Here is a 69,836-nt window from a genome sequence, read left to right as displayed (position 1 = left end):
GACAAATATTAAATAGGAGATGTTCTTGATAACGCTGATGATTCCGGTGTCTTGTTTTCGTCTGTCGTGCTATGGCAATGGCACGGCTCTGATAGCTAATTTTTCAACTGAGTTTGGGAGACCATCTCTAATGTTGTATTCTTACACTTTTTTCACAACTTCTTTTTCAAAGAACACAATAGTTTAATTGTTGTTTGACCAGTCATTTATCCCCAAATAATACGAGATTTATATACACATGATGAATTATTTATCTATTTCTGGTTTTTCTGATGTCACAGGGACCTTCTCTATAAGCCTGTTGTTCTGGGTAAGGTTTTTTTTCTTTTTTCTTTTTGGATATAAGGGATCAAGCCACGTAATTTGATAAAAGAAACTATTGCTTGCAGTATAACTAATAATATCACTTTCTTGAGACGTTTGTCTTCATTGAATATCTTTTCTTGCAGCTTGCGGCCATATTTCTTGCTTCTGGTGCATATACAAGGCCATGCATGGAGCGCGAGCATCCAACTGCGCTATATGCAGGCAGCAGTATAATTATTTTCCTAGTATCTGTCAGTTGCTTCACCATCTGCTCCGGAAAATGGAACCTGAGGCCTACAATTTAAGGGAAAAGGAAGTTCTTGGTGAGTTTTTATATTCAGTAGATGTCAAGCTGATGGAGTATATATTCTGTTTTAAGAAAACATAATGCTTTTTGTTTCTTAATATGCCAGTCATATGCATGTCAAGATTGCATCTGTATTTGACAAGTCGTAGATCGGTGTTTCTCAAAAAGTAGACTTGATTGATCCATGCTGTTTGCCGGTTACCACTTTCTTGCTCTTATTTCACTACTAGGGCTCGTTTGGTTCGCGGGAACAGAAGAGGGGAAAGTGTGGTCAACGGGAAAGTAATGAGATGCCTCTTGTTTAGTTGGAGTTTTCAAAGGAGAGAGACTAGAAAGTTGTATTTCCATGGGAATATGATTCACACATTTTATGGAAAAGTCTTTCCCATGAGAAACATAGGAAAGTTACTTTCCTATGAGTCAGTAATCACTCAATTTTTATTTTTTTTTCAAAAAAGTCCTTCACCATTTAAGATGCATTAAAGACCTAATTTTTATTAAGGGTATAATAGAAATTATACATAACTTTTCCAAAAAAGTGGATGGTCAACCAAACAAAAACGAGCCCAAGTGAGCCTAAAAGGCAGTAAACCACAAATTTGAATTATTAATTTCACGGAAAGCAACGTCTTAACTATAAAGAAATATACATATTAGAAATATAAGATAGTTGGCCTTCAGCACTCTGAAAATCTGTCATTTTTTCATGGTCAACCAAACATACCAAAAATACTTTCCCAGACATCCTCTTCCTAAGAATCTGCTTCCCAGAAATCATATTCCTAGGAGGAAAAATACTTTCTGCAAACCAAACGAGCCCTAAAAATACTAGAAGTTCTCCATTCTAACTTTTATTTTATGTATGTATATCATTTTGTGTAGATAGCGGATTGGGTAATAATTAAAGGACCTGATTTGGCTCTTTGTAGTTTATTTGAAGTGCATGCCAATACTGTTGCCATGTCGTGATCATCTACTTTTACTAACATTCTATTATGCTATTGTCCCAGAGGAAGAAAAGATTCTGGATCGCTTCTCGCCTCAGTGGGTAGATCACGCTGGTAACTAATCAGCCGCAGCTGCATTGCTTATTCTTCTCTTACTTGTTTCCTCTTTGTTAACTAGTGCTCTGCCACCTCTTTTACAGACAAAAACAACCCTCCTATCCTGGATGAGACTGAAAATTCTGTCAGTAATCTCAAAGCCGATCATAAAGTATTCATAGAAGGAGGTCACTTAATAGAAGATGATCAAATGAATGAAACTTGCAAGCAGGTTTCTGTAAGTGATGTGCAATGTGCTGGGTGCAAAGAATTGCTGTTTCAACCTTCAGTTCTCAATTGTGGTCATGGTGAGTTGTTGAGTCCTGAACCATTGATAGTATGTACGTATGTGGTCGGTCACAGAGGTTTTCTATGTGCACATAGTCACAGAGGCTTTCAAGACTTGATGGTTTTCAGTTCATATACAGTATTTTGTCACTCCTGTATGGCTGGGATAGCGAATGGACCCCCTAAATGTCAAGTTTGTCGGAGCGTGCACCCTGGGCAGTTTCCAAAAGTTTGCTTGCAGCTGGATCATTTCTTGAAAGAGCTATTCCCAAAAGAATATGCTATTAGGCAAGAGAAAGTGTGGTCTAACAACTTGGATGAAAAATCATTAAATAGTGAGTTTTATTTGCTAGTTTTATTTCCAAATTATTGTTCTAATTGTTTTTAAAGGCTTCTAGACTCAGTTAAACCATCTAGCATTTGATTGTATATCCTGCTATAAATGCAAAAAGAGAACTGTGACTGTCCTACAAATTGAATCATTGTGTTAAAATTCTCTTTATGTTGTTTCCCAGGACTTTAGCATATCATTCTTCATATCCAACTTTCTAAGGTGGAAAATATTCTTCCTTGTTTATGTGGAAATTCATTCAGCTTTGCTTCTTTGATCGGAGTCTGCTGTTGCCATCTGGTATCAGATTTTCATATTTGATTTGGCCTTTTCTTTTGCTTCAGTGATTGCTTTATATGAATAGTCGAAACAAATTAGAAGAAAAAAATTTAGTTTGAACTTATTTCAGAGATATGGAGGTTTAGTGCCTCCATGCAAGTAATTTGATCACCTCCCTTTCATCTCTAGTTGCCATTACTAGCTCAGGTACCGTCAGTTGTAATAGCAGGGGTTTAACTCTGAGTTAGCCTTCCAACAAAACTCTGCTGATGCCACTGCTGGCTTTAGTATATATTAATTATTTAGATTGGGTGTCTTAGGAAAGTTGGCCAACTTGCTTCTTTTCTCTTTTTTTAAAAACTTCTTGGTAATAACCTTGTCTACTTGAAGTTCTTTCTAAGCCTCATCTTTAATTGCATGGATGTACCAGCCAGTTTAGACCGTGTTTTCCTTATGGACTTATTCATATGTTTTGTTGCTTCCTTTCTGAAATTATTATAACTAAACATCTGTTTATTAGAAAAACTTGTGCTTGCATTTGAATTAAGCTGATATATCTTCTCAGGTGCTTTCGAAACTCAGAATCCAAATGCCAAACCTTGTCATTCCAAGGATGATAAATTACAGATAAACAATGCAGACTTTTCAAAAGCTCATGTTGGAGTTGGTTGTGATTCATGTGGGGTAAGTTCATATGCTGACAACATTTCTTCTTCACTAGCATGAAACTTGTGACTGAACCTGCAAGGCACCTCCTTTTTTACTCCGAAATTCTTGTCAAAAGAAATCAGAAAGAGAAAATCTATAGATAATACACAATGATGTAGATGTAGAGACAGAATTTTTAGACAAACGGTAAGTAATCTGGCTGTTAACATCTAAAAGTATTCAAATAATTGCCAAAAGCTTCAAATATTCAAAACTCTTGTTTTCTGCCTGTTAAAGACGAAAATTTTCAAATGCTCAATAGCATGTCTTTCAGCATTTACTTTTGAGGTGTCCCAGATCCGAAGCTTATCTTTTCTTTAGTATGACATTTACAATCTTTTGTTCTTCGAGATACAGGTTGAACTTAACTTACCAAGTATGATTTTGTCTGCGCAGATGTATCCCATAGTTGGAGAAAGGTACAAATGTAAAGACTGCAAAGAGAAGGTGGGCAAAACCTGTGTGGAGCATGCTACAGTAGCAACTCCACACTGCCTGGCAGATTCAATCAACAGCACAGACCTGAACATAGGCTTGAAAGTGATGATTCAAGGATGTTATGCAAGATATGGATGCTTGAGATCTTGCAACCAGAAGTACCGCCTGTGGATCTCGTTGGTGGTCCTCTGGAGGACCATTGAAACCTTGATTCTGTACCGTTAATTGGAAGTAGAAATGGAGACGCCGGGAAGGAAGAGAAAAGATCTATTTGAGTTATTGCAAGCTTTTATCAACTGTGTATGGGGTCCTAGTCGATCATTCGTCTGGCTTGAGAAATCAGTGCAAAAATGCAAATAGACCACATCAAAAAACTCTTGATGAATATTTTGATTCCCAGGAGACAGTAAATAGGCTACTAACAAAGGTTGGTGCATGTGAAAGGAATGATGATTTGTGAAAGGCAATGGACATGTTAAAAGGTGCCATGCGTGTATTTGTTACGATACCACAATTTCTTACGGATTTGTTTGTTGACTCTTTGAATCCTAAGTCGCCGTTGTATCATTTCCAAATCTCCCACTCATCTAAGCAAATGCTCCTGTTCTAGCTCTCGTTTCACTTAATATTATTCTATTGGATGGGATTGTTTTATAGATTTGTATCGAATCTGTTTAGTATCCCGAGACTCTACGTGCGTGCATGGGGATCCACTCAGAATTAATTCCATGCAACATATGAGCTAAGACCTTGGTCCACTCACAGGGAAGGCCATTTTGAAGTATAATTACATATTTACATTGTCCCAAGAACAACCACAAGTAAATGAAATTTGGCAGTATCTGCGATCTTGTTTTGATTTTTAACCTTGTCCTTGCGTGGTATTCCTTTGAGAAATCCCTGCTGCTTGTCAAGCGTCCACCGAACGATGGAGACCGAAATGCAGAAGGTACCGAGGAAACTTAGTTGGCCCAATGTATTTGGAGGCCCAAGACCGTTTTGTTTTTGAGGCATTCTCTACAATGAATCGGCTTAACACAAACTTATAGGAAAGCTTTTTTCCATTCCATTTTGTCCTTCAGGCCTTTCCTGCGGTGGGTCTTTTTTTGGATCGGAGTCTTAAGCGACCGCCTAAGTTGCCTAAGGATTGGGCCGGTCTTGTACAGTAACAATCCAGAACTTTATCCAAAATGGCTAGCCGGAATGTATTATTTAAATTTTTTGATCCTACATAAGTATCCAAGATCTATCCAGCAAATCACCGATGTGAGACTAAACACACTCCCGTACGGTTCCTTGCATACTCTTTCTATTTAAGCTCTAACAATCTTGTCGGGCTAAGGGTTCAAATCCATTCAAATCTAATCACAAACACCACGATCGGCCTGTGGTCAGCTCCAATGGATTCGTGCTGCAGTGTCCTCTTGTCCACATAGGTTATGAGCCGGATCCGCTCTGATACGATTAGTAACAACCTAGGACTTCATCCCAAAAATACTAACTAGAAGCTATTATTTGTGTTCTTTGATCCTTTATAAGTATCCAAGATCTACCTAGCAAATAACCGATGTAGAACTAAACAAACGTCTGCACGGATTGTTACAAGTATGGAGGAAACTTGTTGAAGGAGGGGCAAGATATATATTATAGGGTTCTTCTTTTCTTGAAAACAAAAAAAGAGTGCAATTTACAATAGAAAAACAAAAACGTTTTAAACCAACAATAATTGGTCGAATAGAAACTCCGGTTGAGCTTTAATTTTAATGTATACCAACTTGAATCCTATCTTAATAATCGTTTAGATCCCGGCAAAGGGCTCGAGAAATCTATTCCAGTTTGGTGCCTGCAATATTGTTTGCATATAATATATGATGTCCTACGTTCTCGTCCATCATACATGCATCAAGGTTCTAACCATGCCCCTAATATCCTCTAATATTTCTCTTTTTCATTCTTTTCTACACTTTCTCTAAGATCGTTTTCTATCATTGCAGTGGAAATGATGGTTGCCATTTACCCACTCTAGCTTTTTTTACTAGGTTATTAAGAAAAATATCACTATCGTTAGCAAGATTGTTGTTTTCTATTGTAATAGAAACTAATCAACAATGATAGAAAAATAACTTGGTTACTTCATTACCTCCCCGTGACTGATTACCTTAAGATAAATTAATAACAACCATAGTTCTTACTACGCATGCAATAGCTTTGTTTAGGTCTCCACCACATATATGTGCATAACACAATGTTGGACCAAGAAAATCGCTCCAACATAATGTTGAAATTCGAACCATGACTCGCACCTCACATGGAAGATGGGAATGATGGACACAGGAATGGTGGTTTTTCCAGGCTTGATGAAAATAGCATCAGAAACATGGGAATAATAATCATTTGATTCTTCATTTTGACACAATAATCATGGTCATTACTTATTTGCATGACAAATATAATTTTTAGAATTTTTTATATGAATACCCTCCTAAATATTAGATTTTGCATGAATATTCTTTAAAAATTGATATTTGTGTGTATATTCTCGTAAAATACTTGTTTTGCTATTATATTCTATTTTTATTTTTGTTTTTGCATATGTATCCATGCTATTTAACGACGCTAAAAAATTAACGATTTTAAATTAAAATGACTAAAATACCCTTAATGGGCAGACATACAAATAGATCACGATCCCGATAGTAGACAAAAAGATAGGAACAATAGCATAATTTTAAAATTTTATTTTTTAATTAATATAAATATAATTTTTTTTAACACCGTTGAATAACCGTTATATTAAGGGCATTTGTACAATAACAAAGTTTGATGAAGGTATACATGTAAATATCAATTTTGTAAGAATATTCATGCAAAAAAAAATCTAACTTTTATGGTGTTATAAGCGCTCCCTATGAGAGTAAATTGCTATAGTGGTCTTTAGCAATTATTTAGCACTACACCTACGTAATTGTCTCAAATAAATTGATACTGAAGCAGAGAGGTACAAATTACCATCGCTTGGATCAAGCGGGTGTGGACTATGCAAAGCATAGGGCATGACCCATCAGGTTACAAGCAATTCTTCTTTTTATTTATCTCTCTCTCTCTCTCTCTCTCTCTCTCTCTCTCTCTCTCTTTTTGAACTGCATTGAGCCACGCAACCATCGTGAACGGCTAAACGCTATGCGACATAAAATGCTTAAAATTATTTTTAGGCTACGTGATTTCTTGGTTTAAAGCAAGGCTTGAAATAATTTATCGTAATGCCTCTCACAAGGTCCTCCTCTTGTTGGTTAAGAGATAGAACAGAAGCAAATTAGGAACTTTGTGTCAAGGTAGGCTAGTAATGAGCTAAGCTAGGATGGGGCTACCAAAGCCTCACGAGCCATTGCATTGCATATTACAAAAATTTGTGACCCAAATTATTACTACAAAACTGTCTAAAATTATGATAGAGAACAAATGCACTTGGAAGGCTCCTTTGTGGCTTTCTTCGCGGCTTGCCACTCGAAAGGTTTTACTTAGGCAGACCATGAGTTCATGCCAGAGTCCTTACGTAGTATTTTGCTTTCTGATTTTGTTGGTCGCACTCATACAAGCCATCAAGGTACAAAAATAAATAAATAAATGTACCTTGATAGTTTTTCTTTTATTTGAATAATAATGAAAAAAAAAGAGTACCTTAATAGTTGCATATTTTGTTCATAAATTGGGTTCAATCATCATTTTTCTACTTGAACCAATTAATTTATGCCAGATTCAAATTAGTTCATGCAAATTGGCCCACCAAGCACTCGAATGTGTTGGACCCCGTGTTCTCACGGGATTAGATTGTTCTAAGCCTTGAGAGGAGATGCGACCCCAAGGTTGCCGTGATTTTGGCGGGAAACGGAAGAGCCGTTGTCGGACCGCGTCAAACTTGGCGGCGGGGTTCTGCCCGTTGGGAGGATACCTATCTGAGCGAATTTTGGCGGGAATGCCTTGCAAGTGGTATAAGAGGCTTTTTCAGGAGAAATAAGGGATTGGCCCCCGCTAATCTTGTTATTATAACCCATATTTCTCTTTGTAACAAATTATATATTCTTTTCCTCCCTCACTTATTTTACAAAAATTATATTCTACATGGCGTGCGACTATGCATGTTGACGTTCGTTCCTTCAGCAGTGCATCAAAATAAATATTTAATAAATTAAATTTATAGAAACGAGTCATTGTAATTAGCGGCACATACAACAATTTGCTGCATGTAGTATAAAATATAATTCTCTCTTATTTTGAATCAAAGTTTTGATTATTGCATCTAACCCTGATTCTTGAGTAGTTCGGCATTAGGGAGGATTGAAAGTAGACAATTTTTATTTTTCCATGCACACAATTAGACATAGGATCATATACACTGACCGCATTTAATTGTTGGGGATATTCCAAGACTTAAAGAAGAAATGGCCACCGCCCCAAACCTAGTAGGGCAACTATTGTCATAATTGCTGGAATTGGACTATAAACATTTTTAAAAATAGTTTCAACATTTTTCTCTTCTTTGGAACTAGGGTTTGCAATCATGCCAACAATTCAGCCAAGATAATCATAATATTTTTCCAATTGTTAGAAATAACTAATTATTTGCAAAATTTGAATGATACTCATAAATCCAACTGTTTCAGCTCATGCATTCTTGTAACATGCTGAAGCCTCCTTTTATATATATATATATATATATATATATATATATATATATATATATAGTTTGTAGGATAGCTGCGGAACTACTAAATATTAAAATTATTTTTCCTGCAATTGAGACCTTAAGTCTTTTTCGTGTGTCTGCTTGTTGTTTATGATTCACGCTTGGAATCTTCTAATATGCTATAATTTTCTTTTGAGCATCTGATTTCTAAGTAAGTTAATGCATTTCAGTGCAATGACTCTAACCTCTATAATTTGTCAAGGGAATGATGAAAAAAGAAGATTGAGCAATAATACAACAAAATAGAATCCGTTGGGTAGAAGTAATAATCACTATGTTGCTATCTAGGCCATTTATTACTGGAGATGGACACCCTAGCTACATTAATAGCTCATGGTAGCTCTCTTTATCTGTTGGAGCTCCAAACGCTAAGATGGAGACATGTTAGATTTATAATGACATAACCAATGTGAGTTTCCAAACGAGTGGGACAAGCAATGTAATAAACAGGATACATTGATGTAGACTTGATGCTTTTGATGGATCAAATTATAATCTAAGAGTAGGATCACTCTATGACCGATGTCGCATGAAATGTATAAGCACATGAACTCTTGTAGATCATAATATACTTGTAAATATTTGATGAGAGGCTCAAAAAGCATAGACATAACAACATCACTCCAAGTGAAAGCATGCGAGCCAAATATCAGAAAATTACATATTGAAAATCACAAGCAAGGCTTCTGTTGAATTGGAAATCATAGATAATTGAGCTTTATATAGTATTAATATCATATAGTATAAAGTAATTATCTTTTAAAATTAAGGTTGCATGATATATTAATATTTTTTTCAATTATTGTATTTATAAAGTAAAAAAAATTCAATAGCATGCACTCCATTGCCAAAGATTTGACAAACGAAAAATTATACACAATTAGCAATTTTAAAAACTCTCGCACCTTGTTGTTAGTATGATTCATTCCGCAAAATAGCTGGCTTTTGGAGATGAATTTCCGATTGATAGTATTGAAAAAATAAAAAAATAGTAAGAAAAATTTATATTGCATCTACATGCCACCACATTTCAATGTTTCCAAGAATAATATTTTAATTCCGAGCAAAAAAATAATATTTTAAAAAAAATAAATTTTTTTTCCTTATAAATGTGAATTTACCATCCAGTCCCTGGTTTCCAAAATATCGTTCGGATGCGGAAAGTACATCCATCCTTCCGCCCCAATGTCCTTACCCACCTGCACATAAAACCACCATCTTCCTCTCTCTTACATAAGATTTCTCTCTCCTCTCTCTGTCTCTCTCTCCTTTCTCTCTCCCCCCCCCCCTCCCGAGGGGCCTCTTTCTTCCCCCCCTCCACCCTCGTGTGGGTGTCGCTCTTGTTCTCTCTCTCTCTCTCCCTCCCCCCATCTCCTTATCTCTCCTCCCTTGGGACTTTATTTCTCCTGCTTGGTCCAAAATCTTTTTTTTTTCCTGCTTCATTTCTTGTCCAAGATTGCTTCCTTTGGTTCCTTTTCTGGTGCTGTTCCGTCTCCAACATCAAATCTTTCCTGTCTTTCTCCACCATTGTTCCCGCTGTATGAGATCATCTCAGGAGGAGAGGAGTAGATTGGGTGATGGGGAAGTACATGAAGAAGGACAAGATCACAGGGGAGGTGGCGGTGATGGAGGTCCCCCACCAATCCTCCCACGGAGTCCGCACCCGGGCCAAAACCCTAGCGCTCCAGCGCCTCCAGAAGCCCAACCCAGACCCTGCCTCCTATCTCGAGCTCCGAAGCCGCCGCCTCGAGAAGCCCTTCGTCGCCGCCACCGCTAGGGCTAAGGAGGCCTGCAAGGAGAAATCGAGACCTGGCCCGAAGACCAGTTCCAACGTTAGCTCTATGGGGAGCACCAGCCCTGGCGGCCGGCCGGCGGAGGGCCCAGTGAATTCGGGCTCGGTGGGTTCGGTGTCGGCGACGAACCGCTGGTCGAAGAGGGGAGATGCCTCGATGGAGATCGAGGTGTCCTCTGGGTTGAATGTTATCGAGCCCGAATCTGGCAGGTGCGCTTTGGTCTAATCCTTCCAAATTCATGGTTTCCTTCTTTGCCGTTCTCCCGCTAGGATATGCTCTTGGCTCTAATTTTATTTTTTTTCTTTTTATTTGGTCGCTTCTGTGAGATAACTCTGATTCAAAATCGTATTTTTAGGGCATCATGGGTTTCTCGTTTTCTTAGCGGGGAAGCCAGATGCTGGAAAACATGACTTTCTGTTTATTCTGTCCCTTTTTTTTAAGTCATTGTTTAGGGATTTTAAATTTCACTTGCATTGATTGAGGGTTATATTAGATGTGCAAATTTTATTTTTTCCTGTGTGTTTTCTCTGTTTGATTTTCAGGATATTATGAAAAAAAATCTTTATTAAATCACTATTTGGTTCTCCGAAAAAGACCCTTTTCTTTGTTACTTTACTTTTTTCTTTTTTTTAAAAAAAGAAAAAACCCCTTTTCCCCGCGCCCGTTTCTTTGTTCTACCGAAAACCGCTCGCATGAGAGTTCCTTCCGCGACTCTGTTAATGTCAAAAAGGAACTCCTTTCTAAAATCAAAGCTTACTAGTTACTATTATTTTTCTCTTGTGTTATTGGCTTCTGATTTCTAGGCTATCTTTTTTTATTTCTTTCTGGTAACATAAGACTGCTCTGTTACTGTTGGAAATCAGGCTCCTCGGAGACTACAGAGTTCTTTGTAAACGTTTCAACTATTACTTTTTGCTTCATTCGTTGTTATTTGACTCATCTGGATTGCTTCTCCACCATGGATACTACACATATTGTTTCTTTATTGCCACTATTATCTTCAGAATTTTTTTTGAGCATTCATTAATAGATAAATTTATAATAAAATGTGAGAGATTTTCTGCTAGTTTTGTGAAATGGGTATTGAAGGGACCTCTTTCTTTGAGTTGCCATGTGGGCTTACCATATTCGACAATACCTGAATTGAATGCCCTTTTTCTTTCCCAACTTGATGCTAGCCATTTATATCAATTCATTGTTCTTGCGCTTTTGAGATGTATGCCAGTTACTCTGGATATATATGTATAAGTATATGTATATATGTATGTGTATATATGTTTATGTATACTTTTATACATATATATTATGTCCTGGATTTGTATAGACATGTACTCATCTTGGTTAAGTGGTACGGTTGTTTTCTGCTTCGTGGACAAGCTTTAGTGATTTTATTTGGTTTCCACTGACTTGAGATTCCTTATAAATATTAATTAATGTCTGAATTTGGTTAAAGCATGACGTGGGTCATGGGTAACCGCTTTTGGTGGTGGGTGTCACTCTGCCATATTTTGTTTCATATTTTTTCTCTTATTTCTCGACATAAGTAGGTTGCTTGAAGTTTGTTAGTATTTCAAAGTATGCAAAGCTGAAGGTAATGTGCATTTTGTTTATTTTTTTGTGCACCTTTTGGGTTCCTATATTTTTCCTTTATAAAAAAGGTGATCTAGGGACCATTTTCAGGCCACAAACCTGTGTGGATTCTGCGTATATATTATGGTAAAGGATCTAGAGAAGTGTGACGAGAATTGGATGATCATCATGGAAACCTCGCTGAGTGCTGGAGCTACTTTTAAATTACTGATACTCTTTTGAATGTTGCTGATAATGATAGTTATTAGTGTCTGTTGCTCAACCATTTTTTTCTTGGCGTTTGTGGTTCATTTTCTTTCTTTTTTCTTTGGTGGGGCTATATGATGTTGTTGCTGAGCTATCAGGTGCCAGCAACATCCATTATTATTATTATTATTATTTGGATTCTTCTAGGACTCGTCTGATTATGATCACAGGGCTGTCAAGTGGGACATTCAGATCTGGTAGACAGCCATTTGTCGGGATGACCTGCCAGTAGATGTTGGGTCCATATGTTGTTGTCTGTTGTGGTTAGATATACAAATAATCAGTGTATGCTTTTATGCTGTGCAATTGATGTGACCATGTCCCTTATTAGGATTGAATGAGAAAGGAGATTGCATGACATCAACCTCATACGGTTGCACTATAGGGATTAGCTCCTCTCCTCCTCACATCTTAACAAAAAATTATTGATTGTGCATTTTTTTATCTACGAGATCGATCTAGCTAAGAACATGTGATTATTACCTGGCGGTTTTTCAGCTTTCCGAGTGAACAAGGGAAAATTTTCAGAAAAGAATGTTTCTCTACTGTAGCAAAAATTTGAATTTTTTTCTTTTTTCCTTTTTGGAATAATAAATTGTTGAAGTTTATTTCTTTCTGGTATATTTTATCAAATCCAATTCTTCATGCCTCTTATAAGTCTCTCTGTTTGTGCTGTTTTCCAAATTTTAGGTGACTTTTAGGACATGCTTATGTAAATATTATTTCAAAATTCTTACAAGTTATTCTGAAAGAAATTTTTTAAAAAGAAAAAATGCAGAGGATTTTATCTGCTAATGCTTGGCTGCTGGAATGCCAGAGAGACAACACCTTGCAGTTTGATAAGGAATCCTGAATCTATGGAGACCCCCAGCTCCACAAACAAACCAACTGAATCAACCGCCATCAGCAGGAGGCTGCGGAAATCAGTACATGGAAACATCCCGACCGCCCTTGAAATGGAAGAATTTTTTGCTGGAGCTGAGCAACCCCAACAGAGATTATTTAAAGAGAAGTATATAATTCCTCAATCTTTTCTCCTTTTAAAATGTTAAATTACAAATCATATAACTCCAGTTCTCATGTTTGTCATCTTTAAGGAGACAACAGAACTGTGAAAAAGAGCAGATTGATGAGTTGAGCTCATTTGGTTGGATATATTTGACCAAATCTAGTAAGATTTAGTTTTCTAATACAGTAAAATGACTCTCACTTAAATATTGAACAAAGCATGTCAACATGGAAGACAATATTGTTGGATAATAAGAAGAGGATGGTGATCTCAGGCTTGCAAGCTAATATGATTCATTAAGTTGGTTTCCAGTTGGTTAATTTCACTTAACTGTTGTTTTTGTTTCTAATGTTGTCAGTTACAATTTTGATCCTGTAACCGATCAACCACTTCCTGGCCGATATGAATGGATGAAACTGGACTGATAGACATGGAAGCTGATCCTGTGTCTGCCTGCATCTTCTCCATTCATCTCTGACCAGGACTGTCAAATGCAGATGCAAAGAAGAAACCAAGTGCAACAAGACCCGGTGCTTAGTTTATTTTCTGTAACATATAGAACCTATCAGTTCGAAGTGAAAGGGGACCAAAATGGAAAAAGTAGTCATAAATCCAAAACCTTTCTAACATAACATTTAGGGGCTGACAGGGGTCCATCAACTTTTCAGTTTTCTGATAACACCAGATATGTATCAGACTTTTGTGGCTTTGTGGGGTATATAGGGAGTTGTACTTCAATTTGTATCTTGTGCATACAGGAACTGATGAAACTGGATGTCTCTTTGGGAATAAATTTGGCCCCATTTGCACCTTGTCTTCTATCTCAGAAACATCTCCACTGTCTAATGTGTTGTTTGCCATTTTTCAAAAAGTTCTCTTTATCTTTCCAATAGGTTCAAGTGGATGTGATGAGCCCATGTGTTGCTTGTTGGGTTTCTGCAGTGATATCTGACTCTCCTGTGGTCAGATTTGCTATATTACTATGTTGGCATAGTATTTGAGTATCTGATCTAAGAGTTCTTTTTCTGTTTTTTTTTACTTACGGTAACTCTTATTGTTTATGTAGTTGAAGAGCTTGTAGTTGAAGAGCTTGGATGGCAGCTATGAGGTGGTAAAAGCTTTTCTATCTGTGCCAACTCTTTGTGGTTTCTTAGAGGGCTTGAATTGAAGGTAGTCTGAGCTTCTTTATATATATATATATATATATATATATATATATATATATATATATATTGGGAAATATGGACTTCTTTGTATTAGAGGGACTTGACACATCCAATGAGATAAATTCTCTCAGTAGAAATATTTGATGATGGCTGTGAACTCATCTATAATTTAAAAATCTAACTTAGTACTTTGAAATTTTCAATCATATAAATAGTTAAGCTTTGGTTTCTTCCTTAATAAAAAAACTATATATTGGCTTCTCTATTCCTATCTAGAGAAGCAAGAGGAGCTTTGCAAGGTGGAACTCAAACTAGACCCCACATTTGATCTTGAAGGCGCATTGAGCTTTTTGCATCATCTATTTCATGCTGCAAATTAGTGATTTTAAATTTCATATACTCTTCATTAGATTCTCTCAATTAATCGTTTAGCAAAAAAGCTCTTAATGTTTTTTTTTAATAAAATCACTACTTTTTTCTGCAAAGCCTAGCAAAAATATTTTTTTCCAACTAATAGGTGAATATTTCTCATTTATAGACAAATAAGATAAATAATAATTATCTCTATTTATGTTTGCTGCATGTTCTTTTAGCTACTCTTTTTCAGCGTGCCTTAACCTTTTTTTTTTTTTGGTACGAGTGAATGACTTGTTGGCTGGTACATACGGGTGCAACTAGATTTGTAGAAGCTGTTTGCGTCCTTCCAAGTTCTCCGGTCATCTCTATCCAGCATTAAAGGAGGAGTGTTTGCAAAAACTAGTTCTGAGGATGCTATTTGTAACATAACAAGCTTGTCAGTTAATCCTAAAAAGAATAACAAAGAAAGAATGAAAAAAAGAAGAAAAGGAAAACAGCAATATCAAATAAAGAGAAATCTTATTTAAATCTTGCATAGTTAAGATTGGATACAAGCTAGAGTGATAGACTTCTGAGATTTTCAACATAAATAAATGTATCAAGCGTTTAGATCACGCCATACATGATAGGAAGTATGTATGTCCGTTATAATTTGTAAACCAAGAGGCCGGTACAAATGAAAGGCGGCAGGTCCATGGCAGTGGAGATATAACCCATGAGTACTACACTATCAGGTGATGGTTTTTAGAAACTCAGGTGTAATATAATGCTGAATCTTAGTGCAATAGTTTTTAGCGCCTTTATGCGAGTTTAGTTATAGGACAAATGAAAAAAAAAAGGAGTCATTTACGAGTTTTTGTTCTCTCGAGCATTTCGTCGAATAGATGATGTGCTTCGCTATCCTACTACTCTTCGCAACGTCTTCCTCCCTCTCAAGTCAGCGATAGGCAAGGAGAACAGCGACGAGGACGGAGTGGGGGGGGGGGTTCGCCGGAGCTCCGGCAGCCAGAGGAGCAGAAACGCGGACGCAGACCAGTTCTCTAACCGTCCGGCATAGGGGACCCTGTTTCTCATATAAAATTACGGTACGGACATCTGCGTATATAATTCTATGCGGATTTGCTTCCGCATAACATTTATATGGGACCTTTGTACATTCGTACGCTACATAAAACCTTGTGTGCGAATCGCCGCATATATAGGTTTATGCCGCTTTACCCCACATAAAACGTTTATGCGCTTGCTCGTGGATGAAATTTGTATTGTCGGTTTCATCATTCATGGTAGGCAAACAGTAAACTCCCGTACCTGTTGTGGATACAGGGGCAAATGTCCGCGTACATTTTTCTATGCCGATTTATTTCCATATAAGAATTCCGTGTGCTCGTCCGTACGAGATCATTGTATAAATGTTATTTTTTGACGTGCATCCGCGTAAGATGCAATTTTTTTTTTTTTTATATAAAACACTACAAAGAGTCAAATATTAAATTAAATTTTAATAATTTAATAATTTTGTAATAATAAATACCCTCCGTAAAGCTTGTGAAGACATCACAATTACTTGTAAATTTGAGAATCCCAAAGGAAGAGCAGATGGAGGATTTCACTCCCACATTACATTTGGTTTGGGCTATTCATACCACAAATATGTCTCTACAAAAGCTTTTTTTTTTTTTTTTTTTGGTAAATCGGCTGCTCATATTAATCTCATATGAGCACAGCCAGCTAAATCACTAGAAAGTAGACAGCACAATAGCGGGAGAACATAAGTATGCCCAGTGGAGAAGATCTTTTTTGAATGGTAGGCAGCAAAAGAGGTGATATAATTAGTAGTCCTATTCGCCCGTATATGGCCTGGAAGGCACAACACTCTCTGCAAAGACTTCTTCAAAATCGAGATAGGTGGGCCACTTAATTCAATAAGTCGTTGGGGTCGGTGGTGGGCTTCTCCCCTTGGATTCCTTCCAGGATGCCCCCGCAAGGCAAGAAAGAGGCCTGTTGGCCTCCATGTGATTCTGACACAACTTGGAAGTTTGTATCGACAGGTAAACCTCCAGTCACCGTCCGCTGCTTTAAGAGACGTGTATGCGAGAGAGAAGCATTACCAAATACTCAGCAAATTATAGTTTAGTTTCAAATTTTATGGATCGAACTAGTTGGTCAATGAAATCTAGCTACGTGTATCCTCCTCTCTTTTTAATTTGTGCTCTCTTTGGTGGCATGTCATTGTACATGGCTACATGCCATTCATCAGTCGCTTGTTCTTTACATTTTAAATTTTATGGGCAAGATACATGTTTGAACTGACAATATTGTTAATCTATTGAGTTGGTGGAAGAGCCAAAATGAAAACAAAATTTAAAAGCACATCACTCTGCTCTGCAATATATGCAATTCTAAAATCGGTTTCTGATATGTTCTTATAGCTGTTGCTGCCATCCATGCATGCATGTCTATGGGACTTACTTTTATGCTTTGGTGTAAATGGTATCGGTATTCTATCATGAATGCTTTTCTTCTAAGTTTGATGACATTAAGTTTTGGTATCATTAGAACTTCACTCATCATACCAATTCCAAGTTATAATAATGAATGAAGGAAATGAACGTCACTCCTTGCACATCATTACTACCCAACTGTCTTCTACACTCCAGCAATAAATTTATCGCACTCATACCACCTACATCAGGGAAAAATTTGGAAGCAAAGAGATGGGTTGCCATTACAAAAATTCCATATCTTATTCATCACAGCTTATAACCTATTTAAATAATATATTTTTTTGTACATTGGCTGCTTATGCTAATTCGTATAAGCACTGCCATCAGAGTCAAAGAAAAGAAAACGACACAACGGTGGAGGAACCTATGCAAACCGAATTCAAAAAGTGTCTCTCGGACATGATAACTTTGGCAACTATAACCATAGCATGCACAGAGGAAAGACAATTATACAATGATCTAAGTGTCTAGACTAGTAACCTTAAATAATAAAATATTCTGGTGCCATATTCTTCTACCCTAATCAAGGTATATGCGTTCCCTGTACGGCTACTCTGGCCATTTTAAGCTGAGTCACGCTTTTTAAAAGAAAAAAAGGGGGGAAAAAAGTCGCTACCATCCTCATAAAATTCCCTGGGGGATTCTTGCAACAAGACCTAGACCTAGGCCATTTTGGTGCTAGAGTCGGTTTGACCAAATCCAGGGAGCGTCAAAATAATCTCCGACCTCAGCCGACAAGTTAACTCCGTAAGTCAACGGACCAACCATAGCCATGAGTGATTTGGTCTTTGTACACAATTCGCATGGGAGCACCGACAATATAAATTATTGTTCGAATGTTAAGACATACATACCTGATGATGATACATCCCCATTCGAACACATATAAACACCTCCGAACGCCTCTTTCTTTCTCCTCTCTCCGCGGGCCTCGATTTTGGTGTCCTAAACCCTCGTGGTTTCGATCGGAGAGAAGGGTTTTGGCGACGATGGAGGGAGAGAGGAGAGCGGAAGCGGGGAGTTCCTCCGCCTCGAGAACTCTCAGGGACGTCCTTGCGACTGCGACGGGGAGCGGTGATGATGCCTTGGTTGATGAGAAGAACGCCGAGCTCGATGAGGAGGAAGTCGAAGGAGAGGAGGACGAGGAGGGCGCCGCCGATGGATTCGTTCCCGGGCCTTTGATCCCTCTCAAGGAACAGCTGGAGAAAGATAAGGTCTTGATTTCAGTCTCTTCTTTTACCTCTTGTTCTTGACATTTTTTCCTTCTTTTTCAAGATTCGGGATGTGGTTTACTGCCAAAGATGCGATCTTTTTTCCAGATCAATTTGATATATGCTGTACTTTGGATCTTTGTTTTTGATCTTTTTAGTTTTCTTGGATTCTTGGTCGGTTTTGACGTTGTGTGTTGTGAGGTGGTGGGTTATTTTGGTTTGGTTTCGTTCTAGGAGATGTCTGTTATCTGATTGATCCTGTGGGTTTCAATCTCTTTGTCTATTTCTAAGAATTTTTCTTTTAGGTCCTTTTTCCATGTTTGTCTTAAAATTTGCGGCTTCTCCACAATCTGTGGTTCATATTGTGGTTATTATAAAATGTGTTATCGAGTATAAATTGATTTGAGCTGGGGGCTCTATTGCAATTTGCTGCACTGCTCTTTGATCTGTTGCAATGTATAATTTCTACATTCCAGATAGAAAATGCTAGATGTTGAAAGGCCCCTTCTCTCTTGAATGGGTTCCTTGTGGTCGTTAATAACCTAGTCTTTATTTATCAATATCTTAGTCTCTTCTCTAGCTAATGACTTAGCATATATTCAGCAGTACTGGTTTTATATTACTTAGCTTTGATGCTTGTGTCATTGCTTTTTTAATGCACTGCAGATTTTAATGCCTTGAGTTGTCGAAGGTAGATTTTTTGTCTGAGTTTTGCTTGATAGAGTCTAAATCTATTTAAAGAGGGTACAATAATACAAGTTGACTGATTCCAATCACTAGATCACATTTGCCGGTGAACAAACTATAGTAGGAAGGAAAGGCCAGATTCCTACTTGGCCAGCCCACAAAAGGACATAATCATTGATAAAAGTAAAAAAATAGCGATGGAAATTTCTGATATCTCCTGTCGCTGTAACATTGTGCTGACCAGATGGTGCTTCTCTTCCTAGGAGTTTATGTCTGGTTGGTGTAGAAGGGTCTTAATGATCGGTCACATTGTTTGTCAAGATCCCATATGTCACTTCTTTATTGTTCTTCCTTTACTCAGTCATTGTAAATCCATAATGAACTAATGTGTTGTGGTATGATCATAATATTTGAGATGCTCTTCCCTCAACCTTCCTGCCTCGCTTAATGATTCTAAATGAATTTTTAAATAATAAAGAGAAATGCCTACAGGAATTTATCTTACTTTTGTGCAATAACATTTAGTGCTTTATGCTATTTTATTGCCTACCAAAAAAACTGATTTAATTTAAAAACATACCTTTTTTTTCTTATCAGCTAATTTCTTTTTTCTCCGCAAACATCATCAAGCTTCAAGAAGGAAGCAGCTCGAAAAAGAGCCAGCATCGAGGAATAGAAGGGAGAACCCCCAGCTTACGTACAACCTCCTTGATAAATAAGTAGTAGCTTTTGACCATCATTCTCTCTCATACCACCTCTCCTTCTAGGGTTCTTGATAGCATAATTCTTCAGATGATGCCATTTTGTGCATTGTTGAAATTGTTCTATTCTTTCCTTAAAAACACATAATGAACCAATCAGTATAATTATCTTTCCTAACATTGCGAAGATGACCTTGGAAGATTCTTCTTTAACTACTTGTTGATCTTGAATGTGACCATAACTATGAAGGTGCTTCCAATCAGCTGATATGTTTTACCACATTTGATGATCCATATCACTCTAATAACTCCACTTGTTGTTAAAGTAACATCTCTTGATATCTGATGCATTGGTTGATATTTGTTTTTCTAGGACATATTCACCCTAGTTGGGGTGAAGTTGAATTGTTGTGTATGTAATGCAACTGTTTTGGCCAATACATACCGCACTGGCCTTGTGCTGATATCATTGGGGCCGGTATGCACCAATATTGGGTGAACGAGGCCCGTAATACCCATATTGAGCCATCTAGGCTCTGTCCTGCTTTGTACACTTTTTTCTTTCTGCTCATTCGTATTGACACATAATCGAGGTGTATCGAGGCTCACCATCCCATATCAAGGATCATAGAGTAGCAGCTATTCATCAATATGTGTCTGATCCTTTAGATTTGAATTCTCGGTCAGAGTACACAGAGTTCTGACGGATCTGCTCATTTATTTGTCCGCACATGATGATAAGTTGAATTAATATGTACTGGCATGATAATGATTACCAAATCTGGAAGCTGTATATGATCATAAATATTAAATGTTGCTTTCGTCTTTACATTTGGAAGCCATGGCCCGAAAATGTCGCTTATAGTAAGAAAAAAAGCAGGGCAACAACTATCAATTTAAAAAATGAGATCAAATGGCAGACAATTAGGGGGGACAGGATCTTTCTTAGAGAAATCCTCTGTGATGTTTATTGAACAGTTCAATAACTGCTGGCTGGGTTTTATCCGGATCACTTTACTGGGCAAAATGCGACTTTTGGTAGGTCAGCTTTGTTTTTAAACACATCTTAATAAACTGTTTATAGATTTTTGTTCTTATAGAAGGTGCTATAGTTAAGTGTCCCGCTCCAAATATGGTAGATTTAGTTGCTCAGTAGGCTTTAACATCCGGGTAGGGGCTGGCGTTCGGGCGGGGCCCTAGTCAAGGGCTGTGACAGTTTCATGTTTCGATATGGCTGAAAATTAATGTGCGTAATAATATTCTTGTTTACCAGGTGTATCCCGTAAACTCTAATAATCCAATTCTACATTAGGTTTGAGGTTCGCCTTTAATTAATAACTAGAGCATCTTTCCCATTGCCCTGATTCATCCAAATGTCAAATCAACAACCCGATTTATCTCTTTCTAGATCCGAGTCAAAATTGCATTGACATTACAAACTATGTGAGTAGAGAATCATCAACCTTTGCCAGCAATTATGCTACCAAGATACACATCAAAATAGCAAGATGGACATGCAATATCTGGAATATCCTCATAGTGGAACAACTAAATCTGATCCAAGATTTTCTGGATTGGATTGAAGTATGAGTAATCTAGAGGGCAAAATTGTTACACACATATTCCTCTTGAATATCTAGAGATCTGTGCCCTATAATTCCAAACTGTCGAAACTTGCAGGAGGAGCATCCTGAAGATGTAGAAGTAACAACCAAGGTTCTTAAAGATCCTCAGTGATTGCTAGAGGAATTTATGAAAAGCAAAGCAACCATCAAAATACCCGAATCTTGAAGAAGTGGCATGGTCAGCTATCAGATTTTCATCAATTTCCCCCTAATTTGATAAATACACTGGATTAGTTTGCTTGTTTCTCTAGTGATCAATAGAGGAAGATACTTTGATGACACAAACTAACTGATTTGGCAATCCAGCAATCAATCATGAGGCACTGTATGATAAGTCATAGTCACTTGCAAAAATCATGATGATGGTGATAGAATTTAGGCTGATACAGATGGATCTTGAGTGTGAGAATGGTGCGGCATAGGCAAGAGTTTCTGCAAGAATTAGATTTGTAGCATGATGTTTTTCTTTTTCCTAAATAGGGAGGATTCAATAGCTATAAACAATAATTGTATGATTTACATAACTACCTGAATCCCCACATCTCAATTTAGTAAGGTTGGAGACTTGGAGGCAGTGAGATGTAGGCCACTTGGGTTAGGGTTGTGTACAAGCAGTGGCAGGCAAAAAAGATTAAGATTTCTTATTCTTCGAAAGTTCTGGATGCTTGCTGTCCGGGACTGAGAAAAAGGCAGATCTGAAATACATTCCAGTTTTAGTGGGGAAAGAGAGTTCGTGTATTAATCCCTAAGGTTTTGGGAGGTCTCAAAACATAGGCAAGAGTTTCTTGGGTTAGAAAAAATATCAAACTCGGTAAACTCAATATCAAGACTGGTTCAAGGAGATTAGAAGAAGTGAAAACTATGTTTTTTGTATCAGATCAAGATCGAGCGCAGCAGAAATCTGATCATGCTATGCGATAATTCAGTAGTCAAGTAACTTGACAACGGAATTGAGAATGATGAAATTCTAATAGATCAGATTTTAATAACATGAAAGGATCAATCTAAATAGTTCAGCAAAGAAGAAGAATAGGAGCAGAAATATATAAGACAGAGAGAATAGCAGAAAATGGAAGAAACAAGACAAGAGCAGAAAAAGCAACCGTTCCAGGCCTCCCCTTAAATTTTTCAATCAAAATTCCATGTACAATCTGTTGGACACCTAATGCAGTCCATATTATAAAGCCAACTATTGTTCCTTCCTATTTTGGAGTTTTAGACTCCTAAAATATTAGGACTCTAATGAACTATGCTGATAAGGGAAATAAAAGAACTTCTGTTGGCATCACTCTTCGTGGTAATGTACCATAAATAGTTCCAAAGAGTAACCTTTTTATTTAACATAAAACTAACTAAAAATAAAAGATGAAATCCATAAACAAACTAAGAAGCAATCAAATAATACCGTTGGATGAAGTTGCGGTGACCTCTTGTCTCATGGTTGTTCACGGTAGCAGGATGGGGCACTGAAATGACTTGATAGCCATCTGATCATGCAACTCAGCCCTTTGTTGCTCATAACAGTGATAAGGGTGCTTATATACTGAGATTTGTACCCATTGCATCCACCTTTAGGCCATAAAAGCCTCTCTTCAATAGCAATTGCATCATAATAACTATAAAGGGAAGAAAGAGATATCACGAGCACAAACAGAAGGTGAAGGAAAAAAAAAAAACAGGCAACCACCTCAGTTTTTATATTCCTTTTCTTTTAGGGAGTCATGAACAGCATGCGGTTTTGTAAAGGTTGAATATGGTCTGATTTTGTTCCATATTGGAAAGCAAGGTATCTTTGGCTTGTTAATAGGTTTTAAAAGGTGATTGCTAAAATTCAGTTTGCTACAATGATGTTGCTGGAATGTTCTTTCTTACATTTTAGCTTAAAATTTTTATTAGTTTCATATAACTCTAGTATCAATTCTTCATCATTGATGGCGTATATCATGTAACCCACCAAAAAAGCCTACCATATTAACACTGCCTATTCAGACCCTCCCACTCATTATCATCAATTTTTGTTATTTTTCTTGGATACTTTCTTGATTACCTTGCATGGTCTGTGGAATACCAAAGGTCAAGGTTGTGTTGTCTGTCAAGCCCTCCATCTTTGGACCATCTGGCAGTTTTTGGCACTTTGCCTAATATCTCAATCCATAGTTGCCTAAAATTCAAAGAACAGTATTTGTTTGTGTTCCATGGTCTTAGAACCCTACTCTTGATCCCTTGGGTTGCAAATGAAGGGATGTATATCTACTCAAACAAATAACTAAAAAAGAAAAAAAAATCTGGAAAATCTTAAATATACATAGTACAATAGCATGCTTATATTTGATGGAGAAACAAAATTTTTTTAGTGTTAGATCCCCTAGTTGCCCAAAACCCTGATAGTAGTAATTGTTTGTGTTCTACAGTCTAGAATGTCGATTCTGTCCATGGATCCATCAGGTTGCAACTCAAGGGATATCTACATGTTCAAATAATCATTCTACACAAAGACTTTTTGAAAGAAACAATAAACAATTCCATAAAAGGTATCTAATAGATCTATCCAAATATCCAATGGGAACCAAATATTTTTACTATTCAAATCACAAAAGAATTCATATGCCAGATTATATATTGAAGACAATAAATTAATAAATAAAATAAGCTGGCTGCCTATTATACAACTCAGGCTCCGCAAACCCTTTCAAGCTTCTAACAAGCTTCTTTTGCAACATATCCATCATCACCTAGGAAAACTGCACCAACAGTGCATTTTAAGAGAGTTTGCAAGTGGAAGATGTTTTGAGAGAGGGCCATGTGAGGGTTCTCTCCTTCCTTTGGTCTCCAATATCTCCCCTTCTTCTTCTTCTTCTTCTTCTTCTTCTCTCTCTCTCTCTGTCCTACTTTCTCTTCCTCTCTTTCTTTTCCCTCTCATCTATCTCAGCACATGATGGTTGTTTTGATGAGACCCTTGACATACGGTTCATGTTTAGAGCCATGTGGAGCTAAATCTTCCTAAAATAGACTTTATAATTGATGCCTGCATTTTGATATTAACACTATTATCTAGATAGTTTGATGTACTCGCTAACATATATGCATTGAAAATTGGATTCATGAAGCAACTTCCTCCTCTTTCTAGACTATAGGAAAATCTTACTACATATGGGTAGTGTGTCACTAGGGAGCAAGGTCTGCAGAGCCGGTATTGAAAATTGTACTAATATCTATTGGTTTAGTATGGCACGGTCGGCTCAGTATGGTATGGTATGGCATGCACGTTGTACTGAGATAGGTTTCTAACACTTTTTTCTCACTCCTAGTCATGATACAACCTGAAACTAGGTGGTATAGGTTGGTACTGAGTCGTTCTACTCTATTTGGACCATTGTGAACCGATTTGACTCATATACCGAATCAAACTTCAGTACCGTATCGTTACCTAGCGAGTATGATACAGCATGGTTGGTGCAGGGCGGGACGGGTCGGTATGGTAGACCTTGCTGGGGAGGAATAAAATTACTTACTAATAGTTAATGCATCTCTTACATTTGTTTTCCTCCTTTATGAAGTGGACTTTCGCATTTACAGGACAAATTTAAGTGTCATCTTATCTTCAATTAAAATCCTGTGTCCTGCAGGATGACGAAAGTTTGAGGAGGTGGAAAGAGAAGCTGCTTGGTTGTCTTGAGGGAGAATTTAATGGTCAGTCTTACCGTTTTTCTTACTCGCTAATTTAAATTTTTGCCATGGTCTTGCTTTTAAAACCTGTCACCTTTTTGCAGGCCAAATGGAACCTGAAGTTGCATTCCACTCCATAGGAATTGTTTCTGAGAGCTGTGCTGAAACTATTACACCCTTACCGGTGGCAGAGAATCAAAGCCGTGTCCTATTTATTCTCAAGGAGGGATCACAATATCGTCTCAAGCTGACTTTCAGTGTTAAACATAACATTGTATCTGGCTTAACTTACTCGAACACAGTCTGGAAGAAAGGCCTCCAAGGTATGTTTTGTTACATTGACTTTTGGATGAGAAAAACCAAACCGATGACAGAACCCTAGAATTTCCTGCTCCATAGTTATAACAAGCTTGACATTCATATCCATTTAGTTGAAAATGCATGCCATCATAAAGTGAATACTTGATGAAATCTAGCTTTTGGAGAATTAAGGAAATGCAACAAACATCAGAAATAAAGAATAAGTCCGACATTTGATGTGATCTGCTAACTTAGAGGACTTTCTTGTGCTTGTTTCTTAAATAATTTAATGAGAATTATGAATTGTGATGAATCAGTCAAATATTAGTTGTATGTCACTGGCTTCACATTGTTTCTTCTCATTGGGGTAAATTTGTCGAGCCCTCCTCTTTAACATTGCTTTTATTTTATCTGTTTTCTGTGCCCACTTTTATATCTCGGATCAGTTTTGACCATCCAATTATAGGGCCATACATCGTATCAGTTTTCCTATAGTAGCTCTATGCTTGGAGCGTGGAACTATGACCCAAATTTAAGGTCCCAAAGGAAGATTTCCAGGATTCCCTTGTTATCATGTTTTCAGAAACGAGCGGTGAATGGAAGAGTTTTCCACTCTTTAGATAGCATCACGACTACTTCCTCCAATGAGTTACAGGTAGGACGTGAGTGGTTCATGGCAAGAATGTATTTGAAGATACCAAAACCTTCACTCTCCAAGTAATAGGTGCGGAAAAACAACTCGCTTCTATGGTTGAGCACCCTAATTTCATTTAGCAACTTACTGTTTCCCGACTAGTTTTTGACTTATCAGAAGAAATATAAACTCAGCTGATTTTCTCTATGCATATACCAGGTATTCTCTAATCAGAACCTGATGAAGGTGGTAATTGCAAAGTTTAAGCTTGACTAACAACCAACAGGCTGCAGATTAGTTTATTACCTAGTTCATTCTGTTCTATGCTTAAGTCATGGAGAATTAATAATTCATGACGATCCATTTGACATTTTAGTTTGCCTTTTCATTTTCCTTTTAGGGAGATCTAACAAATCATCCATAAAAAAAAAAATAAATCAATTCAATTAGGTGAATGATGTTTTCGTGTCTTTCAGTAAAGAATGAAAGAATAAGGACTGCATGATAATCCTTCTACATTTTGTGGGTAGTTTAACTGGTGATTTCCTGCAGCAATAGTTGTATACTGTTCGTTTCCAATTATGCACCCTTATGCATGGCGATATGATCGTAGTCTGGTTAAGAATATCGCTATATCTGCTTTCTGTCATAACTGGTTGAGCATTACAATTGAAACCTGAAAATCTTGAGAATTAATAGCAAACGAAGAAGCAAACACAAATATTCGGTCCATGGTCTCTCTGTTGGTGATATTGTGTTTGCAACTGATAGTTATGATTTCCATATATCTTTGACATTAATTTATCTTAGCCAGAGAATGGTTGCATGTGCTTCATGAATTTATCTCTGCGCATGGTTAGTCTAGGCTAACTGGAGTCTCTTTTCTCATCTTTAATAACTTTTAATTGGGCTTTGCCCAATTATTTTTTCACAAAAATTAATGAATTATACTTCTACCTTCCTTTTTTTACCCTCTCAAAATTTCAGTCGATCAAAGGAAGGGAATGCTCGGTACTTTTGCTCCTCAGCGCGGTCCCTATGAACATTTGCTCGAAGAAGAGACTACTCCATCCGGTTCGCTCGCTCGTGGAATCTACTCAGCAAAACTTAAGGTACATACGATCAAATGGGTATCCGGATGCAAGCTCCCAAATTATCAACTTGGTTTCTGGCTACCATTTTTCAGTCCTTGTTTTTTTTGTCAGTTATCTGGAATCTTATATCTGGTAACTGAAAACAAAATATATCCTGCATGGTACTACTGATTTTGGTTTCTCCGGCTGATTGCAGTTTGAAGATGATGACAAGAGATGCCACCTGGAACTCGACTACTGCTTTGAAATCAAGAAGCGCTGATCATATATTTCTCAAAATCAAACAAAACTAAAACTGAATGAAAGCAGCTGTGCAATGCAAATATACTCTTCTTCGAGCTCCAGAATGTTTTTTAACAGTGGCAAAAAAAAAAAAGAAAACTGGTTTTTAAAGAGACTATACCTTAGTGCATCAGTTCCAACATCTCCGCTCCAATCCAATCCCAGAAAAGCCGATGAGGAATTAGACCAGGGCCTGTCTATGTTGTTTCCGTTATGCTTATCTTATGCTGTTATATTCTTTCCGTTTTACTAAATTCTCAATTGCAATCAGAATATCATTGTGAGAAATAATAAATTCGGTGCCTTGGCAAAACCAAACAGAAAACCAACAGCCTGTAGATTTTGGAACATGGTTTACGTGGGGTCAAAAAGCTTAATAAGATAGGACAAGATTAAAATTGAGATGAAATCCATGCTGAGACAAGACCGGGGCTGAAAGAAGTGATCGCTGGGAGAAAAAAAAAAATCATATGGCACCGGTTGCTTTGGTGGGAGTATTCACCTTCAGCAGCATATATATTACAACATTTGTGGCTTGGAAAAGAATATAGATCATGTTCTTATAGCAACATCAACTTGGAAATATGAGGACCTTTCAGTTGATATCAACTTTGATTCCATAGACTCTCTACCGGGATATGCGGCGGATGCTTGTCTTACTAAATTTAAATCTATTATATCTTACTATGGATGGATGCTGTGGAACTCGAGAAATGCTAGGCTTTTTCAAAACTCAAATTTCTAAACTTAGGTAGCTAGCTTTATTGGCAGTCAATCGGGCATTAAAATTGTACCAGTCATCGAAAGTGAGACAAACTAGCCTGCAAATTGGCTTGCTATTTGGAACATTTTCAAATATGATTTTCATTAGCAATTCTTTTTTCCCATCTTGATTTCTCCCCATTGTTACAGTATGACATCATGCGTATAAGCTATTTTTGTTCCTTGTAAAAACTCTCAAAGCTTTTGACCTCCTGATTATTTTTTTTTCAAGGAGAAAATCTCACTGTTTTTTTTTTTTTTAAAATTTTCCAGACCCAAGTAGAATCAATTGCTGCCATATCAGCTCGATGGCATTATTATCCACCAACAAAATTAGTTTTACAGTGATGTTTGTAAAAATAAAATAGATTTCCTAAAATAAGAGCTCTTCATCGAGAATAAAGAATTTTTGTAAATAAAAAATAATTAAGAATAAATAGGAAGGAAGGAAAGAAAGGAAAGAAAGGAAAAAAAAGAGGAGGGCCTCTTCCATCATTATGGTCACCGTGCCACCACGGAATGGGATTAGCCATCAGTCCAGCTCAAGATCAGGCGGGTTCATCATGAGCCATGCCATCATCGCTTCGGCTTCCGCCGACCGATTGATGGACCTTGTCACCGCCCAGAAGATCCCCACGCAGGCGGCGGCGATCCCCACGGCGTTGCCGGCGAAGAGCAAGTCCAAGAGCGCTACCCCCCTCAACCGGTCCTCCTCCAGCTCGCACTCCAGGCCGGCGGCGGCGCGGAGGCACCCGCGGGGCGGCAGGGCGAAGAGCGCCAGCCCGGCCTGCAGCGCCCAGGACCCCTTGAACGCGATTCCGAGCGAAAGGGCGACGTCGGCTGCGATCGCAGCCGGGCGGGCGGCGAGGGCGAGGCAGGCGGCGGCACAGACGAGGGTTGGCAGGGAGGAGAGGTCGCGGGCGCGGGCGTCTAGGGCGGGAGCGGAGGGTGAGATGGGGGAGAGGGCGAGGTCGGCGAGGAAGGCGAGGGCTGCGAGGAGGAAGGCGAGCTCGTCGGGGAGGGGGAGGCGGGGGGCGAGGGGGAGAAGGATGAGGAGGAGCCAGAAGAGGGCGGCGGCGGCGGCGCGGAGAGGGGCGGCGACGAGGAGGTTGGCGATGGCGGCGACGGGGAGGGCGAGGAGGAGAGCGTAGAGGTCGGCGTTGCGGAGGTTGTGGTCCGGCGAGAGGTACCACGGCCGTGACCGGAACGATGGTGGCGGGGATCGCGCGTGGAGGCTGAGGGACGACCACAGCCGTCGGATCCCGATCGGGAACAGGAAGACGAACGCCCAGTTGTGGCCCGCCAGCGACCCCATGACTCGGTCCCTTCTCTGTTTTTTTTCACCCCCGGTCTAGAGAGAGAAAGAACGCGTCTAGAACGAGAGAGAATGAGAAGAAGGGAGGAGTGAGAAGTAAATCGGATCGATTAATTGATCGTTCGATTTTGGTTAATTTTGTTTTTTTTTTTTTGAATTGACCACTTCAAAAAGAAATATGATGTAAATATTATGTATTAAATTGATTTTAATTGGAAATAGATGGTGTATGTACTTGTATTTTATTGTACATGAAGCTCTGCGCCTCCCTGTGTTTTCATGTTTGATGATGTTGCATATCAAAGCAACTATGTTTGCGAAATATATGTTTGTTGATATGCAATTGTGGAATGACCGTTTCATCGAGGTTACGGCTAAAATAGTTTAGAGTTTTTGGACTATGTATTTTGATTGCTCATTTTGCTTATTTTATGAGTGCGTGGAAACAAAGTTGAGGGGTGAATATAATCGAAATTTATTTCAATTCACACCAAGCATATTTATTGAGATATGCTGTCATAGATGCAATAGTTAAGTGAAATTACGAATACAAAATGATAGGTGTTTACATTACAATATAAAAATTTATAAATTTTAATATATTTTGACAAAGTTAATATATTTTTAAGAAAAAAATAGAAATATATTTAAAACAATATAAGAGCTTAAATAGAATAGTATACATTACAATGCTGTTTCATCTTCGAAATTAACCAAAATTTTGGCAATGTGGCACATTAAAAAAAAAAAAGGCAATTGTTGACTTTTGGGTCTATATTGATGGATATTGACAAAATTATAATTTTGTGACCAATAAAAAAATTTGTCAACTGCCAGTATGTAGCCATGGTTAAATTCTCGAAACTAGACTTTGAAAATAGAAAAAAGCGAAAAAGCCTTGCTTATTTTAATACTATGAGTGAAATAGCTTAAGTAAATTTAAATTAACTAAATTAACCAAAATCTCACGTAAGCTGCAAGTGAATTGTACCAAATGAAAAACGAGCAATCAAAATAAAGCAAGGTAAGTGCGAGTGCTCATTCCTAAGCATGATTTTATTAATTCCAATCCTCTTTCACATAAATTATTTGTCAAAATTATTTAACCATACTAAAGAAAAAAAAAACATATAAAAAAGAGCAGGGCATGTATCACTGAATAAAATAGACTACTCTGAACCGAAAAGGACTTTTTTGTATCCATTATTGGTTTCGCAGAATAGCCAACGATAGCCACGGATTCACTTGGTCCAAGTTCTTTAAGTTATATGAACACTAACCTGCTCGAAACAAAACAAAGGAACCTATTGGGAGGTTTTGACAATGGAAGCCATTATTTTTTATACGCAGTCTTTCAGAAAAGAAGCAAAAACTGGCTCGTCAAATCTCCAACCACCAATAATTTGTTATCGTGAAGGTATGACTTGTCATGTCCGTATTTGTCCACGATAATACGCGGATTCTCCTGTCACAATCCCCCCTTAGCTCTATGAACGGAGCCGCCCTCTCTCCGACCGGGTCGTATCTTTCGCGCAAAAGAATGATTAACCTTCCTTCGCGCGAAATCACCGTTGGAACACCTACCGAACAGATCTCAAAGCACTCGGAACCCGTCAATCATCCGTCGGCACATCTCTCAAAGCAGGAAGCTGATGATCCTACGGTGATTTCGCGCGAAGGAAGGCTTATCATTCTGCTCCCCCTTCTCTCTCTCAAACCCAGGATACCACCTTCCCTGGACGGCAATTGCGGTAAAACCGTGAGTGAGATCCAGAGCGGATCCAAATAGCCGTTGTCGCACGAAATAATTGCCTGCTTGGGCAAATTGTAGGGTCAGCCATTTGGGCAAAATCAATTGAAGGCATGAAAAGAGGTCAACATCTGCCTGTGAATTCTTTCTCAATCCGATCACAGTTTTGCAATCCGGATTACCAAGAATTTACTAATAATGAAAAAAATTAAATTCTATTTAAAAATTTGCTAATTCGAATATAACCCCTAAAAAAAAAAGGAGCACAATCATGTAAAACAACCATATGATAATTTATATATGCAATATGTCCAAAATGCTTTTAACAAGAGCAGTTCATTGGACAATTCAATAAATAATTTGGAAATAATCACAACCAATTCATCCAATTTTTGCAAGGCACAAAGATTCATGAATAATAAAATTTAATAATTTTATTAAATACTGCTACAATTGCTTGCTATTGATCATCACTCAATTCATCCGAGATATGGTAATCAGGTTTTGGTGCCGAACACCGTGAGGTCGGTAATCTTAGCGGTCACTCATTTGTGCGTAATCGGTCACCAACTTGCACATCCTTTGTAATCTTAGCGGTGATCACTAGCAGGTGATCTATAACTTTTTTTCAATTTTATTTGGATGTTGGATGAAAGCACAATAAATGGATCTTGACAATGTTTGGATCAAGCCTGTTCCTTTGTTCTTAAGGTTATTGGGCTTGTTTAATTTCCTTGCACCCTTGCTCCGGCGGATACTAGTGCATCTATCTCGACGGAATCTGATGGTTCGGAATGCGAAGTGCAGCGTAAGCCAGGGTGTACAAGGGCGCACGTTAGCGACGCCCACCGGATTTCAACTGCTGCTTCCAACGAGCGTGCGCGTCCGTCTTATTTGCAGCCGCTTCTCGCCTTCTTCCTTCCTCCTCCCGCCTCTCTCTGTAACCTACTCGGTCTCTTCTTCTATTTTTAACGAATGGAAACCCTTTGATTGCTTTTTAGACTGTCTTCTTGTCTTCGATCTATTCCTTCTCCAAGGCCCTCTTTTTCGTTTCTTCATTTTTCTGGTTTTCTAGCGATTTTTTTGAGCAGTTTCTATTCTAAAAATTCGGCTTTGTTTATTTTTTTTTGGGTTTATTCAATCCTCAATTCGTCTCCGTTATTGATGTTTTGACTCCGGATTGATGGAGTAGAATTAGTCTGCAGTCTTTCAACCAAGAGATTAGAATCAAAGTTCGGGAAGGATTTCAAAGTGAGAGACTCGTGAGATTGTTCTTGAATTAGGGTTTTTTGAATACTTTAAAGAAAATGATTTATTTGCGGGGTTTTCCTGGTCTTGGTGGTTAGATTAGGGCATTCGGGAGTTTATAGGCTGTCCTGTTAGAGTTAGATGGATTCGGGTGGAGTTGAAGTTAATAACTGCCATGGGACCAAGCCTTCTGTTTTCGTGGATTCTAAAAAGGAGGGGGTTGATAAGGGGGAGGAGGAGGACGGGGATACCAATTTCCTTCTGCGACCCTCCTCGAATGGAGGGTTGGCGGGGAAGAGGCAGAAGAGTTCGAGGAGGAAAGTCCAGTGGAACGATCGCAACGGCAACAACCTAGTGGAGGTGTTGGAATTCCAGCCAAGGTCAAATCTTGCTACACTTTTCCGTTCAAATTTTTTTTTTCATCTTTGTCTTTATAGATAGTCTTTGTAATGAAAAGTTCGAGTTGTGCTGTGGATGCAATCCACTAAAAATTATCAAAATTTGAAATGAATCTGATATAGGTTTTCACGCAGTTTAAATATGTTAGCTGTAAGATGTGGAGCTGTGTTTTCTTGCTATACCTTCTTGCCAATTGCTGCGGAGAAAGAAAGCAATTTTCTCTCTTTTCTTCTACATTTTTGTTCAATGCCACCTCCTGTCCATATTGATGTTTAATTTACTCTTGCCACTACCCTGGCTTATACAGATATAGCTTTTATGTATTAGGCAAGTATTGGCAGGCGGTAGCCAGAAAAATGTTCTTGACTTTCGTCGCTATATCTGGATATGCATGTCTTATAAATTAGTTGCCCTGTAAACAATGCATCTTTTCCTATGAGACAGGGCGTGGTTTGTCCTTCATGCGTACAATTTCACTTCTTTCTTGAATGCTTCACAAACTTGTGTGTTTCTTTTGTACGAGGACCTGATAGTAACTGTATCTATTGTGTGCTGATCTGTGCCATTTGGACTATTCCATTTGGAAAAAGGTGCAGGGTACTACTTTATCCCGACACAAATAGGGGTCTTGCAGGATTCTCCAAAACAATTCTAATTCCACAGAACAAATATTAGAATCATAGTCTATTGTATTGCCATATGCCGTCCGGTACGAAATTAAACTTCAAGTCGGTACAAGTCCCATACTGCCTGTGCCAAGGTGTACCGCCTGTACCAAGATGTGTACCGGTCCATATCAAGGCGTATCGAGATAAAAATTGAGAAAATTGATTAGAGAGCTATTTTGATATAGAGTTGTATCGTATTGTACTGCTCCAAATTGATAAGGTATTGATACGGTATCCGATTTCGAGATTGCGGACCTTGGTTAGAATTCTACTTATGTACCAAATGTTAGAGTATTTGGTATTCTTGCCTATTTTCTTTGATGTCTAAAGTTTAAACCACTATACTACTAAAGCGTATTCCTTATCCTCGTCCAAGCCCTTACCCCATCTAAAATGTGGTCAGCTAGGAAGCACAATTTTCGGGCTTTGAAGGTTGTCTGGAAAGCTTGAGTAGTGATGGTTGTCGATATAACAATCAAATTCTCTAAAGAAAATTGGAACTAAGTCCCCTAGAAAGGAAACTTTAGGCCACAGAGGGAAGGAAAATACATATGGTAAGACATATGAACTAAGTCGTAGACCGAAGAGTGCCAAAGCAGTCAAATTGAAATATAGTTTCATACACTAAGGCATTTAAGAAATGCCAAATTTGAAGGAAAACTAGGTCATTGACAAGAAATTTATGCGACTTTGTCAGTGTTACCTAGACATTCGCATCTGGATCCAAATACCTGTATTGGCTATGCATTTGAATCGGATATGCCTCATATACTTGGACCCTTAAGAAATTCTTTGTTTGAAGTTTTTCAAGATTGGCGGACAGCTGAACTCTACCGGCAATGAGTTCAATCTCCATTTTGATGTTAGTAGCGAGCATTTATTTTTTTGTAAAGATTGGTTAATGGTGTAGATATTAAAATAAACTCGTGAAATGTTATTTTTCTCATCTTTTTGGTTAATCGGGCAGCTAGGATGAGAAACATGTGTATTGAAAGGCCTTACAAGAATTAATCTTTGTATATCTTCCATTATACAAGGTTTGAAGGTATAAACATATGTATATTTAGTTAGAATTATATTCTATCCTACATATGTAACATATCCTCGTCTATCTATATTATCCTCTTGCCAAGTCAGACACTTGTACATGTCAGAATCCGATTCTCGTGTTCATGCCAATAAATACTGGTTTTTGTTAACCATATCATTCTCTGTCATAGGCAGCAATCTTGCTTGAATTGTTTAAGTGGTCATGCATGATTTGTTTCTTGATATTCATCATTCTGCGATGGAAGCTATCAATGCTTAACTAACTTGAGATTTTGTTAGGAACTAAAATCGCACACTTACATTCACTTATAACATCCCAATAAATACAATCATGTCATTGGATCCTATTTTTGGAGAATAAAAACACAATGCTTAAAGAACGGAGCAGGAATATTAGCAAAAAAGAGAACAGAATTTGATGAAGAGTAAGATGAATTACTGTTGCTTGTGATTCCAACTGGTTCGAGGAAAAGGAGTGGGAGGGTAGTAGGAGTGCTGATTGGGAATGAGTTTGTTATCATATTAAGCTTTCCTCGCTATCAAATTCTGACATTTATACCAATTTTCAACTTGAATCAACACTTTATTTTTTTGCATGGCTAACTAATAAAATAAGGGTTTCTTTAGGTACAATTGATTGTCCTCTCTCATGTATCAAAGATTAATATGCCAGAAAATTTGTTACCTTATCCCTGAAACCCACTAGACTACTATTTGGATGAGAATAAGTTCGTTTTTCTTCTCTTATTATTTTCCTTGTTTCTTGAATTTCTCCTGTTTTTTTCTTCTTTAAATATGCTTGGCCTAAATTGGAGTGAGCTGGTTGGCTCTTTTGATTCCAATGCCTGTTTGGCGATATCATGCCAACTTAGCTAGTTTTTCCTCATTTATACAAATTGGCCTATTTTTGTATGTATGCCTAGATAGTACTAGTTAGGGTATGCTCAGCATGTAACGGCTAGTTTCAGACTGCTTCGAATAGCTTATAAATAATATGGTACATGTCAACTTCACCAATTTTCTTGCCCAAGTGTCGTTAATTTTTTTTTATGAACTAATTTGTAATTGTGACCCATCATCCTTCCTTACAATATACTCTCAGACAGACATTCTTGTTACCACCGAGTTGGTCATGTTGCTATAACTAGATGGTCAATTTCATGTTGCAATGCTTATTTCTTAATATGGCAGCATTTAAATCCTTATTATGACTTGTTATTCATGGGTGTCTAATTATTGAATATCTATCCATATTAGAATAAAAGAGGACAGGCTGCGGGCCTTGGTGTAATGGTAAAGTTGCTCTACGGGTTCGAAAAATGGAAAAGCCTCTCCGTACATGGGGTTAAGGCTGTGTATATATGACCCTTCCCAGACCTTGCAGCGGCAAGAACCTTTGTGCATTAGGACACCCTTTTGATCCATAGTAGAATAAAAGATTGAAGGCAGGGATCTACATTAGTTCACAAAGATATAAATCATGGTCTGCCATACGGGTCCGTATGGGCTGGTACGAGCCGGTACGTACCGGTCCGGCCTGGGACCGGTACCGGATCAGCGTGGAATCCGGTACCGGTAATTTATTGTTGAAAAATCGGTACGGGACCGGTGCGGACCGGTACGCCACCGGTACGGACCGGTACGGGACCGGTTTCGTACCGGTCCGGGCCGCCACCGGTACGCCGACCGGTATCGGTACGGCGGACCTTGATATAAATAGTTTGTAGACATGGTTGCATGGAGCAACTATTTCATTAAAGGAGATGGTGAGGCTACCAATTATTTATTAAGTTGTACATATTTTAAATCAAAGAAGTTATTCCCATTTCATCTAACTTGCCAACCACGTGATATGCTTCTAACATGCCTTTTCATCATGTGAACTCTTCAATTTATTCTTTTACTTCATAAATGCATAGGCTGCCTCCTGAAATTTTAATTTTGCTTGAATGTTTAGAGCTCAAACAGATGAATGATGTCAGTTGACTGTAGTCACAATTCCATATGGAAGAATTTAGAATAATGCCTTCTAACCTATTTATATTTAATCAGTCCATGAATACTACCACTTTTCTGCAGGCATAGATTCTTCTCATCCGCTCTCGACATGAAATTAATTCATAAGAAAGTTTGCTTTACCATATAACTGCATTAAAAGACTCTCTTGCCTTTATGTTTACTTAAAAGTTATTCCGGAGTCTTGAATGTTGAACGGCCTTTCTTATGCATTATGCGCAAACTTTTGACTTGTTTTAGCAGCCAAAAGTTAGACCTGCAACCTTTTAAATGTTTTAGAGGATTCAAAGAAACTAGATTCAAAATATGATTGTCCTAATTGGAAATTGAAATAAAATGAGAAAAAAATTTATATATCCTATTATCGAGCTGATGAGGTGTGTTTTGCTAATTAAGATGATGGTTGATATAACAGTTTGCGATATAACTATTGTTGAAAGATCTTTTATTTGATTCCAGACTAATTTAGCATGCTTCAATTCAGATCATGTGATAAGCATACATAGTCAAAAAGTTGTTTTATGTTTTTTTCTTGTTTTTTTGGTTTTGCTGTCAGATATAAGTATTATGTCTTTTCTAAAAGTGCATATAGTTATGTTTATGCCTTTTTTTTGTTTTTTATTGTCATGTGTTTACTGACATTATAGTGTGACTTTATTAACATTATGAAACCTTTATTCAGTGATGCATATACATTAGAGAAAACAAATAGTAAAATCATAAGTATTAATATTTCATAAGAGGATAATAATTGAGAGATGCTATAACCTGTTCTATAGATGTATTCACTGGATATGCAGGTACATCTCCTTTTTGAAACTGTGAAGGAAAGAATACATCATTATGCAGTTTGTGAAGAATGCGAGTATCATTATTTGTTCTCTGTATGGAGTTTAGAGACAGAAACTTTATTATTATCACTAGTATCTTATGTACCTCTGTATCTTACTTGAAGAGACAAATGCAGTAAAAAGGAAACAGTAGAAGTTCTAGAGTAACATTACATCATGGTAAAAGTTGTCAACAAATGGAATTGACCTTAGGAGGTTGGATTTATGTTTATGAATTATACCCTTTTAGGATGCCTTTCCAGTTGATGTCATCAGTTAGGGTGCCTTGGTTTGTGAGCTAGGTTCCCTTCTTTGCTTTGCACTACACCTGCTGTTTTGCCTTTTGTGGGGTTGGGCCATCTTAGGTTCCTTGATCCTTGTAGTGGAGGAAAGTTTCTTATGTACTCTTTTATTTATATGCTGAATTTTATAGATCAGTAAAGTCATAGTTGCTATGTTCTGCCTTCCTTAAGAGCAGCTTTTTTATCGAGGCAATGAAGTGGGTCACAAGCTTCAGATGATGCAGCTGGGATGACAGATGGCAAAGTTTACTTCTAGAATTCCAAAGGCCTTTTGTGTCATAGTGAGGGAAAATGGTCTTAGCAGGTCTACGTGTATACATAATAAGCTGATGGCAACATCAGTGAGTGGGTGGTGTTTTTAAGTCCATGGTTCGGAAAGGAGGAATTGGATTTAATGAGAAGGAATATGATGGTAAAATATTTAAGGCGAATGTGTTTTGGATTATCTTTGCATGAATAGTAATCAATAGCCCAGTAGGAGCTGTAAAGCAGACATAAAATAAATGGAACAAGGCTTTACATAGTACATACCACTCTTACATAATTTTGTTTTAAATCATGAAGGTAATATTGTTAAGGCTCATGATGATAATACATTAAAAAAAACATGGCATTAATCTAGATCACTGAATACTTAGTAGTTAACTAGAACATGACAATAAGTTTGCTTAATGTACTGACATCTAAAATTGCTAGTCTGTTGATCAACACGGTTTCGAAGTACTTTGGAAAGGAAAATTTATTCTTTGCTCTAATCACCTATTTTCCTTCTCTTTGTTTTGGACCATGTGAATGCTTGATAAAGTAAAGCTTATCCAATTCTGAAAGCTGTGATGTGAATGATCTCTCTCATTCACTAGGAAAATCTGCCAGAAAATATTAACTTAAGAATATTTTGATCTTGGAAAAAACAAGAAATTCGTAGTTCAGTGTCTTACCTGATAATAATTTCACTGGTTTATTCACTAAATAATGATGATAGGTGGATGTCAAGTATAATTGTTAAATGCATTTTGTTCAAGGAACAAATTCTCTCTCTCTCTCTCTCTCTCTCTCTCAGACACCCATGGGCCACATGTCTCATGGGTCACCAATTTGTTGTGCTAGCACATGATGCAAAGCCTGCTGACTTTTGGAGGTGCCTACCAGTACAGAGACAGAAAAAAGGTGTTATATGGTGGATGGGCATATGAACATATGAGAGGCATGTCATAATCTTTTGATTGGGTTCATCTAATATTAATATGGAAATGCTCTTCTTTTAGTTATATCTCCAGTGATGTACTTTTCTATTGCCCTGCACCACATGTACGTGGAAATGGAAAGCAGGAAGAGGGGGAGAATGGGTGGGGGTGATGAAAAATGCATGCCCGAATCACATTAGAATTATTTAATTTTATTGTTTCACTGTATTATTTTTCTTGTCATTGGAGGGATGTGATAGAAGTATTCTTAAGTCTTGATCACTGTTCTTTTTTCTTTTTTTGATTTGTCATGATTTACTTTTTCATTTTTATTGCTGAACTAATGCATGAAATATTCTTCTGCCATCATAACATGATAACTTGTGTAAGAGGGCATTGTAATCCTCAAGCATGCTTTCATGCTTTTCACTTAAAACATATTTTGATTTAATCATGGATAGCATTTTTTCAAGCTGGATGCCATCTATGCAAGTCGAGGCTCTCCCTTCTTTCATAACACTGTCGACACCTGGAAAAAGAAATCATACTTATCTAGCCTTATCAATGCTTTGCGAGAAAGCATGCAGGAAAAAACCCTTTGAGTAGTCTGCTAAAACTTTTAACAACTTAACAAAATATGCTGTTTCTGTATATGTTCTGCAAATGGCAAAGAAAAGCCGCAGCTATTCCAATGGACCAAAAAAAAAAACTATGATATTTTCGAAATTCATATTTTGCGGGATAGCTTCCTTTAGCTGGGTTATGAAATTTGCCATCCATCCAAGATTTATCAATTTAATTTCAGAAATAATGTTCATCTCCTTATTATTTTCTCAACTATTTTGCTTTCTTGCTTGTCTACAGTGATTCAAGTGACTCCGAGGACGAGTATGGAGATTCTTGTATCTGTGCTGTAATGTAGATCTCTTGCATATATACATCATAATAACTGGTCGCCTACTGTTGTCACAGCTCCAGCCATGGGACCTCGATTTGGGAGCATGCAATTGTTGGTTGCGCTCAAGTTTTCTGTTGCCTGGGTTTCCCATGGTCTCGCTCATAAAAAGCGACACAATGTTGCTTATCATGGTGATTCATTTTTCATTTACAGACTGAGAGCATTAGAGCTTTTAAATCACAGCATCAGATTAGCAAATGATCTGAGTTTGATATTTGGTTCAAAGAAAATGCTTGCATTGCTGGCTTGACTTGGATGAAAGATTTAATGTGCTCCCCTCTGTATATGATTCAAATACCGAGTATTGATGATTTTTTTAACAAGCTTTTCTCCTTTCAAAAATACATCGGAACTATATTGATGGTCCAGGGGGGCTTCACTGGTTTCATTTTAAGAGTCTGTAATTAAGCTTACTGATCAAAAAAGGAACAAAAATATCATCAGTGGCAATTCTTCTGCACATAAATTTCAAGCAAATTTGTGAAAATCATGATAATTCCTTACATGTTTCTCTGAAAAATAATGGTTTATAATTTACAAAGTTAGATCTAATTATGGTATAACTACATACTTTGTGTTGAAAAGTATTTTGTCTATAAAAACTGTGGTATCTTTATTTTATAAAAGTATTAGAAATAAATAATACAGTAGAAAAATTAGAAGATTGAAAAGAGTTTGCCTGAATCGAGGCGTGTGATATACATTATCTTAAGAACGTGTTTTATTTTTTACTTGCAGGTTTGAGGTGATTTCGTCTGTAAAGTACAACAATTCGGTTCAGCCCGATTTTTCTCTAATGAGCATGATTGTTGGAGAAGCTTGATCCGACCGACTTCTTCTGATGTTTAGATTAAAAGGAAAACTTGAAAGATGTTTGGAAGAAGAGAAAAAAATAAGATAAGAATTCTTTGTTTCGTCTCAGAAAGCAGAGAAGTAGTAATTTGGATTGAGCTATCCAAAACATTGAACCTAGAGCCTATTTATAGACTCTATCTGGTGATCGATATGGTGCACCATTTTCAAAGATGTGATGTTTTAAAAACATCGCATCTTTATGGAAATTGGAACCAACGTTTTTTTTAGAAGAGTCACAATTTTTCTGGAAGAAGCATCTGAAGAAAAGAATAAGAGTTTTAAAGTTTTTTTTAACATCTAAAATTTAGAAAAAATTATTTTTTAAAATTAATTTTGTTAAGTTAAAACTCCAACAATTTTTTATAAAAAATTTAAATTTAGAAAAATTATATAAAAGAAAATTTGGATAACTTATACTATGCAATGGGTGAGGTGTTCCTTAGACTTGAACCTCACTTAGCGTTAATAGTATTTGTCTGAAGGAACTACAGTGGATTAGATTTTGATCTAAGTCCTTTGATTCAGACTTCTACTTATTATACACACAGTACAGATTAATTGGGTCTTTATGTGGTTGTGCCATTTAAAGATTTTGCATTTGGTACCTTGATTTTTGTATGAGAATTTTATTAGGATTAGCCCAAGCCTCTAGTCGTGGCCTATATGACAATTTTTACATAGGTAAGTCATCTAAAAATATTTGTGACCTAATATCTTGCAGATTTTCTATATTGGACTCATTAAGAGCATAGCTCAACTTTTTCGGTATATATTTTTGACACTGATAAGAGCACTCATTATAAGGATGGAAGGAGATATATCATAAAAATTAAAAGATTGAAAAGAGTTTGCCTAGATCAACATGTGTGATATACACTGCCGTAAGAACTTGTTTCGCTCCTTACGTGTAGGTTTGCAATGATCTTATCTTTAAGGTACAATAATTTATCTCAGTCTGATCCTTCTCTAACGAGCATGATCGTTAGGAAGGTTTGATCCGACCGACTCCTTAGTTTAAAAGAAAAAAAAAAGAATTCTTTATTTTGTCTCAGAAAGTAGAAAAGTAGTAATTTAGATTGAGTTATCCAAAGTATTGGATCTAGGGCCTATATGTAAATTTTATTCATTGACTAATACATTGCAGCGTTTTCGAAGATGCGATATTTTAGAAATGTCGTATTTTTATGAAAATCGAAACCAACAATTTTTTTTTAAGAACCGCAACTTTTTAAAAAAAAAAGCATTTGAAAAAAAAAAATAAAAGTTTTAAATTTTTTAAAAATTTAAAATTTAAAAAATAAAACTGATATATTTATTTTTTAAAATTATTATTTTTTAAAGTTAAAACCCCAACTTTTTATGTCTTCTGACGCTGCGGAGCCCGGGAGAGGTTGAAGTTGCATACAGCTGTCAGAGTCTTTAGAGCCTTTAACGCGACCATGGCGGCCCACCCCCCGGCCTGCCTCTTACGTACAGCCGATTATTTTTTTTTTTATTTTTACCTCGCCCTAATGACCTGCGAAGAATTAGCCAAAAAGAGAAATTTAACTATTTTACGGAAATGTTCTCGCATTGGTGTGGCTGCCTAGATTTCATGCATTCTATAATGAGCTGCCAGTTTTAACCGGGCAAGGATATGGGCCGTCCAGCGGAGCCAGAATCCCTTGACCTGAAAGCTGAAAGCTGCGGAAGGCCAGAATTAAATGCTCTGCATAAAGTAGTCAACTTTCTTTGGCCGGGGGGTAAAAAAAGTAGCCAACCATTGCTGTGAGCCACAGGATTTCAAGGTCATTCTCATGTACCCACAGAGAGAGTGAGAGAAAAAAAAAAAAAAAGGCCCCTGCTCAGTGCTCACCTTTCCCCGTTCGCTCTCTGGCCCCAAGGTTACATGGTGGCAAGTAGTTGTCGTAAGCACGAATTCACGGCTCTCTTTTCGTTGAGAAATCGAGCTTTCATGACTTTATTTACAGAACCGAAGATAAGAATGGGGGGCAGCATTAATGCTCACCAACTCCCTTTAAATATTACCAACTCCTTTTTTAATTCTTGATCTAAGATACCAGTTTGGAGAGCTCGGCATTGCTGCAGCCAGGCCAATGAATGATAGGTTGTCTCGGTCCTCCGCTGCCAAACTATGTCATCATGTTCAAACCACGCGGTCTCAACATTAATTGCTATGGCAGATGGGATGGCCCATGGCATGCCATGTATCCCAAAAGTAAATCCGTCGAACCAATGTCAATTCAGAAAATTTATTTGCAGCTGTCATGTCATATTACTTTTTTTTTCTTTTTTGGAGGGGGGATAACATGTCATGTCGCATTACTCAGAATGGATAGGAAAGTGCGACATTTACTTATTTTTTTGGTTGGATTGCGACATTTGTTTTCCACAATAGCGCTCTTTAGATCCTGCTCGTGCAAAGCTTTTTGGGTAAATTTTGTGCAAAGTTTTGAAATAAAAATTGATCATACTCGACCTAGGTCGGCGCGCCATAACATATAAAAAGAGCTCGTGTTGGTTAGACATAACAATTGGCGACTGAGCTTGCCAACCCTTGCCGTTTGCTGTTATGGGAAGCCACTAGTGTTATTAACAAGGCGCTGGATTCTCGAAGAGCTAGCTGGGTTTGTCGAGATAGTAGCACGGTGAAAATGAAGCTATAATTTCACTAGGATGGTCTAAATTCAAAATATACGGACATCGGTTAAATACGGTGATCGGATATCTTCCGCCTAATTTATTTTATGGAATCGCTATCTAGCCTGCCGGTTACTTAAGGGATGCTAGTGTGATGTACTCACACATGAAAAGATTGCCACATTGGTGGGGATCCTCACAGATGGAGAGAGTATGAGTAAAAAAAGATTCTACCCGCATTGAACATTCTCCGGCGGGAAGGGGCCCAATGGGGGTTGCTACATGGGTGAGGTTCTCCTCACCCCCTCTTTCCATTTTTTTAGCAAAAAAAAAAAAAAAACTAGTTGGGTTTGCAGGAATATATATATATATATATATATATATATATATATATATATATAGCCATCAGAAAATGAGGCAATGTTTTATATTTTGTTAAAATTTAAAAAAAAGAAAAGCAGGCTTTTTTCATAAAAATAATTTTTTATATTTTATAAAAAAATCTATATAGAATATGAAAATATTTAATTTTCGCCGGCTGAAAATTAGAATTTTTTAAAAAAATTATTTTTAAGTTTTTAAATAGAATGAGATAAAAATATTTTTTTGGTTAAAACATAACATATATTTTACATATTTTTTTCAAAAAAAATAGATGCTCAATTAAATTTAAATTATTTTGAAATATGCCACATTTATATAGTCAACCAAATATATAAAAAATATTTTTTCAGATTTCGTATATCTAAATATTAATTTTCTAAAAAAATATTTTAAATAGAAGAATTTTCTCTTATGAGCCAATGATTTTTTTTTTTAAAAAAAGAATGACTTGAATTATGCAGCAGGCTCCTTTAACATGCTTGGTAAACTGCCTGTGCATGTGCTTTGTGTCCATGCGCTGCCTGGTAGTTCTAATCCGCAGATTTTTGACTCTGTTCCTTGGCTCAAATTAAGCCAGTTACTCTGTGGTCGATCAGGAAAAATTTATGGAATAATTCACTAGCTCAAACCCACGCTGTAGATTTTCTTTGTTTGTTTTGTGCTTTTAACTGATAAGTTGGAATTTCGGTAGTTAATTGAAGCGATGTCGCCCATCACCTACAACTTACATATTGGATTAATTAGTCCAACGTCAACCGGGCCAAAAATGTGTCACAGGCCTCGCACGTGGAACATATGAATGTGCCACGAGACCATTGGCGAGGGAGGGGGCACCGTAGGCGTGGAGTATATCATCCGTGACCATACTACCAGATCGATAGCAGCTGAGGGTCGGCAGATTTTTGACACGTCCATGGTATATGCTAAGCTACAAGCCACATGAGAAGGGGTCACCTATGCGAAGCATATGGTGGGGGCAAATCGCATTATCTTGGAGGAAGACTTGGCTACGATCATCGATTGGATCTAAAGCCAGAGTCGAAGAGATGGCTCTAGTTCGTCTCTCTACGATATTCGTAAGCTTTCTGACAAGGATGCTCTTCTGAGGACATCACACGTCTATAAGGAGACAAACAATACTGTTAATAGGGTGGTGGCCTTCTTCGTGATCCATCACTCTGTGGACTTCATTTGCGTACACTATGGATCGATTTTTATTATTATTTTTTAATTTTATAGGATGCATTCACGAGGGCACTCTTTCTTTAGCTATCTTGAAAAAACGTGTACTTATAATCATACACGTACCACCAGCAATATATCATCCCACTTTATCTCGCGAGTGACTGCGATACTGCTTTTGCGAAGCAGAGCATGACTGTAGGATTTGGAAAGAGCGACGGATACCGGAGGAGCAGGGTTCTGCTGCATTACGTGGGTTGCATCGCAAAGTTGCACATAGTGCTCGAAGGCCATAGCTTTATTAATTCTCTATGATACATATAATTTATACCATAGAGTTCAGTACAGTGCCTGATGGCTATTTTGCTTTGGACTATGCTGTATAAAAAGCACTGCAGGAGGTCATGGGTCCTACCAGAGGGCCAGAGGGCTTTAGTTATGTGCAGACAAACCCCCGAACAGTTCTTTTACCATGTAGTATCATGGACTTTGTTGCCATACACCAAGCATGTATCCACCAACTTTCGAGTGCCCGCGATGGACGTCCCAAACCATCTTCCTTTTAGAAATACTATTTTACATAAAATAGCTCGCGAGAAGATCAAAAGAAATTCGGCCGGAGCGTCTCGCCTGCTCCATTGCTCCATTACGCCTATAAATACTACTCAGAAAGCTCGAAGTACCGATCCGAGAGCAAAGCCATTGGAGAGAGAAAGAAGCAGAATGGCCTCCCAACCAGGTCCCCTCACTCAATGGCCATGGCAGAGGCTAGGAAACTTCAAGGTATTCTGCAATCTATCTTTGACTAATTATATGACTTGACTTCTCCACCTTCTCCCTCTCCCGCCACCCTACTTCTTTTCTGCACTGCGTTGGATACTCACCATAACTTCTCCTTCCTACTGTTTCTCTGCTTTGTGTGATGGAAGTACGTACTACTAGCTCCATGGGTGGCACATAGCATGCACAAGTTCATGGCAGACAGCGGGGAGCAGAGGGATATGACTAACTTTCTCATCTTCCCCATTCTATTGCTAAGGCTGCTGTACTCTCAGCTGTGGATCACCTTCTCTCGCTTCCAAACAGCAAAAAGCAAGCACAGGATAGTCGACAAAAGCTTGGACTTTGATCAGGTGGACAGAGAAAGGAACTGGTATGAAAAAATAAAGAACAACGCACTCTGTTTCCAGCGTTGCCTCTAGGCTTCAGTATTAGATTCCTTTTTTTAGTGTTAGAGATGTGTTGTAGAAAGTGATGGAGGACTGGATGGCAGGGATGACCAGATCATTTTGACCGCATTGTTCATGTACATGGCTAACATGGTGGTTCCAGGGGCTTCACATTTGCCCTGGTGGGAGACCAGGGGAGTGGTTCTTATCATTCTCCTCCACATGGGTCCTGTGGAGTTCATCTACTATTGGCTTCATAGAGCCTTGCACCACCATTTCCTCTACTCGCGTTACCACTCTCACCATCATGCCTCCGTTGTCACCGAGCCCATCACATGTAAGGGCTCCTCTCTCTCTCTCTCTCTCACACACACAGTCTACTTAAGGGACAACCTTTGTCTCATGTTGGAAAGCTAATTTATCGAAAGGATAAAATATGAATGATAATCTCATGAAGTTGGGTGATCGGCATTTTTAAACAAGAGAGTTGCTCATGGAAATGACGGATATATATTAGTTGTAGAATATAAAAATCAGCTAATTTTGAGCGCAAGAAATATAAAACTATTGAAAACGAACATGACCCAGGCCGCTTCTTTGTTCGAATTTGTTTGCAATGTTATTTACGGGACGAAGTCTAACCTATCATCTTTCGTCCTCTCTATTTAATGTTATGATTTTCCTTTCTAGCTCGTGTTCCCATGTACTCTATCATTAATTATGAACCTTTAGGTTCTAATAGCATGAGATGTTTGGTGGCCTCCATAAATGTATTTCTATTCTCTGATAAAGAATAACCTATTTTCTGGTAATTATTTTTTTCAGCACGATGGTTCTTGCTTGCTTGCTTTCGTTCTGTTTACATAGACTCTTTTTATTAATATGAACATTTTTTTGATTAATTACAAGGCTCGATCGAGCTTTAACAATGTGAACTTTTTAATATGGTGTGTCAAAAATACGGTCTGTCGATCATTTTCTTATTAGTTGTATTTTAATTTAAATGTTTATCTGCATGATAATTCTTACCTGTTCCTTCCTGACGGTGGCAGCTGTTATCCATCCATTTGCTGAAGAGTTGTCCTACTTCGTACTCTTCGCAATTCCTCCGATGACCGGGGTATTAACTGGAACGGCGTCCATCGCTGCAGTTGTGGGGTATCCCATGTATATCGACTTCATGAACTACATGGGCCACTGCAATTTTGAGCTAGTCCCCAAATGGCTCTTCGATGTCTTCCCCCCGCTTAAATACCTGATGTATACTCCCTCGTAAGTGTATATCATCCGAGCATTGGAACTATAAAGATTAGTTTTAGGTCCAGGACTCTCTGATCGCATATAAAAAATTGATCCATAGAGGAATATGGTGCAAAGGCTTGCTGAGATCTATATACAGGCTCCATGTCTTGATGCTGACATTTTAATGAGATGATGGTTTTCTGCAGGTTCCATTCCCTTCACCATACACAGTTTCGAACAAATTACTCCTTGTTCATGCCATTCTATGACTACGTATACGGTACCATCGACAAGTCTTCAGATGAACAATACGAAAGATCTCTCAAGGGAAAGGAGGAGAGGCCTCATGTCGTTCACCTGACCCACTTGACTAACTTGCAATCCATCTACCATCTACGCTTCGGGTTCTCCTCATTAGCATCCAAACCGTATACTCCCAAATATTACATGTGGATTATGTGGCCATTGACGCTTGCATCGATGCTGCTGACATGGATTTATGGGACCGCCTTCACTGCGGAGAGGAATAGATTCAAGAAACTCATTATGGAAACAAGGGTGGTGCCAAGGTACATCTTCCAGGTAAGAACTGTAATAAAGTAGGCTTATTTGAAGGTTGTGATCTGGGAAAAATTTGGATTTGATGGGTGTTCTTTGTGCAGTACAAATCATCGTCTGAGAGAGACGCAATCAACACTCTGATTGAGAAAGCAATATTGCAGTCAGAAGAAGAGGGAGCCAAAGTCATTAGTCTTGGCCTCCTTAACCAAGTAAGTTGGCATGGATTTAAGGACGTAAGTAAAACACTGCGCATTGCTGCAGTCATTATTGTTACCTTTCAGAATCGCTTTCTTATAGATAAAAATAAATATATAGCTATGGGCATATAGAAACATGCTTCATTTTGCTGTTTGATGATCTTCTAACTACGGACAGGGAAGTGCACTGAATGGATATGGTGAGCTCTATCTTAAAAGGAACTCCTTACTGAAGACAAAAATTGTGGATGGAACCAGCTTGGCAGTTGCAGTGGTTCTAAACAGTGTTCCCCAAGGAATCAACAGTATTCTGCTCGTAGGCAATCTTTCTAAGATGGCTTATTTCTTGTCTTTAACCTTATGTAAAAGGGGAGTCCAGGTAGATCAATTAGTCACAGCACCCCCTCCTCTCTTTTAGAGAATGAACATTGATTAAACATAGAAGTTATACTGCCGAACCTACAAACAGCAAATTAACTTTATTGTCCAACAGGTAGAGACGGTTCAGAAGGACAAATACGAGCTCTTGAAACTACAGTTGCCGCCTGAATTGCATGGTCATTTGGTGCTCTCTGATAGTTACGCTAGTGAGGTAAACTTTGATGCACCTTTCGGTTTTCTTATTATAAACGAATTTATCTAAACAATCCCGGTGATATTTTACAAAATTATGTCAATGTATTCTAACTACAGATGACTTTTTTGATTGATCAGATGGTAAACTAGGGCTGAGAATTTAGTAGAAAAACTTTATCAAATCAGTAAATTACTTCTACTCGAGCAACTTCTCCGTAGCAATCATGTTTGATGTCTGAAAATAAAGCTTCCTGCAAAAGCTAGCGAATGTAATGGCATGCTTTCATAATGTCGAAACTAGTAAACAACGCAATGAAGACCTACAATTCATCTCCTCTGGAGCAGATTTAAACATGAAATTGAATGACATGCAAATCATTCTTCCTTGTATGAACTATCTGTTTGCAACATTTATGGGTAAATATGGAGCAGTAATTATAAGCTTCTGATTTAAAGAGGATCCATGGTAACATGTTTCTTAATGGATTCAGGTATGGTTAGTTGGAGATGGAGTGACGGATCAAGAACAACTGAGGGCCAGCAAAGGCATTCGTTTTATTCCATTTACCCAATTCCCTCCCAAGCTGGTTCGCAAAGATTGCATTTATCACTGTACTCCGGCAATGGTGGTTCCTAAGACCTATGAAAATTTACATACATGTGAGGTACATTTAAACATCATACATGCATGAGCTAGTCATGTTATACATGCACAAGATTTTTCACTCTTCAACAGCTAAATAGTTTATATGGAATATTGGAAATTATATGAGCTTAGAGCTGCCTAACATAGTGAAATAAGATAAAAATCTATAGATATAATATAAGATCCGAGATAAGTAGCATGAAAGGTTGATTTTCTTCTTGATCGATGTGATGGTTGCGACTTTGACAAATGAGATCTTATAATAAAGAAATTATTCTCAAAAAGAATATTGGACTCCAAATTGGTGTCCAACTTAAGATCTACGAAAAGAGAATATCCAAATATGACATAATAGAGCTAAATCTTTTCTGAACATCTTATCATGTTTCATGTGTGAAATACATCTAATTTCTCCATTTCTTACAAATGTCTGTACGTGTTTTTTGCACGGCACTAAAAGAATTGGCTGCCTAGGAGGGTGATGAGTGCATGGCGTGTAGCTGGAATAGTTCATGCATTGGAAGAATGGAATGGACATGAATGTGGAGACACTGTTACCGGCGTCGAGAAAGCTTGGCATGCGGCTCTTGCGCATGGGTTCCTTCCATTTGAGGGCTGCAAACTTGGTTAATATTAGAAAAATATGTTCACTATTAAGTATATTTCCATAGCAAATACTATGTAAGATGTCATGTATATCCTGAATGGGGCTTGCTCGATTATATCTAAATAAACGAGCTGTTCTTCATTGTGGCAGGGTTTGCCTATGTAAACTTGTGTTACTGTTGGAATCTACGCTTGTCTTGGTCTAAATCTTTCTTTAGATACTGTGCAACGAGAGGTTTTATTCCCTTAGAAGCCGGAAGTAGTACGACCACTACTAGAACTACTCTACAAGAGGGAGTAGTTCAAGACGTAGTATTTAATAAATTCTGACAATGTTATTCCACACAAGTGTATGTTAGCTTGACTGATGCGTGGATTTTTACAGTGGTTGTGGGACGACCTAATATTACATTCTGCTAATTATAGAAGAACTATTAGTTTTTACTAGTCGGTCATGCATGTTAAAGGCACTCGGGGTGCAGGGTCTGGTTCAAACTACAAAAAGTTGTGTGTGTAATTATTATGTTAGATAAAGGGTTATGTTTTAAAAGGACCTAATGTTAAACATGTTGCCATATTAGACTGTTGCCATATTAGACTGTTGCATATAGCCCCGTGTAATCCTATATAAATAGATACTGCTTTCAAGTTCCCCCCTACATGGCTTTAGCTAAAGTTTGTTTCTGATCATAAAATGTCGGAACCAAACAAATGGAGTAGAATATCACAAGAAGTATCAAATCTATGCAGGGTTGCTTCCTGAATTCTTTTTGAAAACTATAATGACAAATATCATAATAGGTTTGGTATTTCGAATTTTACAGCAAAACTCTTTCCAGTAATAGGTGGAACCTAATTCCAACTTGATCATGACCCGGATGCTCCTTTACTGGAACCATCGACATGGCCCTTTATTTCCCTTTTCATATATTTTGTAATTTGTTCAACAAAATCCGGCATGGAATCAAATCATCATGAATCTTAAGTCCAGTTTATCTATCTACAAAATGGTCATTAGTTCAATCTTCTGTGGAGTATCCTAAAGAGCATAACGTTTGTTTATGCTAATATTACTTTTATAACATTTTTTTTAGAACAAATTATTAGAATCTCATGTTGAATTCTCGTTCACCAGTACCAATACTTGGTCTCCTCGCTCCAACTCAAAATTATGGACAGCAGCTAAAAGTTTGCATAAGTAAAGGATCTAAAAACTATTGTTAAGCAATTAAGCCGCAGATTCTCCATACCCCAATACTGGAATATTACGCAAGGCTTACTTCATGTCGGATGGTAGCTATTCTTGCAGTTACCATCCAAAATTTAACTCAAATTCAGAAGTACTTTTCTTTTTCTGAGTAAAATAAGACGTGTATATTTTGGCATTGTCCTGTTCCTGGTCCTTAAAAACGAAAGCCATCCTCGGCCATTTCACGTATCCTTTTTCGGTTTGGAGTTTACTTAGACAGGCTAGTTTTTTCGTTTCGAACATCATATCCGGATTTCCCTGGTAGGTTTTTTTTTTTTTGACCCGGACGTGACCGAAATATTTGGTGAAGAAAGATTTGGAACTTAGAGTTAATTTATACTCGTAGTGATATTAGCTCAAAGACTTCTAACCCATTGAATTTGGAGTAAATCCTTTTCGAAGGAAGATCGATCTAGACTGTCTAATAAAAGTTCTAAGAGAATCCAAGCTTAACCTATTTTAAATTAAACATAAATATTTTAGATTCTAAAAAGGTTGTGGAAATCATGCAGTAACCTTAAACTTGACTAATAGCTTGAGGGTTAGTTATGGTAAGTATACTTTACATAAATTGAGGATAAAAAGATCTAGAGGTTCTGTTCTAGTTCTACTTGAAAATTTGAAAATTGGATTTTTTTAGTCCCAATGCAAAGAGATATTTTAGTCAGAAATTATTTAGCGGTCTTAGAATATTTGATGGGTTAGATCAGAGTGTGTAACGAAAGTCTGGTGGCTTGAGTTATTTTGAAATTTATTAAAAACAATAATACTTTGATCCAAAAGGTATTATGATAGAAGACTTGAATTAGTTTTCTAGTATAGAAGAATGTTGTTGATTCTATGAATAATCTGGAGGTAGCTATGTAATTTTCACTAATGGGTTATTCTACTGTTGACAATTCTTGGAAGAATCTTGAGCATCTTAAATTTAACATTAACGGATTGATGATTCCTTGGTTGGGCTTAGATTTGGAATGTTTTAATATAGATCTCTTACTCCTAGCTCTAATATTGTTAATCTATCTATTTGAAAGGGTTTAAGATTTTTCTAGGACAAAGGTTGATAATTAGATCATGGGCGAAGTTAAGAGAAGAAAAAGGATTATAGATTATGAAGAGCATTTGATGCTAAAGCTTTCTCCTATTTCTATTAAGCGAGGGCAATTAATTTTTGAGCAAAGAATTATGGCATTTAAATCCAAAGTTGGGACGTTGGCGTTCTTTTGAAATAGATCAAGAGAACCTGTTATGAATTATAGATGAAAAGGATCAAGTTTTGAGATGCCAAGACTTTGTATGTCATAATTTTTTTTGTCAAAATCTTGCGAACAAGCACTTTGAGAGGAAGACTATTTGAAAGATCAAGGATGACATGATGGTTGGGTACTTTCAAAGTCTGTGCCATAAGTAAGTTAATTTTGAGGACCAAATTATTTTAAGGGAGGAGTATGTAATAACCTGATTCTTTTTTGGGCTCGTGGGTAGGCCCGAAGTAGCCAGGCCCAGCCTGACCCCAACTAGCCTAGTCAATGGGCTTGTGGGCCGGCCCAAATAGGTCGGGCTTGAACTTGATCCATGCTCAGCATGTTGGGGATCGGGGAAGAAGACCCGGCTAAGAGTCTTCTTCCTTCCGATTTCGGCAGAAGCAGTGATTCCCCGAGGGCAATCCTAGTTTGATTCAAACTCAAGGATCTTCACTATTTAGTTCTCCTTCGCCTTTGATTTTCTCCACCCAAATCGTCGAGAATCATTGCGATTCAAGCTCTTCTTCTCCAAGCCTTCTCCTTCGATTCGTCACCGAAAAGTGCCATCGAAACCCCGCTAGACTGAGATGAGTGTCGTCTGCCTTCCTCTCCTTCTTTTTCTATGTTTATAGCCATCTTTGCTTGGGTTTGGGTTGGTTAATCACCGAAATTTAATCCGTAACAGGGGTGCCCTATTTTGGGGCCTCTTCCTTTTGTTTTCGCCACCATGGGCCACCAAAAAAAGGCCGAGCCTTGCCGCCCTTGAGGATATGGATGGTTTATGAATTAGTTAGAAGTTCTTATTTGGAGTTATATTCACATTATTTTGATTTATTTGTATAAATTAAGTATATATTTATTAAAAAATAGATTTAAAATCATATTTTTATCTTTGTTATTTTCTAAAAAAATCTTCTATCTTTTTTTATTTTTTAAAAAATATAAATATAATTATAATATTATAATTATATTTTGCCGATGTGATTGTCCCGACCAATCCATCCATCTAGTACAATACAGCTTGCAGCTTGCATATGCTTAATTTAAAGTTAATATTGCATAGTAAAGAGCAAGCAATGAGACAATCAGACCCCTCTGATTGGCTTGATTCCCTCTTCCAATCACGAGAAGCGGTTGATCGCCACTGAAAAGCATTCGGTTCGCTAGATGGGGAATCTTTCTGGCTGATGATGGTAGAACCCACTCGGAAAACTCAGACATGGGAGGACGTCCAAATGACTGACCAGCGCTAGATGGATGTTCCCTAGGGTCACGCGCAGAGGATGCAAAATCAAAACCTTTTTTTTTGTTTGGAGGGCGTAGTCATGGCCTGACCTTTTCTGTACAAAAGAGGAAATCTCCTAAAGTCAAGCCAGAGAAATTTCGAATCCAGGCCACAGGGAGAGCAGTACAGTAAGTTCTTCTATGCACTGATCCTCTTCCGTTCACTTTCAGGAGAACAAGAACATCATTTCCTTCTTTCTATAAAAGACAACTAAACCAGGATAAAAAACCAAAAACTACACATTCTCAACCCCTTCTGAGCCGCTCTCACTTATCGACGCATTAGTCTTTCCAGATGAACTGGCATTGAAGCAACTCTGAAAATGGAGTTCACGAAGGATTGACTCGATTTTTTTCAGCGAAAGGATATTAGAATCCTCCGGGCGAGGCAGTGCTATGACACCTTGTTCGTAAAAGCGAGCATAACGATAGGGATAAGAAGAAACAAACCATCGATCAAAATCATCCAATACAAAAAACAAAAGCACTGATGTAATGAGGTTTGCTAATAATATAATAAATAAAATATTATATAATATATAATATATATATATATAATATTAATATATTAATATATTATATATAAAATATTAATATAATATATTAATGATATATTGATATACTATTTTTTTTTGGTTGTACCTAGGAATAATTTTATTCTTTAACTTTCAACCCCAGGTCAGTGTCTTGGGTGACCTTAAATTTCCAACCATAAAAACACTGGTTTGAAGGGCGGAGATGGTTTAGGACCACTCTATATAACGTAAATTTGTTATGGTGTAATTAAATATAGTGATCACGTTTTTTTTTTTTTGCCTATATGATTTAATTTTGAGATGATTACACTTTGCCAAACACCCTTTACGCCCATCCTTTTTTTGAGTTAGGCGGGTAGTTGGCACAGTATTGCAGGTAGCTGGAACGCTGTCTTTACGGCAGCAGCTGGCACGTTGCATTTTCCATTGGCGGACCCGAATTAGATCGACGAAGTCGTACTCCATGCATTCACTATTTCGTCCATACGATGACAAGCGATAGTGTCATATTTTGGCCGGTGCCTGCTGAGGTCAGGCCTTTGACTGATGAGGTGTATGTGTTTTTTGTGTTTTTTTTTTTGGATTTAGCATTTTGTGAATTAATATTTTAAAGCTGCAACGTAACTTTGACTACTGACCACTGAGTACTGTTTCTTGCTTTAGAAATTATGTATTTTTTTATTGATAATATATATGTCCTACATGCGAAACCTTTTCTCTTCGCATAAAAATATCTCTATTCGTACAACGAAGGCCCTCCAACGTACGGTTTTCTTGCAGTATCCGGTGGCTGCACTGGAAATCTGGAATATAGGAGAATTGTTTGAGTGCACTAATAACTCTTCTTAACAACCCAAAGGGGGACCAAAAGCGATAGCTGGTCCAAATGCCGCCCTTATTCCATCCCGGCCTTAGATCGAGTGGCCTTGTAGCAGCTCTTGAGTGTCCGTCATGCTTCAATCAAGTTAGCAGTTCCATCAATATAAAATACTAGGACTTCTATGGCTATAAGGGAAAGCTACATGTTTGAAATCAGGCAAAGTTCAAGACGATACAATTGATGCCTTAGCCCCTTTCCCACCTTATTTATGATGAAACATTAAGTAACTATGAATCCACGTACAAAGGGGTGGCTAGGCTAAGAGATTACATAGAAACTCTCCAGTAATTTGTTGGATTGCATTGTCACGTTTCTTTCTCCGGTGGTTAGTAGTTAGAGCATTTTTGTGTCTTGAGCTTATACTAAATACGATTAATTTAAATCTCATAATATTTTCTAATTTATTTGTTGATAGGTCTTACAGCGCCTTGCGAGTGCTATTCCAAAACCAACTCAACTCATAGAATATAGAAAAAGGAAATTGATACATTTACGACCAATTCATTATTTCTGCATTATCTCTGAATCAATCAAGGCTGAGTACTATTTCTTGTTTGGAAATTATGTATTTTTTTATTGATGATGTATATGTCCTACATGCGAAACCTTTTCTCTTCTCATAAAAATATTTCTATTTGTACAATGAAGGCGCTCCAACGTACAGTTTTCTCGCTGTATCCGGTCGCTGCACTGAAATATAAGAGAATTGTTTGGGTGCACTAATAACTCTTCTTAACAACTCAAAGAGGGACCAAAAACGATAACTAGTCCAAATGCCGCCCTTATTCCATCCTGGCCTTAGATCGAGTGGCCTTGTGGCAGCTCTTGAGTATCCGTCATGCTTCAATCAAGTTAGTAGTTCCATCAATATAAAATACTAGGACTTCTATGGCCATAAGGGAAAGCTACATGTTTGAAATCATACAAAGTTCAAGACGATACAATTGATGCCTTAGCCCCTTTCTTGGAATATTCTCCACCTTATTTATGATGAAACATTAAGTAACTATGAAACCACGTACAAAGGGGTGGCTAGGTTAAGAGAATACATAGAAACTCTCCAGTAATTTGTTGGATTGCATTGTCACGTTTCTTTCTCCGATGGTTAGTAGTTAGAGCATTTTTGTGTCTTGAGCTTATACTAAAGGCGATTAATCTAAATCTCATAATATTTTCTGATTTATTTGTTGATAGGTCTTACAGCGCCTTGTGAGTGCTATTCCAAAACCAACTCAACTCATAGAATATAGAAGAAGGAAATTGATACATTTAGGACCAATTCATTATTTCTGCATTATCTCTAAATCAATCAAGGCTAGAGTGATAATTTTTTTTAAAAAAAATCAATATATCCTAACATGATGAAGTTCTTTGAGGGCCTTGGGGTCGACGTGGAGACTGCCGACATGTCATTCTCTGTAAGCTTGGACAAGGGCAAAGGTTGTAAGTGGGGACATCGCAATGGATTGGCTAGCTTGTTTGCCCAAAAAAGTAATGCGATCAATCCCTACTTCTGGCAAATGCTTCGAGAAATTGTCAAGTTCAAACATGACATTTTGAAGTAAGTAAATCCCTACTTCTAGCTTTTCATAGATAATTAAAATATAGTTTAGGATATGAATACCACATCAGTGCTCTTATAGTGCCTGCATGCAATATAAGCGGTCATGATATCAAAGAAACCCGTTTTAACAAGGAAAAAAAAAAGAACAAACAAATCATGCATTAAGTCTTGCTTTCGCTGTAACTGTTGTTCCTTTCTCCTCCCCTTCTTAACATATATCCAGATTGACTAAGGCTATATTTGGAAGCCTAAGGCTATTTGGAAGTCTAAGGCTATTTTATCTTTGAGGCCTTCTTTATAGTGGGCCGGCTTAAGGCGAACTCACAGGAAGACATTTTTTCTTTCCATTTTGTCTTTAAGGGCTCGTTTGGTTCGCGGAAAGTATTTTCCCTCCTAGGAATATGATTCCTGGGAATCAGATTCCTAGGAAGAGGATACCTAGGAAAGTATTTTTGGCATGTTTGGTTAACCATGGGAAAGTGACAAATTTCCAAAGTACTTATGTTTGGTTAACCATCCACTTTCCTAGGAAAGTTATGTATAATTTCTATTATGTCCTTAATAAAAATTAGGTCTTTAATGCCTCTTTAATGCTTCTTTGATGCTGAAGGGTCTTTTTGGGAAAAAATAAAAAAGGAGTGATTCCCACCTCATGGGAAAGTAACTTTTCCATGTTTCTCATGGAAAAGACTTTTCCATGAAATGTAGGAATCATATTCCCATGGGAATACAACTTTCCCATCTCTCTCCTTTGAAAACTCCAACCAAACAAGAGGCATTTCATTACTTTCCCGTTGACCACACTTTCCCTCCTCTTTTTCCTGCGAACCAAACGAGCCCTGAGGCTTTTCTTACAATGGGCGCCGGAGCCTTAGACAACCACCTCAGTCGTCTAAAAGTTGGGTCGATCTTGGTCTTAGGCAACATTGCCAGTGGTCACAAAGATAATGGTGAGATGCAGCTAGAGGCATGGTAAAGAATGTTAATTAGAGGGAGGATATTTTCATCATTTGATGTAGACTGTTGGTAATGGTATATAAGAGATGATCATGGCTGCCATCAAAAGATAAATAATTGCTAAACAAAATATTTTTATGTGTCATATATTATATCTTGTTTTCAGACTGTCCATTTTCTGGTGGCTATTTGCAGGGGACCGTGCGGTATAAACGGCACACTGCAGAGGATCTTGGGTCCTACCAGAACAGTTCCCCCGAACAGGTCCTTTACGATGGAGTATCATGGACTTTAATTTGTTGCCATACACGAAGCATCGCCAAATCAGTATTTTGAGATGCGACCAACTTTCGGAGGTGCACATAATCGACGGCCCAAACCATCTTCCTCTTAGAAATATTATTTTATATAAAATACCTCGTGAGAAGATCAAAAGAAATTCGGCTGAACCGTCTCGCCTGTACCATTGCGCCTATAAATACTACTCAGAAAGCTAGAAGTACCGACACGAGAGCAAAGCCATAGGAGAAAGAAAGAAGAAGAATGGCCTCCCAACCAGGTCCCCTCACTCGATGGCCATGGCATAGGCTAGGAAACTTCAAGGTATTCTAAAATCTATCTTTAACTAATTATATGACTTGACTTCTCCACCTTCTCCCTCTCCCACCACCCTACTTCTTTTCTACACTGCGTTTGGATACTCACCATAGCTTCTCCTTCCTACTGTTTCTCTGGTTTGTGCGATGGAAGTACGTACTACTAGCTCCATGGGTGGCACATAGCATGCACAAGTTCATGGCAGACAGTGGGGAGCAGCTGAGGGATATGTCTAACTTTCTCATCTTCCCCATGCTATTGCTAAGGCTGCTGCACTCTCAGCTGTGGATCACCTTCTCTCGCTTCCAAACAGCAAAAAGCAAGCACAGGATAGTCGACAAAAGCTTGGACTTTGATCAGGTGGACAGAGAAAGGAACTGGTATGAAAAAATAAAGAACAACGCACACTGTTTTCAGCGTTGCCTCTAGGCTTCAGTATTAGATTCCTTTTTTTTAGTGTTAGAGATGTCGTAGAGAGTGATGGAGGACTCTGGATGGCAGGGATGACCAGATCATTTTGACCGCATTGTTCCTGTACATGGTTAACATGGTGGTTCCAGGGGGTTCACATTTGCCCTGGTGGGAGACCAGGGGAGTGGTTCTTATCATTCTCCTCCACATGGGTCCTGTGGAGTTCATCTACTACTGGCTTCATAGAGCCTTGCATCACCATTTCCTCTACTTGCGTTACCACTCTCACCATCATGCCTCCATTGTCACTGAGCCCATCACATGTAAGGGCTGCTCTCTCTCTCTCTCTCTCTCTCTCTCTCTGTGTGTGTGTGTGTGTGTGTGTGTGTGTGGAAGTCTAATTAAGGGACGACCTTTGTCACACGTTGGAAGGCTAATTTATGGAAAGGATAAAATATGAATGATAATCTCATGAAGTTGGGTGATCGGCATTTTTAAACAAGAGAGTTGCTCATGGAAATGACAGATATATATTAGTTGTAGAATATAAAAATCAGATAATTTTGAGCGCAAGAAATATAAAACCATTGAAAACGAACATGACCCAGACCGCTTCTTTGAACGCATTTATTTGCTATGTTATTACGGGACCAAGTCTAACCTAACATCTTTGCTCCTCTGTATTTAATGTTTTGATTTTTCTTTCTAGCTCGTGTTCCCATGTACTCTATCATTAATTATGAACGTTTAAGTTCTAATAGCATGAGATGTTTGGTGGCCTCCATATATGTATTTCTATTCTCTGATAAAGAATAACCTATTTTCTGGTAATTATTTTTTTCAGTCTATGATCATATGTGTGTGTGTATACATATATACATATATATATATATATATATATATATATATATATATATATATATATATATATATATATATATATATATAGGATAGTTCTTGCTTGCTGTCGTTCTGTTTACATGGACTCTTTTTATTAAATATGAACATTTTTTTGATTAATTACAAGGCTCGATCGAGCTTTAACAATGTGAACTTTTTAATATGGTGTGTCAAAAGTTTGGTCTGTCGATCATTTTCTTATTAGTTCTCTTATAATTGAAATGTTTATCTGCATGATAATTCTTACCTGTTCCTTCCGGACGGTGGCAGCTGTTATCCATCCATTTGCTGAAGAGTTGTCCTACTTCGTACTCTTCGCATTTCCTCTGGTGACCGCGGCATTAACTGGAACGCTGTCCATCGCTGCAGTTGTGGGGTATCCCATGTATGTCGACTTCATGAACTACATGGGCCACTGCAATTTTGAGCTAGTCCCCAAATGGCTCTTCGATGTCTTCCCCCCGCTTAAATACCTGATGTATACTCCCTCGTAAGTGTATATCATCCGAGCATTGGAACTATAAAGATTAGTTTCAGGTCCAGGACTCTCTGATCGCATATAAAAAATTGATCCATAGAGGAATATGGTGCAAAGGCTTGCTGAGATCTATATACAGGCTCCATGTCTTGATGCTGACATTTTAATGAGATGATGGTTTCTGCAGGTTCCATTCCCTTCACCATACACAGTTTCGAACAAATTACTCCTTGTTCATGCCATTCTATGACTACGTATACGGTACCATCGACAAGTCTTCAGATGAACAATACGAAAGATCTCTCAAGGGAAAGGAGGAGAGGCCTCATGTCGTTCACCTGACCCACTTGACTAACTTGCAATCTATCTACCATCTACGCTTCGGGTTCTCCTCATTAGCATCCAAACCGTATACTCCCAAATATTACATGTGGATTATGTGGCCATTGACGCTTGCATCGATGCTGCTGACATGGATTTATGGGACCGCCTTCACTGCGGAGAGGAATAGATTCAAGAAACTCATCATGGAAACAAGGGTGGTGCCAAGGTACATCTTCCAGGTAAGAACTGTAATAAAGTAGGCTTATTTGAAGGCTGTGATCTGGGAAAAATTTGGATTTGATGGGTGTTCTTTGTGCAGTACAAATCATCGTCTGAGAGAGACGCAATCAACACTCTGATTGAGAAAGCAATATTGCAGTCAGAAGAAGAGGGAGCCAAAGTCATTAGTCTTGGCCTCCTTAACCAAGTAAGTTGGCATGGATTTAAGGACGTAAGTAAAACACTGTGCATTGCTGCGGTGATTATTGTTACCTTTCAGAATCGCTTTCTTATAGATAAAAATAAATAAATAGCTATTGGCATATAGAAATATGCTTCATTTTGATGATCTTCTAACTACGGACAGGGAAGTGCGCTGAATGGATATGGTGAGCTCTATCTTAAAAGGAACTCCTTACTGAAGACAAAAATTGTGGATGGAACCAGCTTGGCAGTTGCAGGGGTTCTAAACAGTGTTCCCAAAGGAACTAACAGTATTCTGCTCGTAGGCAACCTTTCTAAGATGGCTTATTTCTTATCTTTAACCTTATGTAAAAGGGGAGTCCAGGTAGATCAATTAGTCACGGCACACCCTCCTCTCTTTTAGAGATTAATGAACATTGATTAAACATAGAAGTTATACTGCCGACCTACAAACAGCAAATTAACTTTGTTGTCCAACAGGTAGAGATGGTTCAGAAGGACAAATACGAGCTCTTGAAACTACAGTTGCCACCAGAATTGCATGGCCATTTGGTGCTCTCTGATAGTTACGCTAGTGAGGTAAAGTTTGATGCACCTTTCGGTTTTCTTATTATAAACGAATTTATGTAAACAATTCCGGTGATATTTTACAAAATTATGTCAATGTATTCTAACTACAGATGACTTTATTGATTGATCAGATGGTATAAAGTAGGGCTGAGAATTTAGTAGAAAAACCTTATCAAATCGGTAAATTACTTCTACTCGAGCAACTTCCCCGTAGCAACCATGTTTGATGTCTGAAAAATAAAGCTTTCCTGCGAAAGCTGAGCGAATCTAATGGCATGCTTTGAAAATGTTGAAACTAGTAAACAACGCAATGAAGACCCACAATTCATCTCCTCTGGAGTACATCTAAACATGAAATTGAATGACAAATCATTCTTCCTTGTATAAACTATCTGTCATTCTTCCTTGTATAAACTATCTGTTTGCAACATTTATGGGTAAAAATGGCGCAGTAATTAATTATAAGCTTCTGATTTAAGGAGGATCCATGGTAACATGTTTCTTAATGGATTCAGGTATGGTTAGTTGGAGATGGAGTGACGGATCAAGAACAACTGAGGGCCAGCAAAGGCATTCGTTTTATTCCATTTACCCAATTCCCTCCCAAGCTGGTTCGCAAAGATTGCATTTATCACTGTACTCCGGCAATGGTGGTTCCTAGGACCTATGAAAATTTACATACATGTGAGGTACATTTAAACATCATACATGCATGAGCTAGTCATGTTATACATGCACAAGATTTTTCACTCTTCAACAGCTAAATAATTTATATGGAATATTGGAAATTATATGAGCTTAGAGCTGCCTAACATAGTGAAATAAGATAAAAATCTATAGATATAATATAAGATCCGAGATAAGTAACGTGAAAGGTTGATTTTCTTCTTGATCGATGTGATGGTTGCGACTTTGACAAATGAGATCTTATAATAAAGAAATTATTCTCAAAAAGAATATTGGACTCCAAATTGGTGTCCAACTTAAGATCTACGAAAAGAGAATATCCAAATATGACATAATAGAGCTAAATCTTTTCTAAACATCTTATCATGTTTCATGTGTGAAATACATCTAATTTCTCCATTTCTTACAAATGTCTGTACGTGTTTTTTGCACGGCACTACCAGAATTGGCTGCCTAGGAGCGTGATGAGTGCATGGCGTGTAGCTGGAATAGTTCATGCATTGGAAGAATGGAATGGACATGAATGTGGTGACACTGTTACCGGCGTTGAGAAAGCCTGGCATGCGGCTCTTGCGCATGGGTTCCTTCCATTTCAGGGCTGCAAACTAGGTTAATATTAGAAAAATATGTTCACTATTGAGTATATTTCCATAGCAAATACTATGTAAGATGTCATGTATATCCTGAATGGGGCTTGCTCGATTATATCTAAATAAACGAGCTGTTCTTCATTGTGGCAGGGTTTGCCTATGTAAACTTGTGTTACTGTTGGAATCTAAGCTTGTCTTGGTCTAAATCTTTCTTTAGATACTGTACGTTCAACGAGAGGTTTTATTCCCTTAGAAGCCGGAAGTAGTACGACCACTACTAGAACTACTCTACAAGAGGGATAGTAGTTCAAGACGTAGTATTTAATAAATTCTAACAATTTTATTCCACACAAGTGTCTGTTAGCTTGACTGATGACAGTGGTTGTGGGACGACCTAATATTATATTCTGCTAATTATAGAAGAACTATCAGTTTTTACTAGTCGGTCATGTATGGGAAAGGCACTCGGGGTGCAGGGTCTGGTTCAAACTCAAAAAAGTTGTGTGTGTAATTATTATGTTAGATAAAGGGTTATGTTTTAAAAGGACTTAATGTTAAACATGTTACCATATTAGACTGTTGCATATAGCCCCCTGTAATCCTGTATAAATAGATACTGCTAATTATAGAAGAACTATTAGTTTTCACTAGTGGGTCATGAATGTAAAACGCGCTCGGGGTGCAGGGCCTGGTTCAAACTCAAAAAAGTTATCTCTGTAATTATTATGTTAGATAAAGGGTTATGTTTTAAAAGAACCTAATGTTAAAAATGTTGCCATATTAGACTGTTGCATATAGGCCCCTGTAATCCTGTATAAATAGATACTGCTTTCAAGTTCCGCCCTACATGGCTTTAGCTCGCGTTTGTTTCTTATCATAAAACATGAGAACCAAACAAATGGACTAGAATATAACAAGAAATATCATATCTATGCAGGGTTGCTTCCTGAATTCTTCGTTGAAATCTGTAATAGCAAATATCATAACAGATTTGGTATTTCGAATTCTAATAGGTAGAACCTAATTCCAACTTGATGATGACTTGGATGCTCCTTTACTGGAACCATCGAGATGGCCCTTTATTTCCCTTTTTATTTGTTTTGTAATTTCCTCAACAAAATCCGGCATAGAAGCAAATCATCATGAACCTATGTCCAGTTTATCTATCTACAAAATGATCATTAGTTCTTTGCTTAAGTCAAAACACTTTTTCATTCTCCTATCGAGTATCCTAAAGAGCATAACATCTGTTTATGCTAATATTACCTTTATAACATTTTTTTTTTAAAAAAAAAAAATAGAATCTCATATTGAATTCTCGTTCGCCAGGACCAATACTTGGTCTTCTTCCTCCAACTCAAAATTATGGACAACAGCTAAAAGTTTGCATAAGTAGAGGATCTAAAAACTATTGTTAAGCAATTAAGCCGCAGATTCTCCATACCCAAATTCTGGAATATTACGCAAGGCTTATCTTCATGTCAGATGGTAGCTGTTTTGCAGTTACCATCCAAATTAAATTCAGCTCAAATTCAGGAGTACTTTTTTTTTTTGCCTTTTTCTGAGTAAAATAAGAGGTATATATTTTGGCAGTGCCCTGTCCTGGGCCATAAAAACGAAAGCCATCCTCGGCCATCGCACGTATCCTTTTTCCGTTTGGAGTTGAGCTTGGCGGGCTCGTTTTTTAGTTACGAGCAGCCTCTCTGGATTTTCCTGGTGGGGGGTTTTTTTTGACCCGGACCTGACCGAAAATTTAGAGGCATTGTTACAAAAAAGAAAGTATTTAGACCGGTGGGTTGGATAATCACCACCAGCCGAAGTCTGCAAGGCGTGTCCCGAACCGGCCCATCGGACCGGCAGCCCCTCGCAGTGATGAGGCATCAACCGTCTCCAAGCGTTCCAGCTCAATGAACCCACCAGAACGAGCGGGGAATCCCGCTGGCATCCTCCTCACCGTCTCCCTGTCTCTCTCTCCTTACCTCCAACGTCCAATTTCTTTATAGTTATGGGGACTATAGGGGATGGGTCCCATCCCTCCCTCCCCGACTCCCTCTTCCTCCTGTTTCCACGCACGCGCGCGGCGACCACCACCATTATTACCGCCACGCCGGGGCGCTGGGCGACCACCGGCGCCGCTGGAATGGCCCCCCCGATGGGCCGCCGCCTCCTCTCCTCGGCGTCCTTCGGGGAGGTGCGCTCGGAGGCCGACGGCTGCGAGCTCGACTGGCCCTTCGGGGGGCTCGACGCCGTCGACCGCGACGAGCTCCGCGAGACTGCCTACGAGATCTTCTTCACCTCCTGCCGATCCGCTCCCGGCTTCGCCGGCCGCTCCGCCCTGAACCTCTCCCCGGCCGACGAGGGGGCGGCGTCCAAGCCGGAGAAGGCGGCGCCTGGTGGAGGAGGGACCCAGATGGTGGTCAAAAGCCGGATCAAGCGCTCGCTGGGGCTCCGGACGAGGCGGGTGAGGGCCATGACCCAGATGGGCTCCGCGGCGGCAGGCGGAGGAGGAGGGGGGACCGCCTCGCCGGTCAAGGTCAAGCGCCCCATGACGTCGGCCGAGATCATGCGCCAGCAAATGGGCGTCACCGAGCAAAGCGACAATCGCCTCCGGAAAACCCTGACGCGAAGCCTCGTCGGTCAGGTTGGTCAAAATCTTCCTCTTTTCTAGCATAGAAAAAGGATGAGATCTTGATGCTCCTTTTGCGAGAAAGATCGAATATATCTCGATGCTGTATAATTTGTTGGGAGAAAACATGATGAAGAAATTTGCGTTCGATCTCCTTCTGTTTTCTTTCATCAGATGAACAAAAAAGTGGAGACGATCATCCTTCCTCTGGAGCTCCTCCGCCATCTCAAACCCTCGGAATTCAATGATGCGCATGAATACCACCAGTGGCAGCGCCGGCAGCTCAATATCTTGGAAGCAGGCCTCCTCTCGCACCCCTCGGTGCCTCTGGACCAAAAGAATGCCGCAGCAGTACGTCTCCGAGAGATCGTCCGATCGACCACGGTCAAGCCCGTCGACACGAGCAAGAACTCCGAGGCCATGCGAGCCTTGAACAACTGCGTCGGCACCTTAGCTTGGCGCAATCCTAATAGTTCTCCCATGGAAGCATGCCATTGGGCTGATGGCTACCCCCTCAACATTCACATCTATCTGTCCCTCCTCCGGTCCATCTTCGATCTCCGGGATGAAACCGTGGTCTTGGACGAAGTCGACGAGCTCGTCGAGCTGATGAAGAAGACGTGGACCACCTTGGGGATCAATAGGATGATCCACAATGTGTGCCTCACTTGGGTCCTCTTCGAGCAGTACGTCATGACCGGGCAAGTCGAACCGGACCTGATAACTGCAACACTGGCGATGCTGGTCGAGGTGGCCAATGACGCAAAGAGGCCCGATCGGGAGCCTGGCTATGTCAGGGTCTTGTCTGCCGCATTGGCTTCCATGCAGGGATGGGCGGAGAGGAAGCTTTTGGACTATCACCAAGGGTTCGAGGATGGTGCCGTGGGGATGATGGAGAATGTGCTATGCTTGGCTCTCTCCACCGCAAAGATGAGAACCGAAGACATTTCGTGCAATGAAAGCTCACCGATGCTGGTCGAGCGTCGCAATAAAGCTCCCAATAACTCATTCTCAGGGAATCGGGTTGATCGCTACATAAAGTCTTCTATCAAGAACGCTTTTACTAGGGTGAGTGGTCTCTCAAGATAGTATAGCTTCAAGTAATAACTAAATAATACTTTGATGAGGTTGCTCCTGCTGTCTTTAAATATATTGAATTCTTAACAATGCCTAAACCTAAAGCTCCGAATAGCATTAAATTTTAAAGTGTGATTAATAGTGCAGAATATGGCAGGTATAGTTGAGCTCTTATCAAGTTTTATTATATGCCGGTCGGTTCATGATATCATGCTTCATTCATCGAGCCGTATAAACCATGAATCTTGGAGCAACGCAGGGTAGATGCGCACAGATATATGTACCTACATATACATAAAAAATATATGCCCGAATGGATGCTATTTTTACATGCATGGTAGAACAATTTTAGGAGGTTGCCAGTCCCACGAGAATCCTTTGTTGTCAGTTGAATTGTGAATCACATAATGTTTGCTTGTGATGGCAGATATTTGAGAATGGCGATGGGAGAGTCGACAGCATGGTTGTAGAAGTAGAAGAGGATCCGAGCGAGATTCTGATGCAGCTCATCAGAGAAACTGAGAACTTGGCCATGGTGGAGAAAGAGACCTACAGCCCCATACTGAAGAAGTGGTATCCAGTTCCAACCGCTGTTGCACTGGTGACCCTCCACAACTGCTTCGGCATCGTGCTGAAGCAGTACATCTCGAGGATCACTGGCCTGACCAACGAGTTGGTTCGGGTCCTTCAGACCGCCACAAAACTAGAAAAGGTGTTGGTTCAGATGGTTGTGGAGGACGCTGCGGATTGCGATGATGGTGGGAAGGGGATTATCAAGGAGATGGCTTCCTATGAAGTGGATACCATTATCTTGAATCTTATGAGGGCTTGGATAGATGAGAGGTTGAAGATTGGGAAGCAGTGCGTTAGCAGAGCTAAAGATAACGAGGTGAGTCCACATGAATCACTGGTGTTCATAGGAATCCTCGAATTGGGATAGCATTTGGACTGACTAATTTACTGTCTGATGAATGATGATCTTGGTGGTGGTTTTGTAGAATTGGAACCCGAAGTCCAAGGCAGAGCCATATGCACAGTCTGCCGTTGATTTGATGAAGCTGGCGAAGGTGACTGTGGATGAGTTCTTCGAGATCCAAGTTGGGGCACGCGATGAATTGGTCCAGGTCCTTGCCGATGGTTTGGAAGCCCTGGTCCAGGAGTACACTTCATTCGTTGCTTCATGTGGTAAGTGACTGATGATCCCAGTAGTTAAGCTACTACAACAAATTTCTGGATGGGTTCGTATCTCACGAAAATACAATAGGCTTGCGGGTTTCGCATGGCAAATCCTATGACAGAACAAGACTAGCACCACTACTCTGGGGTTCAGCTTTCTGGTTTATACTTAGAGACAAGGTCTTTAGATGTCAAGTTTATCTAATCCGTTCTTGCACTTAGCAATGGAGAAAGGATAGATGTTTATTTTTTCGTTCGACCCATTAAAATTTAATAAAACTAAATTCAGGCTTGAACTAATAAATTTGCGTACAAGGACTCCCTGGTGTAGGATTTACCGATCTGTTCAATTTGGTTTTGATTATCTGGTACAAATTTATGTTAATTATGATTCAAATGCTGATATGAATAAATCAAAGTGGATTTGGATCCAATGTTGCATGAAACTATTCCAATTCTAAATGGACATGTTGCAGGCACAAAGCAAACCTACGTGCCGGCGCTGCCCCCACTGACTCGATGCAACCAGGACTCCATGCTCCTCCAGTTGTGGAAGAAGGCCGCCGCCCCCTGCCAAGCCGGCATGGACCCCTGCACCGTCCCCGTCAAGGCGGTTGGCGGCGGCGGCGGCGGCGGCGGCGGCGGCGGCGGCGGCGGCGGCGACCAACCCAACAAGCCCCGCTCGTCCACAAGCCGCGGCACCCAGCGGCTCTACGTCCGACTCAACACCCTCCACTACATCCTCGCCCTCCTCCACTCCATCGACAAGTCCCTCTCCTTCTTCTCCCGCGCCGGCCACTCCCCCTCACCCCGCAGAACTCCCCTCGGCAACCACCAGTGCCGACGCCGTATCATCGCCCCCACCCACTTCGACCTTGCCCGCACCGCCATCCATGCTGCCATCCTCCAAGTCTCCGAGGTCGCCGCCTACCGCCTCATCTTCGCCGACTCCGCCTCCTCCTTCTACAACTCGATCTACGCCCACTCCGTCGCCGAATCTCGCATCCAGCCCACCCTCCGAGCGCTGAAACAAAACCTGAGCCTCCTCGTGGCCGTGCTCACCGACCGGGCGCAGCCGGGGGCCATGCGAGAGGTCATGAAGGCCTCCTTCGAGTGCTTCTTGACTGTTCTATTAGCTGGCGGGCCTGCTCGTGCGTTCACGAGGTCAGACTACGAGATGGTGGTGGAGGACTTCGGGAGCTTGAAACGGGTCTTCTGCTCGTCGGGGGAGGGCCTGGTGGCGGAGGAGGTGGTGGAGAAGGAGGCGGCACCGGTGGAGGGGGTGGTGGCACTCATGGGGCTGCCGACGGAGCAGCTGGTGGAGGATTTTAGCATGATGGCATGCAAAGCGGGCGTGGGGGGCGCAGGAGGCCAAAGGATACTGCCGATGCCGCCGACTACTAGGAAATGGAACCGCTCGGATCCGAACACGGTGCTGAGGGTGCTGTGCCACCGGAACGACGATGCGGCCAACCGCTTCTTGAAGAAGACGTTCCAGTTGCCCAAGAGGAGGTGAACAAATATATGTCCATGTTGTTGCACCAGCGCTGATCCTTCCGGAGATTGGTCTGTGGATTCTCTGACTCCAGCTCGAAGCTAGAGCTAATGGATGTCTTTTCTGTGTAACGAAGTAGAATGGAAGGAGGGAAATGGGTTGAGGGTGCTTTGTCACGTTGGTGTTCCTCTGGGATGCTTGATCCTAATTCGGTGATACTCTTATGATCGGATTTTTTTCTCTTTCAGCAAAAAGAAAATGAAAGCGTATATTACAGAGCAATGCTTTAAAATTCGTGCATTGCAGAGCATGTAGCTCATAGGGATTTCTTCTTCAGCAACACCCTCGATTCGAACCCGGACCTTTTCCCTGGGTGCCAACCAACTCACCAAACAGTTAGAGCAACACAGGAAGCAGTGGAGGACCTTTAGGATAGTTCTCCACAATCCGAGATGAACAAAGAGCTGAAATTAATTCTGTTCGGCGTCAACTGTATGCCCGTTTAAATTTGTGGCTACTCTTTTTTTTGAATTGTGGAGCATTTATTCTATCCTTGCCCGTTTAAATTTGGGAAGCTCTTTGTTGCAGGTATGGCATACAGTCTACTTAAAAGAGACAGTAGACTCCGAACTTTCCAATTTCTAAATTAGTTTGTCAGGCAATGAGGAGAGGCTGAACCTGCTAAGAATATCAAGGAGTCTAGTTTGCTCCAACCTCGCCTCAGAGGGAATAGAAGTGGGACAACTGAAGTTCCAAGAGAGGGCTCTGGGTTTAAAAAAGTCAACCATAACTCCATGTTTCTTTCTGGAGAAACGATATAAGATGGGAAAGAGCATGCAGAAGTAGAATCTGTTAACCAACAGTCCTTCCAGAAAAGCATAATTGGATATGTTTCATAAGAGACGAAAAGCAGATGAGA

The 69,836-nt window shown here is 38.9% G+C and overlaps 7 protein-coding genes and 1 pseudogene across 10 annotated transcripts; 7 read left to right on the top strand and 1 right to left on the bottom strand.

Moving 5' to 3' along the window:
• Positions 1–3,903, top strand: part of LOC120104292 — a 5,481-nt pseudogene extending 1,578 nt beyond the window's left edge.
• Positions 3,904–9,709: 5,806 nt separating this feature from the next.
• On the top strand, positions 9,710–14,436 carry LOC103711834 (cyclin-dependent kinase inhibitor 5-like). Of its 3 annotated transcripts, none has more exons than XM_039114992.1 (3): positions 9,710–10,446; positions 12,891–13,085; positions 14,164–14,436. In XM_039114992.1, the coding sequence occupies exons 1-3, from the start codon at positions 10,022–10,024 to the stop codon at positions 14,165–14,167; spliced, it is 624 nt and encodes a 207-aa protein (XP_038970920.1). In that variant the 5' UTR covers positions 9,710–10,021; the 3' UTR covers positions 14,168–14,436. The 3 variants fall into 3 exon arrangements, with proteins under 3 accessions (XP_038970920.1, XP_038970919.1, XP_008796346.1); XM_039114991.1 differs by having other exon boundaries at positions 14,149–14,436; XM_008798124.4 differs by lacking the exon at positions 14,164–14,436 and adding an exon at positions 13,441–13,903 and having other exon boundaries at positions 9,711–10,446.
• Positions 14,437–17,962: 3,526 nt separating this feature from the next.
• On the top strand, positions 17,963–27,427 carry LOC103711835 (rho GDP-dissociation inhibitor 1-like). Its single transcript, XM_008798125.4, has 5 exons — positions 17,963–18,323; positions 24,960–25,023; positions 25,104–25,322; positions 26,921–27,045; positions 27,224–27,427. Exons 1-5 carry the CDS (start codon positions 17,967–17,969, stop codon positions 27,287–27,289), a joined length of 831 nt encoding a protein of 276 aa, XP_008796347.2. The 5' UTR covers positions 17,963–17,966; the 3' UTR covers positions 27,290–27,427.
• Positions 27,428–28,603: 1,176 nt separating this feature from the next.
• On the bottom strand, positions 28,604–29,386 carry LOC103711836. The gene has a single exon (XM_008798126.4). The coding sequence runs from the start codon at positions 29,384–29,386 to the stop codon at positions 28,604–28,606; it is 783 nt and encodes a 260-aa protein (XP_008796348.2).
• Positions 29,387–31,903: 2,517 nt separating this feature from the next.
• LOC103711838 lies at positions 31,904–40,257 on the top strand. The gene is made up of 3 exons (XM_008798129.4): positions 31,904–32,764; positions 39,698–39,721; positions 39,806–40,257. The coding sequence occupies exons 1-3, from the start codon at positions 32,526–32,528 to the stop codon at positions 39,894–39,896; spliced, it is 354 nt and encodes a 117-aa protein (XP_008796351.1). The 5' UTR covers positions 31,904–32,525; the 3' UTR covers positions 39,897–40,257.
• A 5,253-nt stretch (positions 40,258–45,510) lies between these two features.
• On the top strand, positions 45,511–50,056 carry LOC103711898 (very-long-chain aldehyde decarbonylase GL1-6-like). Its single transcript, XM_039114990.1, has 10 exons — positions 45,511–45,635; positions 45,782–46,005; positions 46,126–46,358; positions 47,074–47,293; positions 47,470–47,845; positions 47,926–48,033; positions 48,200–48,400; positions 48,515–48,613; positions 49,089–49,262; positions 49,704–50,056. The coding sequence occupies exons 1-10, from the start codon at positions 45,576–45,578 to the stop codon at positions 49,872–49,874; spliced, it is 1,866 nt and encodes a 621-aa protein (XP_038970918.1). The 5' UTR covers positions 45,511–45,575; the 3' UTR covers positions 49,875–50,056.
• Positions 50,057–58,093: 8,037 nt separating this feature from the next.
• On the top strand, positions 58,094–62,749 carry LOC103699030 (very-long-chain aldehyde decarbonylase GL1-6-like). 2 transcript variants are annotated; one of them, XM_039114988.1, is made up of 10 exons: positions 58,094–58,166; positions 58,314–58,540; positions 58,662–58,894; positions 59,742–59,961; positions 60,137–60,512; positions 60,593–60,700; positions 60,860–61,060; positions 61,177–61,275; positions 61,782–61,955; positions 62,397–62,749. In XM_039114988.1, the coding sequence occupies exons 1-10, from the start codon at positions 58,107–58,109 to the stop codon at positions 62,565–62,567; spliced, it is 1,869 nt and encodes a 622-aa protein (XP_038970916.1). In that variant the 5' UTR covers positions 58,094–58,106; the 3' UTR covers positions 62,568–62,749. The 2 variants fall into 2 exon arrangements, with proteins under 2 accessions (XP_038970916.1, XP_038970917.1); XM_039114989.1 differs by lacking the exons at positions 58,094–58,166; positions 58,662–58,894 and having other exon boundaries at positions 58,451–58,540.
• Positions 62,750–64,487: 1,738 nt separating this feature from the next.
• LOC103711839 (protein unc-13 homolog) lies at positions 64,488–69,209 on the top strand. The gene is made up of 5 exons (XM_008798131.3): positions 64,488–65,184; positions 65,344–66,237; positions 66,674–67,135; positions 67,245–67,431; positions 67,899–69,209. Exons 1-5 carry the CDS (start codon positions 64,549–64,551, stop codon positions 68,936–68,938), a joined length of 3,219 nt encoding a protein of 1,072 aa, XP_008796353.2. The 5' UTR covers positions 64,488–64,548; the 3' UTR covers positions 68,939–69,209.
• Positions 69,210–69,836: the final 627 nt, after the last annotated feature.

The sequence above is a fragment of the Phoenix dactylifera genome, chromosome 17, assembly GCF_009389715.1.
Source record: "Phoenix dactylifera cultivar Barhee BC4 chromosome 17, palm_55x_up_171113_PBpolish2nd_filt_p, whole genome shotgun sequence".
Lineage (NCBI taxonomy): Eukaryota > Viridiplantae > Streptophyta > Magnoliopsida > Arecales > Arecaceae > Phoenix > Phoenix dactylifera.
The sequence above is the reverse complement of the archived record's forward strand: the minus strand, read 5'-3'. Positions and strand labels throughout refer to the sequence as shown.

What these genes read in the sequence shown, in the direction of transcription:
- LOC103711835 (XM_008798125.4), top strand. Translation starts at nt 17,967, where the DNA reads ATGATGATACATCCCCATTCGAACACATATAAACACCTCCGAACGCCT. An exon ending in AACAGCTGGAGAAAGATAAG is followed by an intron (nt 18,324 to 24,959) that starts GTCTTGATTTCA and finishes TGTGTCCTGCAG; the next exon opens with GATGACGAAAGTTTGAGGAG. An exon ending in TCTTGAGGGAGAATTTAATG is followed by an intron (nt 25,024 to 25,103) that starts GTCAGTCTTACC and finishes ACCTTTTTGCAG; the next exon opens with GCCAAATGGAACCTGAAGTT.
- LOC103711839 (XM_008798131.3), top strand. Translation starts at nt 64,549, where the DNA reads ATGGGGACTATAGGGGATGGGTCCCATCCCTCCCTCCCCGACTCCCTC. An exon ending in CGCGAAGCCTCGTCGGTCAG is followed by an intron (nt 65,185 to 65,343) that starts GTTGGTCAAAAT and finishes TTCTTTCATCAG; the next exon opens with ATGAACAAAAAAGTGGAGAC. An exon ending in GCAGAGCTAAAGATAACGAG is followed by an intron (nt 67,136 to 67,244) that starts GTGAGTCCACAT and finishes GTGGTTTTGTAG; the next exon opens with AATTGGAACCCGAAGTCCAA.
- LOC103711836 (XM_008798126.4), bottom strand. Translation starts at nt 29,386, where the DNA reads ATGGGGTCGCTGGCGGGCCACAACTGGGCGTTCGTCTTCCTGTTCCCG.
- LOC103711838 (XM_008798129.4), top strand. Translation starts at nt 32,526, where the DNA reads ATGGATTCGGGTGGAGTTGAAGTTAATAACTGCCATGGGACCAAGCCT. An exon ending in GTGTTGGAATTCCAGCCAAG is followed by an intron (nt 32,765 to 39,697) that starts GTCAAATCTTGC and finishes GCTTGTCTACAG; the next exon opens with TGATTCAAGTGACTCCGAGG. An exon ending in TCAAGTGACTCCGAGGACGA is followed by an intron (nt 39,722 to 39,805) that starts GTATGGAGATTC and finishes CTGTTGTCACAG; the next exon opens with CTCCAGCCATGGGACCTCGA.
- LOC103699030 (XM_039114988.1), top strand. Translation starts at nt 58,107, where the DNA reads ATGGCCTCCCAACCAGGTCCCCTCACTCGATGGCCATGGCATAGGCTA. An exon ending in TGCCAAGGTACATCTTCCAG is followed by an intron (nt 60,513 to 60,592) that starts GTAAGAACTGTA and finishes TTCTTTGTGCAG; the next exon opens with TACAAATCATCGTCTGAGAG. An exon ending in AAAATTTACATACATGTGAG is followed by an intron (nt 61,956 to 62,396) that starts GTACATTTAAAC and finishes CGGCACTACCAG; the next exon opens with AATTGGCTGCCTAGGAGCGT.
- LOC103711834 (XM_008798124.4), top strand. Translation starts at nt 10,022, where the DNA reads ATGGGGAAGTACATGAAGAAGGACAAGATCACAGGGGAGGTGGCGGTG. An exon ending in ATCGAGCCCGAATCTGGCAG is followed by an intron (nt 10,447 to 12,890) that starts GTGCGCTTTGGT and finishes CTGGAATGCCAG; the next exon opens with AGAGACAACACCTTGCAGTT. An exon ending in CAGAGATTATTTAAAGAGAA is followed by an intron (nt 13,086 to 13,440) that starts GTATATAATTCC and finishes TAATGTTGTCAG; the next exon opens with TTACAATTTTGATCCTGTAA.
- LOC103711898 (XM_039114990.1), top strand. Translation starts at nt 45,576, where the DNA reads ATGGCCTCCCAACCAGGTCCCCTCACTCAATGGCCATGGCAGAGGCTA. An exon ending in TGCCAAGGTACATCTTCCAG is followed by an intron (nt 47,846 to 47,925) that starts GTAAGAACTGTA and finishes TTCTTTGTGCAG; the next exon opens with TACAAATCATCGTCTGAGAG. An exon ending in CTGATAGTTACGCTAGTGAG is followed by an intron (nt 48,614 to 49,088) that starts GTAAACTTTGAT and finishes TAATGGATTCAG; the next exon opens with GTATGGTTAGTTGGAGATGG.